General features: G+C 36.8%; 8 protein-coding genes across 8 annotated transcripts in view; 7 read left to right on the top strand and 1 right to left on the bottom strand.

The window, feature by feature from the left end:
- LOC114538132 overlaps window positions 1-4,129 on the top strand; it is a 5,986-nt gene extending 1,857 nt beyond the window's left edge. The window contains exons 2-4 of the mRNA XM_028559245.1: window positions 2,251-2,404; window positions 2,780-3,114; window positions 3,479-4,129. Of these exons, the coding sequence (XP_028415046.1) occupies window positions 2,251-2,404; window positions 2,780-3,114; window positions 3,479-3,793 (804 nt within the window). The 3' untranslated portion in view covers window positions 3,794-4,129. The remainder of the gene's footprint in view (window positions 1-2,250; window positions 2,405-2,779; window positions 3,115-3,478) is intronic.
- An 871-nt stretch (window positions 4,130-5,000) lies between these two features.
- Window positions 5,001-6,035, bottom strand: LOC114538113. Its single transcript, XM_028559230.1, has 2 exons — window positions 5,805-6,035; window positions 5,001-5,733 (listed from the first exon to the last, which is right to left on the bottom strand). Exons 1-2 carry the CDS (start codon window positions 6,022-6,024, stop codon window positions 5,291-5,293), a joined length of 663 nt encoding a protein of 220 aa, XP_028415031.1. The 5' UTR covers window positions 6,025-6,035; the 3' UTR covers window positions 5,001-5,290.
- Window positions 6,036-8,373: 2,338 nt separating this feature from the next.
- On the top strand, window positions 8,374-9,688 carry LOC114538131. Its single transcript, XM_028559244.1, has 2 exons — window positions 8,374-9,031; window positions 9,314-9,688. The coding sequence occupies exons 1-2, from the start codon at window positions 8,552-8,554 to the stop codon at window positions 9,686-9,688; spliced, it is 855 nt and encodes a 284-aa protein (XP_028415045.1). The 5' UTR covers window positions 8,374-8,551.
- A 1,161-nt stretch (window positions 9,689-10,849) lies between these two features.
- Window positions 10,850-14,774, top strand: LOC114538109. The gene is made up of 6 exons (XM_028559225.1): window positions 10,850-11,045; window positions 11,182-11,444; window positions 11,619-11,863; window positions 11,958-12,198; window positions 12,329-13,584; window positions 13,695-14,774. Exons 1-6 carry the CDS (start codon window positions 10,953-10,955, stop codon window positions 14,312-14,314), a joined length of 2,718 nt encoding a protein of 905 aa, XP_028415026.1. The 5' UTR covers window positions 10,850-10,952; the 3' UTR covers window positions 14,315-14,774.
- Window positions 14,775-38,812: 24,038 nt separating this feature from the next.
- Window positions 38,813-45,266, top strand: LOC114538112 (microfibril-associated glycoprotein 4-like). The gene is made up of 4 exons (XM_028559229.1): window positions 38,813-39,345; window positions 40,700-40,920; window positions 42,341-42,728; window positions 44,674-45,266. The coding sequence occupies exons 1-4, from the start codon at window positions 39,219-39,221 to the stop codon at window positions 44,934-44,936; spliced, it is 999 nt and encodes a 332-aa protein (XP_028415030.1). The 5' UTR covers window positions 38,813-39,218; the 3' UTR covers window positions 44,937-45,266.
- Window positions 45,267-51,441: 6,175 nt separating this feature from the next.
- LOC114538130 (microfibril-associated glycoprotein 4-like) lies at window positions 51,442-54,882 on the top strand. Its single transcript, XM_028559243.1, has 4 exons — window positions 51,442-51,463; window positions 51,973-52,193; window positions 52,398-52,785; window positions 54,617-54,882. Exons 1-4 carry the CDS (start codon window positions 51,442-51,444, stop codon window positions 54,880-54,882), a joined length of 897 nt encoding a protein of 298 aa, XP_028415044.1.
- A 7,805-nt stretch (window positions 54,883-62,687) lies between these two features.
- LOC114538128 lies at window positions 62,688-63,729 on the top strand. Its single transcript, XM_028559242.1, has 2 exons — window positions 62,688-63,348; window positions 63,631-63,729. The coding sequence occupies exons 1-2, from the start codon at window positions 62,869-62,871 to the stop codon at window positions 63,727-63,729; spliced, it is 579 nt and encodes a 192-aa protein (XP_028415043.1). The 5' UTR covers window positions 62,688-62,868.
- Window positions 63,730-64,113: 384 nt separating this feature from the next.
- On the top strand, window positions 64,114-69,090 carry LOC114538127. The gene is made up of 7 exons (XM_028559241.1): window positions 64,114-64,759; window positions 64,806-65,362; window positions 65,499-65,761; window positions 65,936-66,179; window positions 66,273-66,514; window positions 66,645-67,900; window positions 68,011-69,090. Exons 1-7 carry the CDS (start codon window positions 64,114-64,116, stop codon window positions 68,628-68,630), a joined length of 3,828 nt encoding a protein of 1,275 aa, XP_028415042.1. The 3' UTR covers window positions 68,631-69,090.
- Window positions 69,091-71,497: the final 2,407 nt, after the last annotated feature.

Below are 71,497 nucleotides of genomic sequence, written 5' to 3'. Positions count from 1 at the left end.
TAACTGAGGTAAGCCGTTTTTCAACTTTTTTACTATAAACAATTTCGTTTTTGGCCTTTCGAGTTGGACTATAGTATACACTGGTTACCAAAGCCTCTGAGACAATAAATCCATCAAAACGTTTGGTACAAACAGTCAATGCAATGTTATATACCCAAATTTTATCATTTTTTCTTAACTTGTGTGGGGAAAAAATTATATTCCTGGCAGTGTCAATCTTTTGAGTTTGGTCTATGTTGTTTTCATGATAGCAAACATCAATGCTAATAGGTAAACCATTCCCCCAGTGAGTCTACTATAGTCCCTCTTCTATTGATCCCACCCAGCATTAATTAACATGATCTGAGGGTGCTAATACAAAAAAAAGATGCTGTAAACAGTGTAAATTAATTCCAACCTCTGATAGTGAGCCCTGTTAAAGCCTAGTTAATATTATATTGTTTACTTTGTCAAATCCAAAGTGAAATGATCAATTATCATGGCTTTTAATTTATTTTTTAGCTTCTTGCACCTTGGGAATAAATCTTGATTATATCTCCATTTTTATTTTTCAGGATGAAGTTCATGCATTTTATGACTGTGCATTGTTATTCTTCATTTCCATGTTATCTGATTTTGTTGTTGGCTGGTGTTCTTATACCATTTGTCATATTTATTAATTAATGAAATAAATATAAACATGCATTGACTGAGCAGTGTGTCTTCAATCTGCAGCAACTTTTGTAATTTTCTGTGTATGGTATCAACCTCCAAGAGGGCTATATTCATTAGGCTAATCAGTGGAGCCTATGGAGGGATAAATGTTATTTTTCTATGACCAGGGGTCCAGGGATGCAATTAGAGAATGCTGAAAACAGGTTTATTAAGGTACAAGTTGATGACTTGTACGAAAAGTATATTATGCAAATATGATTCTTGGTTGAAACTATATTCCTGCACTTAGTATTCGTCAGCTGCCAGCATTTTGCCTGAGCTATGGCCTCTGTTTCTTTGGATTTTGGATTGTGCATAGATATAAAGTCTTGAAGACAGCATCACATACTGAATACTGATTACATACTTCCTGCGCAATTCATCAGTTCAGGGTTTAGAAAAGTCAAATTGTTGCCCATAAATTCCTAGTTGTCTTCAAAATATGCGAGGATAGTGCCAAAACATTCAAACATTTGTAAACTTTCATATTGGAATGTATAAATAACAAAAATATTATTAAGACTAATAAAATAATAAACCTGTCAGTTTGTGTCAGTATTAAAATCTTTAGTTTGTCCACATTTTTCGATATTTTAATATATATTCGTTCCCGCACTGGCAAAAACAGCGTGTATGACTTGTATTCATCTTAAAATAAAACTTTATTAGATGTCAGTGCGAAAAATATCAAAAAAACAACCAAAAAATATTTCAAAAACAAACAAGATTTCACGGCAAAAAAATATAAAAACCAGGGGGGAGAATTGTTATTTACAAAAACCAGGGGGGAGAATACTGCTGTAGCGGGCTCATTATTGAGCCTGGTCAGTGGTAAATACCATGGCCAAAAGGAACCAAGTGGCGTCAGCAGAGCTTCTGCGGTTGCGCAGAAGGGCGAAGTCCGCCATGTTTTTTGCTTCACTTTTTGAGAAAAAAACATTAGGAGCCGGTCCTCCAGGAATTATTATATAGCTCAGTGCTGTTCTCTCATGGAGCAATCTTCGGAAATTTTCCGACTTTTCAGCAGCCAATAGGATTGACTCGGGATTTCTCCGATTGACTTCGAAGGTGACGTAATGTAGAGTAAATTGGATCCCGCCTATCGACAAGAAAATTTCGACAATATATTTTCAAAAACTTTATTTTAAATGAACAAATTTCCGTATTTCCCAATACATTTTGAAGCTAAAAACTATGTCGGAATTTAGAAAATATATCCAAGTTCATTTATATTTATTAATTTTGCAGTATTTTGTGGTAGTTTTTCAGTTTTTATCGAAGTTTGACATGTATGTATGTGATATATTATTGATAATTGTTGATAAAGTTGCCAACCTTAATATATGCTAATCACTGAGTAGCGTGTACGCGCGCGGACCACGAGTGTTGGGCTACCTATGGTAATATAAAGGTTTTGCTTGGAAAGGTTAGTATTTTGAATTCTGTTTTTGTATTGTTTTTAAATGTTGTGTTACAACTCCATGTCTTTCAGTGCATGTCATGTATTGGCCAGTATTGCCTTTTTAGTTTTGTTTATGTTTTTTTTCTTAACCTAAGGTGAACCATTCTCAACGCTTGAATGAAACTCCATTAAAGACCTGGGTAGCTGCAGAAGATGATGGCAATATAATAACTGCCCATTGTAATTGTGTTGCTGGCTTTGGTGATACATGCTCACATGTTGGGGCTTTACTATTTGCTGTTGAAGCAGGTGCTCGCATTACTAAAGCAAAAACGTGTACCTCCCTTCCCTGCAAATGGCTTATGCCAACACCAGTAACAAGTGTACCCTATCAAGAACTTAGAAATATGGATTTTACATCATCAAAATCCAAGAAAAAGAAATTGGATGCAAAAATAAATGAAATCTCAGAGTTTGGACAGGATAAATTGACAGTAGACAAATCAACTGTAGTAAATTCTAGTACAAGTGACACAAGCTCTGCCAAATATGTTCCATCCCTTTGCCAGATCCAATCATTTTTTGACCAACTTTACAAATGTGAAAGCAATGCAGCAATCTTATCCCTTACATCTCCTTACAACAAGAATTTTCTACCAAAAAATGATGTGTCTTCACTTCCAGAGCCATTAACCCAACTGTATTCAGCAGAATTCAACTCCATGGGATACCAAGAATTGCTAGCCAAATCAATTGACATTTTTCAAAAGATGAACATTAGCTTTCAACAGGCAAAATTAATTGAAGAGGTTACAAAAAGCCAAAGCAAATCATCTTTATGGTTTCAAATGAGAGCTGGAAGAATAACTGCCAGCAAATTCCACCAGGCTTGTCATACTGACCCAGCATCACCATCTTTAAGTCTCGTTAAGGAAGTATGTTATGGCTTAAGTTTTACATCAAAGGCAACCACATGGGGATGCACACATGAAAATGAAGCAGTGGGCCAATACAAGCAGGTAATTGTTGTACATCCTTATACATAGTTGGTGATTGTTGTTGTGTTTGCCATTTTATGCACCTATTAATGTTTTCAGGCAACCACTGGAATTTGACATTTTTGGTTTTGTCTTCTGCCAATTTCCCCACCCTGGTATTTTGAATTTTCGCATTAAAATATTATTTTTTGTATTAAAATTTGTCTATTTTGTGCTGGGGGAGGGGAAATTTGGCAAAAATTCAAAACACCAGGGTAGGTTAATTATTAAATTGGCAAAAGACAATTCGAAAATGTCAAATTCCCTGGGGGTTGGCTGCCCCCTTGACCCTGGGGCTAAACATTGATAGGTGCATTAGAAACATTTGTTTTTTATTTATTTACAGATTATGGAACAGCAACATAAAGATTTCACCCTCAAGGAGTCTGGTTTTGTAATCAATATTGATTTTCCGCATCTTGGGGCAAGTCCAGATCGTATTTCCTGTTGCAGTTGCCATGGTGCAGGGTGTGTGGAAGTGAAATGCCCTTACTGCTTGAAAAAGTCATCCCTTACTACAGCAGTTGAAAATGGTGAGAAGTTTTGCCTTATAAAAAATGCTGCAAATGGACTTAAACTTGACAAGAAGCATCCATACTTTTACCAAGTTCAACTTCAGCTTGCTGCTACGAAGTTAAATTTTGCTGACTTTGTTGTTTGAAACCCCTCAGAAATTTACATTGAAAGGGTGCAATCGGATGTGTCATTTCTGACAGAAAATTTGGCTAAAGCCAAGGAATTATACATCACTGCCATTCTGCCAGAGCTTCTAGGAAAATGGTTCACTAGGCCAGATGTTATGTTATTCCTTCTGGACAAAACTTGTATTGTTACTGTAGGATTGAGCTCACTGAATCGCTTGACTTAGAATGTAAAAGTTCAACTTGTGTTTTTCGCAAGTTTCATATGAAATGCTGTGGGTTGTCTAGGAAACCTAGAAGTAAGATCTGGTTATGTCCTGATTGTAAACGAAAGAAGATGTCAGATTTAGCATCTCCTGAGGAGTAGATTTGTAAAACAAAATCTATAATTAAATGCTTGTTTAATGCTAATTCTTGTTTTCTGTTTGTTAACATACCCCAGAGTTTATTAGAAGTATTATGTAATGACCCATTTTATAAGTTATCTACATTCTTGAGAAAACCTTGTGGCAACATAGTAAAAACAACAACATAAAGTCATGCAAATAGTACACACAAATTTGACTTCCAAATATTTGATCTACTGTACATGAGCCTGAGAGGAAGCTAGTACATGTGAAAATTATTAAACTTTCCAGTGTGTACAACAGGTCTTACTTTCATAGGCATACAGGGGGGGAGCTGGGGGTTGGCAGACTGATGTCCACCCCCCAAAATTTATATACCTGTTCACCTATGTTTACTTTACTAGCTACTCAACTGAAACAACAGACTTGCAACAATTAACAAGAGCACATGATACTAGGGCTATCTTATCAAGCAAGCATGGTTCTCCATTGTCAGATTTCAGATAGTCAATTGGAATTATTCCATGCCCAAGGATGGTGTACTTTTGACGTACACAGCCTATCACCCGTTCCACGTGTATTCTGACATTTGCTATGGATCTTGTAACTTCAACCTCTACAGGTGACAACTGAGGTTTACCTTTAGTGAAACTGGGAATTCTCAATGTTGCACAGTAAAGACCACAACTGTCCTCAATATCAAAGCCTCGATCAGCGAGAACCATGTCACCAGGTAATAACTTTTGCAACAAACCACAATGTTCAGTAATAAATTTATCTGACACCCTACCACCCCATGCACTAGATATGAATGACACTGTACCCTGAGGTGTCACTCCAATTAAGAATTTAGCTGTATTATGACTTTTGTATGACGACCATGTTTGTGCTCGGACTAGTAAATCAGAAGGTCGATCAATAAATACTTCAAAACAGTCGAGTATCACGCAGCAAGATGAGAATTTTTCTCTAAAACACATAGGTAGTGTCAGATTTAGTTCCTGCCTTGTTGGCCAATAAATCAAAAAGTTCATACTAGAGTACATAACATTGATGCAACTGTGAAAAACTCTTGACACTGTTGAAGCATGTACTCCAAATCTATATGCAAGTTCTTGAACAGATAAATCCAAACGAAGTCGCATTAGAGTGAGCAAAAACTGTTGAAATTTAGTAAAGGAGTTTCGCAACTTGGAAAAAAGCTTCACTTGCAAAATTCTCTTGGCTTAAATTCTGGGTAGGTCTGTATGTAAGTAGATCAATGTCAACTATGGTCATATCAGTCTGTATTTCCCTTGCAACTGATTTGGAAGCAGGTATGCTCGCATCCTCTTGGTCTTCGTCGCTGTTCTTAGCTGGATCAATATGTCGTTCCAAGTTTTCAGATTGTTCTCCAGGTGGAATAATAGCCATTCCATCATTGCCTCGCTGTGTTATGTTATCTGTAGATGTTGTGTTATCCATGCATTTTCTCTTAGTTCTTTCGATACAGCGATTAAACCTTCCCAAGCAACAATCATTTATGCTGTGTGTTGTAGATGAATGTCCTTGACCCATCGCAACAGTAGGTGCCCAGTCAGGATGCATTTTATCGTATACACCGGCCGGTTGCCCTATTTAAAAACGAGGAAGCAATTATAATAGAGCTAATAACGTTGCTGAAAAAAGGAATTTGAATTCTTACCTTTGTGGAAATGAAGTGAGCAAACCATTGGATTTTTGACGTCCCCACTGGTAACCGAAGCACGATTAATATTTGACAACCATTTTTCCCGTCTACGTTTTGATAAATCCTTTGTTTGTTCACCCTGGTGGTGTATAACTTTCGGGACATTGAAAAATCTCGTGTTTTTATCCCTTTCAGAGCGTTGACTGCAACCAACAACACAACAAAACTTCCCCATAGTCTAAAATGTCCACCATGTTTGTTTACCTAACTAGTGCCTGCCTCCTGTCATGGCGGAAAAATCAAATTTGTTGCGATGTCACGTGAACGTAAAAGGGTTTTGCTTAATTGACCTTAGAGCTTACAGAATACATTGTAAATACCAATATGGTTCTATCGGTATTGTGTTTAACCAAGAATCATACCCAAGTGTTATGAATCAAAACTACAGGTATATGTTCCCGTTTGTCTCTGGTAATATTTCTGTATTAATCATTGCTAAAATATAGTGAAAAATGATGGGAAAAGTATTGCTTATTGATTATACTGTACCTGTCCTAAAACTAAAAGTATACTTATTTGGCCATAGCACATTTGATGACATGCATTGACCAAACTGTTTACAAAGCTGATTTTATATTGTTGTCTGAGTCCTTAACCTGCCATAATTTTTCTCCATTTTATGAGCCACACGAGAATTTTTCTAAGAGAGGGAAGGACTTCTCTTAAATTATGCTACATAAGTTTTTTTAACACTAACCATTGTAATTGTGAACAATTATTATGCTTATGATTAAGCATTGCATGGAGAGGGAGTTTGAAATTTGTGAAATACATTCCCATGGATTAAATATTGAAAGTCAGTTAGTTACTGTAGGCTTAGTTAATGTTCTGGCAAATATGTGTACCAGAAATTAAGCTTCACTGGATTAGTGCTAACAGCATTCTGTGAATAACTTTGAGTAAACATTGCTCTTGGCATTGGCAACAATTTCAATAAAAAAAGTATGTCATAACCACTAAAAAATTGGAATAATTGTACCATGCAACAATAAAGTTGTGGTCAATACAATTAATATTAGCATTCCATTGTCAATAGCATGCAGTATAATTTTGGGTATACAGTAGCTTTATTTTTGTAATAATTTTGGCTACTTTTTGAAGGATGTAGCTGAAGTAGCTGATTATTTGTGCAATGTAATTTGTCAAATCCTTTGTATCATCTAATACCAAATAGAAATTTCAATTGTAGCAAAATAGCACTGATATATTGTAAGTGTGGAAGACCATTCTATTTAAACAACTCTATAATGAAAACATTGCTGTTGAATCTTCTGCTTAAATACTTTTCAGCATCGGCCAACAATATGCAAAAAGAATCTCGACATAAACTTCTAGGCTGTTAGCCAGTTGTTGAAGCTCCCTTGAGCACTGCTTCCTGATTGTTGCTCTCTTGTACTCCATGAAAACTGTAGCAAACCATAGCATGTTTAAGTCACCTCAACCTTAAGATTACTTAGGTCTTCTTAGGTTTACTAAAAGCATATTATTTTTTCAGAGCTACAGAACCTATGAAGTATGCTGAACATGTGCTTCAATTGCACCCTGGTCCTTTCACTCTAATATATGATGTCGAGCATAAAAGGTCTTGAAACAGATATGGGTAGTGTAAAAGTGTTGTGGTTGCGGAAAAGTGCAAACTAAGATTGAACAAGAACGAGGTAACCGATTTTTGCTTCTCTACTGATAGTTCATTGGGCAATGTTACGATTGTGTCCGTCCTGTTCTGTAAAAGTAGAGCAACCTTCTTGCCGATCTTGTTTCATTCCCACTCTTTCAAAAGAGTAAACAAGTTGTTTATTCAAGATCCAAAATGACAATCACTTACTTTCAGTGATCAGTTTGGTCCTGGCTAAATTGTGGCTGATATGATTTTTCCCTTCCTGCCATTTTATATGTTTTGTGTAATAGTTTGTGTTGTGATGTCCTGTTGACATTTCAGATGTACATAGTTGTTGTTATTACTATATAGTAGCTCTAGTAGCTCAAAACACAGGCAGCACAATGTCAGTTGAAATGATATATTCTCTGTACCTTGCCTTGTGCAGGTACATACCTTTTTCTAAAAAATGCTGGATTTTTTGTAAAAATGCGTTAAAAAACAGCTTCTTGGCCAACACATTGCAAAAAATCAAATTAATGGTTATAAATTCTTTGACCAGGTAAAATATACTGGAACTCACCAAGTACATTTAAGCCTTTAAAATTTAATTTCATTCACACATGTTGAAAATCTTTAAACAAGTCAGATTTTCGCTGGTCCACGATCTCACACTCTTTGACTGTATATCATTTTACATTTATTCAGAATTGAACACTTTACGACATAATAACTCTATGGTACTGTCTAACCACGATATAGGCCGTCGTCTAATGGGCAAAAAGTGTCAGTTTCGTTGCACACCTCTTTAAACTAAAAAAAAACTACGTGTTTCTATAGAATAAAATACGCTGAATTCAAATCCGGAAAGTTCCCGTAGTTTACTGCTGCAGTTTCTTTGCAATTTATGATAAAAATCGTTGAATCTACAGGATTTCGCAATAAGATTCCCAAAAAATGCATCACCCACAAGTCGTAATCGGAGATAGGTTATCTCCGAACGCACTGCTTCATTAACAAAATTTCACTTCCAGCACATTTTGACATATGTGAATTGTCTTGGTTGTAAACAATGCATGAACCATTGCATGAGAAATAATCAAGTATGGAGGAAAATGCAGCCTCATGTATTATTCATTTTGGTGATATTTCAAATGAATTCTTGCGACAATTTACTGCTGTGTCGCTTTCGAAATTTATACATTGCCGGAAACAATGGTTGACGTTAACTGGCGCTCAAAATGAGGTAGCAGTAAACTCTCTAGAGTACTTTACAGACCTCGACGAAGAAAAATTCTCTAGCGATGAAACAATTCCCCAGCGTAGCTTGCAATATCACATCGACTGTTACCGAAGGTTTACAGACAAGACTAAAATTGAGAGAGCACAGCGTTCCGCCAAAGCTTTACCAGGCAAAAGCAAAATCAGCGAACCTGCGGCGAAAAAAACCAAGGTTGACTCAGAAGAATACACAACGACACGAGGTAGACTTTCACGAGCTGCTGCAGCTGGATCTAAATCCACCCATGTCTTACCAAGAGTGTGTTTAATATGCAAGAAAGAAGAACTGACGTACACTTGCCCGGTTAGTGAAACAAATGTTTATTAACATAGGAGTGCACTAAATGAACCATGGTAGATTGCACCCTGATGTGTCCTACTTTAGTATACTCCACCTAATTCCAGATTATTTTACTCATCAAGGGGTGAGCATTAGCACTTAATCAGTTAACTGCTATCTGCCTTTTTGTCTAGTTAACAAATTGATTGGCATTGCACCCTAATGCATCCTACTTTGGTCAATTAATTGTCAAAGAGAGAGCGCTAATACTTAATGGGTTAAAACATCATTCTGTAACTTTTCCAGGTAACCAAGAAAAGAACAATTCAAAAATTGACTCAAAGCCAGACATTTGATGCAGGTAAATTACGACTAGCAGCAGAGAAAAAAAAAGATGAGTCCATTTTAATCCACATTAGGGACCGAGACTGTGTGGCAATTGAGGCATGCTACCACAAGAAATGTTATGCTGGGTACACAAATTTTTTAAATTACAAGCAAACTGATGAAAAAGTAGGAAATGTTTATGAGAAATCATACGAGTATTTCTGTGAAGAGGTTGTCAAAAGACGGCTGATAATAAACAAAGAAATCCTTTTCATGCGCGACGCGAAAGCTTTGTCAAGGCTGTTAATACAAAAGAAGGATTGGATGCCTCAAACTATAGAGCACATCGGTTAAAGGCAAGACTAAAGAAAACATACCCTGAACTGACTTTTCATACACCTGGAAAAAAGAATATCAGTGAACTAGTTTTCAGTGAATGTCTGAACAAGGGTGATATTGCAGAAATGAACATAGATGACAGCCATGAGAGTGAAGATAGTCAAGACAGCCAGGAGGAAATTTCAACTGATATGCCAACCACATCCAAGAAGAATGAAGATGAAGAGCAACTCAGAACACTTTTTCATGCTGCGATGATACTTCAAGGCCAAATAAAAGATTGCACCAATTTCTATCAAAGCTGGCCACCAACACCATCTGAGCTCACCACAAAGAATGCTGCAACAATGGTTCCTCCTTCATTGGCACTTTTCCTTTCATGGTTGCTTGGATTTTCATCTGTACCAACTATGGATGAACATTTGAAACTCAAGGAGAAGGATTATTTGAAAATGCTTTCCATTGCACAAGACATTATATGTAAGCTCAAATGGTAGAAAGCACACACCTAAATCCCTTGCTCTTGGTATGGCAGTTAGACAGATTACAGGATCTTATCAACTCACAAAAATTCTCAATGGATTTGGAAATTCAGTTTCACATCCAACAATCCGGTCATTTGATACAGCTCTAGCTTTACAAGCTAAAAGAAACATAGTGGTCATACCAGAAGGAATTATTCCAAGCAAATTCACGATGATGGTTTGGGATAATATTGATTTCCTTGAGGAGACACCAACTGGTGCTGGAACTACACACATGGCTAATGGTATCATAATTCAGCAGACAAACGACAATGAAGAACCAAACATAAGGCCTAGACCTAAATCCATCAAAAAGTCTGTGCGATCTTTGAAGACTCCTGAGGAACCACTGCAAACTTTTGTTTTAGGCAAGAGAGAATCACCAAAGTTATTGCAATTTTTACAAGAAGATGAAATCAGCACAAGTTTGGTTGCTTATAAGCCCATACTAAACCAAAGTTTGATGTTGGACTTTATATATGTTATTTGCAAATTCTTTTGTGATGACCTATCTGTGCTACTTCCTGGTTGGACAGGATTTAATACACTGATGAATGAAAAGCCTGCAAGTGTATCAAAAATTGGTTATCTTCCTGTTATAGATGCACCAGTTACTGACTTTGCAACTATTTTTGGCATATTAAGAAAGAAGTTTAGACATTGCCAATCAGTTACAGCTTCAATATGCAGTGCTGATTTTTGACGAAGCAGTTTATGCTAAGGTACAACAGGTACGATGGAAATATGAGGAATTTATGTCAAAGTTCATTGTCCGTTTGGGAGAATTCCATTCATGCATGTCATATGCTACAGCAATAGCATGTCGCTTTCGTGATGCTGGCTTGCAGGTTAGTGTGTGATTATGATAATTTTATTACCTTTAAAAACAGGGTTGGGAATTTGGGTGGTGGTTAAGAAATTTGCTCCAGAGAATACAGTGTGTTTAAAAATAAAACTGAAATATACTTTTTCACTCCTTTAAAGGATATATTTATTGAATCTGAAATTGTTGCACAAGGATCTTTAAATGGTGTGTTTAGTGGCAAGCACTATAACCGATGCATTCGTGCCCACAAGTTGGTTTTTGAAGCGATGGAAAGACTTCGTTTTGAAGCTTTTTTAGACAGTCAAACAACTCTTCAAAAGTCTGAAATCATTGGCTTAGTGAAAGAAATAAGTGGCAACTTGAATAAAGAACATTTCGATGCTTATGTAGAAAATGTCACAATACAAGAGATTGGAGAAAGATAAGTTTAAAATCTTTTTTAAAAATATGTTCATGTATTTAGTCTGACTATGTAAAATTCTGAATTCAACATTTTCAAGTAGTGACATAACTTGTTTTGAAAATCAGATGAGCAACATGTGTACCCACCCTTACTGGAAAGCCAGTAACTCATTACAAGCAATTTAATTTATACATTTCAGCAGTTCATCGAAAATGAGAGTCAGAGGAGTGCTACTTTTCAGTTATGGTCATCCTATATCGACATGGTATACCTGCTGTTAACATTTATCAGAGCAACACGCACTTCAGACTGGATGCTCCACTTATCTACAATTAGAGCAATGCTGCCTTGGTATTTTGCATATGATCGCATAAATTATGCAAGATACATGTCTACATACTGGCTGGAGATGATCTGTTTGGATGACACTCATCCAGGTAAAGTGATGAAAATAAATATCTTCTGTTCACTTTATATAGGACAGAACACAATTGCACTTAGTAAACAAAATTGCTCCTGCTATTTTTTAAGGTGCATCTGCTGAATTAAGTTCAAAGTGGACTGTTCAACGCCAGCAAAATTATGGATTTTCCGCAATTGCCTGTGATCAAGCAATAGAGCAAACATGCAACAGAGATTCCAAAACTAAAGGTGGAATTGTGGGCTTAACACAAAATAGAGCAGCTATAAACAGGTGGATTCTTGCCCAAGCTGACAGGTCTGCAATAACAAGGAAGTGTGAATTAATGGCAGGAGTTGCAGAAGAACAAAGGTATACTCCTGATGTTATACTATAACAATTGAACAGAGGGTTCCTTACAATTGTACAGAGGGTTCCTTATAGCAAGTACACATACAAAGTTTGATTAAATAAACTTATTAATATGCGTAATTTCTTTAAGAATGCGTAAAGATCTTGATAACACCCATAGCAGTAATCATGAAGAATCTGTTAAGCAAGTTATATCAACAGTGTCATCCATGTCAAACCCATTCAGTCCTGACAGTCCCAAAGAACTGGTCAACATTTGCAGCGGAGTGGTAGCAGATGAAGTAACGACAGCTGATGTGAAAAATGCATACAATAAGGGAGACCAAAAGCTTGAGGATTTCTTACACAATAGATTATTATGTGAGGAACCAGATATCTTTTCAAATATAGGAACAATGAAACTGAAAACATTCAAATCCATGTCAAAATCCAAAAAAGTCAAAACGTCTTCTGGTTCCACGGTTACGGTGAAAAATGATGCACGTTTTTGGGCAAGGCTTTTGGTTATTGCAAAGAATCGAGACATTGATCTTGAAAATGTGTTTACATACTCACTGAGAGCATATCCGCGCGCCTTAGCAACTGATTACGGTGGTCTGGTTAAGACATCAAAGTCTAAACTGCTTCATACTCTGGAGAAAGAGGCTGGAGAGCCATTGATTGAGCAGATTCCACAAAACAGTGCCACAATTATCGATGGTATGGCCTTACTGCAAGCGTTGAAAACCAAAGACATCCCAGAAAATTTTGGGCAACTGGCTGAATTACTACTGAAGAAGATAATTGCTATTGCTGTTTTCAACAAATCTCAACGTGTGGACTTTGTTACAGACAGGTACCCTGAGATCAGTACAAAAAATGTTGAAAGAACAAGCAGAGCTGCGTCTGGTACAAATGTGTTCTCAATACTAAGTGAGCAACAGAGAATACCAAGACAGTGGAAAAAATTCATGAATGTGGGAAGCAATAAGGAGAGACTAATTGACTTTCTTGTAGAGGAGTGGAAAAAGGCTCCTCTTTCCAGGTTGGGATCAGTGGAATTTTTTGTCACCAAACAGGAGAAATGCATTAAAATTCATTCAGCTGGCGATGCTGGTGTTGTTGTTGCTGAAGAGATTTCAGAATTAGAATGCGATCATGAAGAAGCTGATACTAGAATGTTTGTTCATGCCCATCATGCAGCAGAGTCAGTTGACACTGTTGTTATTAAGAGTCCAGACACTGATGTGTTTGTGATTGCTATTGCCAGTCAACCAACCATTGATGCAAAGCTGATATTTGATACAGGAACTGGAAACAATCAAAGACGAATTGACATTAACGAAGTTGCTGCCTATTTTGGTACTCTGTGGTGTAAAGCAATCATTGGCTTTCATATATTTACAGGTAAACATACATTATAGCACTTTTGAAAAGGTTTCTTGAAAGGGTATCATCAGAGAGGTAACAGCTTAAATGTGATCATACTATCATTTTGTCCCTTTTTACTGTTCTAGGCTCTGACTCAACAAGTGCTTTCTTTGGAAAAGGTAAAGTACGAGCATTTAAAGTAGCAAGAAATAGTGTGGAATTTTCAGAGGCATTCGCTACTCTTGGTGAAGACGTGAACATCCCTGAAAATCTTGGTAAAATCTTAGAAAAATATGTTTGCTATCTTTATGGGCAAGATAAAGCCAAATCGATTAATGATGCACGCTATACAATGTTTAAATTTGGTAAATGCACAGAAGAGTCACTCCCACCAAATTCCGACAGCCTCCATCAACATATCCTCAGAGCAAACTTTGAGTCCTATGTCCGCAAGCATGCAACAATTCCAATTTTGGCATCACCCTCACCAGTGGGATATGGTTGGAAACTTGAAGAAGGTGAGTTGCAAATTGTATGGGGAACACAACCTCCTGCACCAGAGAGCATCCTTGAATATGTTGATTGCAAATGCAAGAAAGGGTGCACAACAAACAGATGCTCTTGCCACAAATCTGGTTTAAAATGCACTGAATTGTGCCAGTGTAATGGCTGTGAAAACTATGAATCAGCGGAGGAACTGAGTGAACTTGAAGCACAGTTTCTAGAATATGAGTATGGGGAAGAAGGCGATGATTATGATGATTAGATTCTGGTATAAATTGTATAAAATTAATAAAATAGGTATTACTAGCTGCAAATGTTACAGCAGTTTGAGAGTTTATTTGCCCTGTCTAATATAAATATTCTCTGTAAAACACATTTTACAAAATTTAACAAAACTGATCGTAAGCTGAGTATAGTCAGCGTACTAGTTCATGTGCACAAGTACTATTACATGCACTGTATATTGTTTAGTTTTTACAACAGCGTAGCAGATATATCACACATAAGTGCTGAAACATTTTAATACTGAGCAAAGATGTATTATCATACAACTGTTTGTTTACCTTAAATTTATGTTTTCATTTATACTGTTAGCTGAATCGAACTGAACCATGAACTTGTTTATTTGTCTATAATATCACATATCTCAAAATGTGCTGGAAGTGAAATTTTGTTAATGAAGCAGTGCGTTCGGAGATAACCCATCTCCGATTACGACTTGTGGGTGATGCATTTTTCAGAAATATTATTGCGAAATCCTGTAAATTTAACGATTTTTATCATAAATTGCAAAGAAACTGCAGCAGTAAACTACGGGAACTTTCCGGATTTGAATTCAGCGTATTTTATTCTATAGAAACACGTAGTTTTTTTTTAGTTTAAAGAGGTGTGCAACGAAACTCCATTTCTAGAGCCTTTTTCGGAAATAGACGACGGTCTAATACTGCAACTCACGATCTCATGCACACAACACTACAACAATGATTTTAACCTATATTTATAATAACAAAACAGAATGCTTTTATTGCTTTATTAATCAATTATGCATTTCACTATAGAATGTTTTTCTGTAGTTTCACGCTTCGCTATAGCTACAAACCACATTCGCGTCCGCTTAGGCCTTGGTCAAACGTCGCTCTTTTCATGCACCGAACCTAATGATAAATGTAAAATGTAAAATGATAGCAGCAGGAATATGCTAGCTACTTGCCTGTTGCCTGTGAAGTTTCGTTGGGTTGAGGTATTAACTGCCTACTCGGGCAGACATAGAAGTCTGGTTTTGGTATAGCCGTTGCAACATACCATTCCTATATATGCATGTTTTCTATGCTGTATACAGCTATGATACTATCCTATGCATGTTTCCTATGGCTATGCTATATAGCTATGATAATATCCCTATGCATGCAATTTCTACTACACTTTTATAATTACAACATAGATCCTTACAATACATAATTATACGAACTTTACAATATGGTTCCCTGTAGTAAAATGATAGCAGCAGTAATATGCTAGCTACTTGCCTGTTGTGAAGTTTCGTTGGGTTGAGGTCTTAACTGCCTATTCGGGCGGACATAAAAGGCTTGTTTTCGTATAGCCGTTGCAACATAGCACCATCACTGCCATATTGGCCAGGGGCCAAGGATGGTACAACCAATGATGTGTGCACTGACATTACCAATTCAATGTCAACACCATCAGGGATTTTTCCATCAAATGCTTCAATATTGGCAAGGTGGACTTGCACTGCATTCATTGCCTTGGTGAAATGGCATCCTGAAATCACATGGCTCTTCTCCATCAAGGTTAGGCGACTTCCCTTACGTGGCACTATAGTAATATCAGGATATGGTACTATCCCTATGCATGTTTCCCATGCTATGTACTGTAGCTACTACGATACTATCCCTATGCATGTTTTTTATGCTATATAGCTATGATACTATCCCTATGCATGTTTCCTATGCTATATAGCTATGATACTATCCCTATGCATGTTTCCCATGCTATATACTGTAGCTATATACGATACTATCCCTATGCATGTTTCTTATGCTATATAGCTAAGGTACTATCCCTATGCATGTTTCGTATGCTATATAGCTACGATACTATCCCTATGCATGTTTCTTACGCTATATAGCTATGACACTATCCCTATGCATGTTTCTTATGCTATATAGCTATGATACTATCCCTATGCATGTTTCTTATGCTATATAGCTATGATACTATCCCTATGCATGTTTCCTGTGCTATATATAGCTACGATGCTATCCCTATGCATGCAATTTGTACTACATTTTTATAATTACATAATCGATCCTTACAATACATAATTATACGAAATTATACGAACTTAACAATACGGTTCCCTGTAGTAAAATAATAGCAGCAGGAATATGCTAGCTACTTGCCTGTTGTGAAGTTTCGTTGGGTTGAGGTATTAACTGCCTACTAGGGCGGACATAGAAGTCTGGTTTTGGTATAGCCGTTGCAAAATAGCACCATCACTGCCATGTTGGCCAGGGGCCAAAGATGGTACAACCAAGGACGTGTGCACTGACATTACCAATTCATGTCAACACCATCAGGGATTTTTCCATCAAATGCTTCAATATTGGCAAGGTGGACTTGCACTGCATTCATTGCCTTGGGGAAATAACATCCTGAAATCACGTGGCTCTTCTCCATCAAGGTTAGGCGATTTCCCTGATGTTGCACGATAGTATCATCAGAACCTGACAACAACGCCAAGTCGCGCATGAACCGTCTTGTGCTTGTGAGCCTTGGCCTCGACGAAACACTTGCTGCTGAAACAACCGCTGGCGTTGCGTTCTAAAAGTTGATCGTTGTCCGCCAAACTGCCTTTTCGCCAAACAACTTTCATACCACTGATAGCAGGCGTTCGCGAGGTTGTAGCTGTAGTTGAACTTGAGCAATGTGTCCGTGTAGGTTCGGGCAGTGCATGTCTCGACCACAGCTTGTCGCCTATTCTCATTTTGCGCCATTTGCGGCACAACAAACGCCGACGTACTGCTAGTATTGCTTGCCATAGATGGCACGTTTTCATTTCGAAATATGCGTCTTGTTTCTGCCTCAACATGCGGCGAAATAACGTCTGCTAACTCACTTATGCGGTCGAGAAGACGATTAACAGTCTCACGTGGATCTGCCATTTATGGAATTGTGTGTTTTGCTTAGGTTATCTTAACACGAGTACACTATAGAAATATATCGTATCCGCTGACCGAAATCGTATATAAAAACTCGCCCGTCGAAGGAATTCTCCATTATAGTTAATATTTTCGAATATTATTCATAAAGCTCGATTATAGTTCATTTGTCTCGATCACTTCGTATGTGTATTCTCGACTATTGCATGTATGCGGTCTAAAGTCCTCAGCAGAAAGAATTTCCTCCTGGTCCTTTTGTCGCACCTCCATCCTCCGTTGAGCAGCTGCGACGTTGTAATTGGGGCCCCAGGCTTCTAGCCTCATCAATGCCGCTCTGATAAGCTCTAATTCACGGTTTTCCAACTGCATTTAAGCGCTTCACAGTTTCTACCCTCGCAAGCATAAACTGAAAAAACAATTTCATTGAGATAATGTATGCTTTCAATGTCTGAGGTTTTCTTGGCTTTTTAGCTTGTCATTGCCAAGGAAGAAATTCGTTTGGACGAGATCGATTGATTTGTCTTGCCACATTATCGATATGTCCTCCGCGTTTGGCTGGATTTCGTATATAATGCGGCACACACGACTCACATGATCTCGCGCATCTGAATTCTTCTTCCCCTTCCCCTCGAAGCTTTGCAGATGGTTTTCAAAAACTCTCAAGATCTTCATCTGGCTGATGACTTTTAGTGTGCCATGAGGTGGTTCAGGTCTTGGTCGGGGCTCCCTAAACATGCGGTACTCGCTTATCACAACTCGACCATCGAATACAATACTCGACCTACTTTTTTCCACTTTGGCTTGCCATATTCCGCAACACAATCTCCCAGCCTGACACTACGAGTCAAGCATTTCGATTGCATTGCGCATCTAGCGCTGCCTTTCTCCATTGCAACGTGTGAATGTCAATAAAATCTATCTCATGCATGATCAGTTCTAACACATAATACGCTACATGCAATATAATACATGGAATAACATATAGTCATCGATATCTCTTAGCGTTTCATCGTCCCCGAAAGGAATGGTGTCTAAAGTATCGTCGTCGCTGTGAACGTTTAACTTGATTTGGCTCTTCGGGCAATGTCTGACCCAGAAGTGAGGCAAAGTCACGAATGATAGGTATGATATTGTACATTCTGTTGGTTCTGTCGCGCAAGCTCGCCTCTGTGCAAGTTACGCTGCTGCTGGCACCAGATTCAACGAATACCACAACTTGGGGACTGTAGTTTTTTACGTTTATTAACACTCTAAGCACAGGTATATTCAGTACACACGTAGTGCACGTCGATAACACAATACTCTTAAGACAACACGCTTAAGGACACACTCGCTCTGAACACGACGATGCGGTTACAACACACCACACAATACAACTAATAACCAATCGCCAATCCAACTCAACTTCCCTAAAGTTTACAATTCTACTTATATTTATACTAAAGATAGGGGATATTATTCTTTTTTCGCCTCAACTTCCTTTGCGCAATTTATGCACGTCCCAGGATGTTTTATCCCCGCAACGCGGTTAACTCTCTAACCACACTGCCCCCATTCTTCCATCCGTTTGCGTTAGCGTGTGGGACAGCGGTTTCCTTCCTCGTGGTTGGACGTGCGTATGCATGTGTTTGTGCGCATTATTTCGCCTGTTTACAAATTTATTATATTTTAATATAAATGAATATAATTATATGAATATATATAATACACAACAACTCTACTGACAAACAAGACATTTGACACGTTTTCACAACAGGTTCTGAGTAGGGTACATTTGGTGTTGTTAGATGTCGTTACCTCGTACCACTGCTCCTCTACACATAGAATACAACGAACAACAGAAAAGCACGATGAGCAAGCAGCAGCCGGTAACATGGTCTTGTTAAGGCATAGCGTGCAATTAAAAATCTTGTTCAACATCTCTTTAGCCCGCTCTTCTACGGTCGAACTGGGGGTAGTAGGATGACGAATGGTACTGATTGACGCCAGAGGAACTGGTTCGTCAAAATCGTCATCAGGAAAGAGTCGGACACCAGACGCCTAAAATGCTCTAAGATATCGCCTGGTTTTCTTTTCTTGGTCGCATTAGATTTTCTTCGAATTCGAAATGTTTGCGACTTGGTTCTCTCTTATGGCTAATATTTTTCTATTGCTTCTCAAAAATTGGGAACCTTGCGGGAAAAACCGACATAAATGTAATATTATAATATGCTTCTATATCCGGCTTTAATCATGCTTCATGCTACTTCGTACGTTCATTAATATATTTAGGATATAATATCAGATCTTAGTGACTTAGTTGTCAATATTTTTGAACATGCAGCCTGACAGATTTCGCTATATGTCTATACTTGCTCTTATAAGTAAATCATATACTTCGATCCATGTGCGATTATATACAGCTAACTATATATATATTTAAAGAAGGTAAATTGTTTTACTGTAAATCGATATAGTTCCCATTTTCTGCTTTAAAATTAAAAAAGTCAACTCACTTATAGAGTATATACTTCAATGGATGGTAGCTAAGTAGTTTATAATTACACTATGCAGAAACATAGAATTTATAATCAGTTTCATGACAACACATGCACGGATAAATTAGGTATATAAAAGACTCGAAACGCTAGCTATTAATTACCCATGTTGTACTTTCGCATGGCATGACTGGCAAATACTTAACGTCCAACAATTTCACGTCCTAACCGAGCTGAGCTTTTCACAAATTTTCAATGCCAGCCACACTAGCATGATATGTCAGATGTATCTGGTATTTTTCCGTCACATCGCCACCGCGGCTGACTTCTTCCACCCAGCCAAGGTTCTACTTAAAGCGTGGTCGTTGTCAACTATATATACAGTATGTTGACTGTTTATTTGCAGGCCACAAGGTCGTGGGTTAAGGGAGGTTCTTGCTTTTGCCGGCTGGTAAGATAATTACAATCTTCTTGGCGAAAATTGATGCATTGGGTTGCGATAAATCATTGGGTTTGTGGCTGTTGTTCCGGGTGCACGCGTATCTGCAACATCCCCGTTGACCCCGTATGTTCTTTCCAGGTTTTCCTCCTCGAATACAGCGTTTCCCTCGCCTGAGGGAAGAATAATTTCGCTATCTTCTTCACATCTTTAGATAGATCCCTCGAGTCAGATCTAGCTTAAAAATCATAGTTAACTTGCTATAGTTGTCATGGAAGAAGGACGTAACTTTAATTGTCGAACTCCGAATTTCATCTTAACATTTGCCATCGTAGTTTTAGGGCAGAGCGTTGAAAATTAAATACGTTTAAGTACGGTTTGAAGCGTTGTCTATGTGGTCGTATAACTTGCAGCTTCTTTCTTTATATGCTTAGTGAACGCGATTTTAGTTCTAGTGCCGAAAAACCACTGTAGCAACGTAAAATTGTCTCATTTCTTTATGCCAATCTTCGAGCAGAACAAACGAATGTTTCTATTCTGGTTTTCTTTTCTCGGTCGCATTAGATTTTCTTCGAAATCGAAATGTTTGCGACTTGGTTCTCCCTTATGGCTACTATTTTTCTCCATAATTGGGAACCTTGCAGGAAAAACCGACATGAATGTAATATTATAATATGCTTCTATATATCCGGCTCTAATCATGTTTCACACTACTTCGTACGTTTATTAATATATTTAGGATATAATATGAGATCTTAGTGATTTAGTTGTTAATATTTTTGAACATGCAGCCTGACAGATTTCGCTATATCTCTCCTTGTTGTTATAAGTAAATCATACTTCGATGCATGTGCGATTATATATACAGCTAACTATATATATTTTTACGAAGATCAGTAAATTACTAGAAATACATGCATTCAGCAACCCCTCGCCATTTTAAACGAAGCAAAATATTTCGTGCGCTACCCAGACCAAACTTTCTACGCTAGTATTATGAAATAACTCGCGCAAATTTTTCGGAAACAAAGACAGTCGTAAAGGTGAACAGAAATCACCTGTTTGCCTGCCATTACGTCGCAGTTTAAGTGAGTTTTAAACTTTTCTATAGCTAAACCTTCAAAACATCAAAACTGCACAAATTATTATTATAACCATACAAGCACTAAACGTCGAATGTTTGTTTTTCGATTATTTATTTTATTCAATGATTTTAGCGACTATATAAGCTGCAAAGTGATATTTGTTTTATCAAAACTCTGAAGTACACTTTTCAGAACTCTTTTTAAAGTTTAAGCCATGATGTAAAGCCTTAAACGGTCGGTTAGCCAACCTCGCAAGCCAGGCTCTTTTACCTAAGCTCCACGGCCCACGCTGCGGCAAAGACCCTGGTCAAGGCTGGTCACGTGATTCTTTTGTTACGCTTCTCCCGTGTGGGGATGGGTGGGACACAAGTAGCGCATAGATCACATCAGTTAAAACAGCGTGTTTCTAAGGACTGAATAATGAATATTGAGCGCTGTTGTACCGCAAAGCGAAATAACCTGTGTCGTTATTGTTATTTGACCTCTAAATTCGCTCATCAACGCCCAAATTTAGAAGATAGGACAGGCCTTCGAGTGTCTGTATTGAATATCAACTGAACTTGTGACGATACTAAAACCGATTCTATCGACGATGATACAGTCTACACATAGCACTTGAATCTAAATTCGGTTTATTGCTCTTTTTAGTTTTTTGCTGCGCCACACTAGCTGTATATATTTCGTTTATTGCGTGAACCGCTATTTTTAGTTGCGTTAGTACAAAGTCATCTGGATTGTGACAAGTGCTAAAAATAGCAGAAATGGTATATCGACTTTGCCACTCCTCCCATGAATATGAACTAAGCGCTAATTAAAAACCTCCCATATTTTGGGAGGTCACATGACCAGCCTTGACCAGGATCTTTGCCGCAGCGTGGGCCGTGGAGCGTAGGTAAAAGAGCCTGGCTTGCGAGGTTGTCGGTTAGCTTCTTGTAAAATGACATACCAAGCTCGTACTTGTCAAAATAACAATGCATTCTTACAGCAAACACTGAATAAGTAAAATATAGACACCTACCACTTCAAAGATTATAAACTACGAGTCGTTCCTATTTCACCAACTGTTTCTGTGCTGTGATGATCTTTAAATCTTTTATTATTGTTTTAATATTTGACTCCATGATTTCATTTTATATTTTTAAAAAATAGTTTGCAAAATGACGGTTAAAATGCTGACGCTATCATGCATGCTCTCTTTTTGTCTTAGCCAATCAGCAGGTCGTAGACGACCGTTCTTTCTTCGTTCAAATTTCGCGCATGCGCACAACTACCATGACCATTGAACGTCCATGACATTTGGGCAACTTTGGATTCCGCTATGTTCTCCCGGGTCCCGGGTGTAATTCCTAATCTCCGGGCGGAATTAGTACCCTCGCACGGCGCTCCGCGCCGGCTCGGGGATTAATAATTGTTTTACTGTAAACATCATATCGATATAGTTCCCATTTTTCTGCTTTAAAATTAAAAAAGTCAACTCACCGATACATATAATACTTCACTAGATGGTAACTCAATAGTTTATAATTACACTATGCAGAAACATTGAATTTGTAATCAGTTTCATGACACCACATGCACAGATAAATTAGGTATATAAAAGACTCGAAACGCGACTAAACTAGCTATTTGTACTTTGGCATTGCATGGCTGGTAAATGCTTAGCGTCCAACAATTTCACGTCCTAACCGAGCTGAGCTCTTAACAAATTTTCAATGGCAGTCACACTAGCATGATATGTCAGATGTATCTGGAATTTTTCTGTCACATCGCCACGGCGGTTGACTTCTTCCACCCAGCCAAGGTTGTATACTTAAAGCGTGGTCGTTGTCAACTATATAACTTGGTCGTATTACTTGCAGCTTTTTCCTTTATATGCTTATTAAACGCGACTTTAGTTCTAATGTCGGTAAACCACTGTAGCAACGTAAAATTGTCTCATTTCTTTATGCCAATCTTCAAACAGAACAAACGAATGTTCCTATTCTGGTTTTCTTTTCTTGGTCGCATTAGATTTTCTTCGAAATCAAAATGCTTTTGACTTGGTTCTCCCTTATAGCTACTATTTTTCTATTGCTATTCCAATGACACCATCCCCTCTCAGATTGTCACTAAAATTACCCCAAGTGAAGATATAGTTAGATATGAGAGCACACCAAATTTCAGCTCAATAGCTCTATTCGTTCTTGAAATATTGGCTTTTCAATATTTCACCTAAAACGGGTGTCGGTTACAGTAAGTATTCACCTGGTAAAAAGCGAGGATCGTATCCAATGACGATCATTTGGCTTTCTTTAATACCAGGGGTATGAAAATTGGCTGTTTACCATTTTAAGACATGCTGTGCATGATTCAGAATACAAAGTCAAAATTATCATAATTGGATGAAAAAAGCACATTTTCGATGTTTGAAGACAGACAATGATTCCGCAGTAATTATAAAGGTGTCAAATTACACATCGGTAATTTTCAATGTTGACAATGTACCACCAAGATAATTTTTGGTATGTCAGATATATGTATAATAAGGATTACTTTCACCAAGTTTGGACTCGGTTTCGGCTCTACATGCTGAGAAACATTCATTTTTGGCCATGTGCTTTATAGTTTATAACATAAGTTATTTAGCTGCAAGTGCTTGTTGGATCGCTTCAATGTCTTTCCCATCAAGCTTGTATTGTCTTGCCTCATTGCAAGCCTGTTTCAGTTACATGTGCTCCAATAATACAGACAGTATTCACAATTGGCAAATAGCATGTTTCATCTCTTTTTTGCCAGAAGCTGGATCTTGCTGGGTAGCTTGGATGCGTAAATGCCACTTTGACATCATCATGTTCTTCATCAACTTCATTAACGAGTCCAACCCAATATTGCTCATCATATTCACTAACAATAAAGTCAGATACCTTTGGAATTGACATCTTCATTGTGTTTTTCTTACCCAATACAAGATTAAATTCTAAACCATACAACTGGTCTTCTAAAACTCAAAAAAAAATTTTTCTAAATATTCTATCACTTTAGAAATCATATTACTATTGTTCCTCTCTGCCGCAATTACATGCTCTGAGAGGGGGACAAACTGATGAAAGCTTCTTGTACCAGGCAGAGTATGTACATTGTTGAATCTTGCGTCCAACATATGTCTGACAGGAACCATATCTTCTCCAGCAATAAAAAAAATCAACCCCCTCTACTTCTGCTTTACAATATTCAAAGAACTGCTTTGCTTTCAAAATCTGGTTTGATAGTGTTCTTTGAAGACTGGCTCTTGCAGCCAAACGTGTGAGTAACCCCCCAAGACCATCACATGGAGATTTGCCATGACTCGTAGCAAAAAATGACTAGATACATTTAACGTTGAAGTCCTTCTCATGAAGGCAGAGGTTTAGAAAATTTTTGCAGTTTTTGTATGGCCAGCACACCCATCACTAAAATAATGTATTAATGTTGGTGTTGTGAAAATCTCCTCCTTAATGATATTGACAGTTTTCTTCATAATTTGATACACAAAACAAGTGTCATGATTCAAGTCATCTGAAATGAAGCACATGGATTTCTCTGTAATTTTATTGTCCTTTTTATAGTACAGAACAATTGGGTGCAAGGTGCATGATTGTTTGTTCCAGTGAAATCCCTGGATTTCATCTTGGATGACAAATTGATAATTCTCAGCAAAATTGCCCAAAACAATCACTTCATTTTCTTTCAGTTCTTCCTTACATTTCTTCAGATACTTTGCTTGAGCTGTAGCAATGTACGAGTGTGTTGTCAAGAAATTACGTTTTTCAACAAGGAGTGAAATAAAATCTCCAGTTGGCAGGATCTGTTGTACCAACTCAGAGCGGTCAACAGTGGTCCATTGTTGGAAATGTATGTTCAGTATTTCATCTTCATCGTCACCTTCTGGTTGGAGTTGATCATTTAAATACTTCTCCAATTCTTGTGTGTCAGCTGGCCATTTTGGGCAATGGTGGACCATACACTCTTTTCAGTCCCTACTACACACCAACATATCCATGAGCTCATGGCGATCTTTATCAAGGTTGATTGCACTAAGCATGAGTACAACATTCTAATGGATTGTGCGCACACAAACAGAATGCGTTCCAGAACATCCAACCAACACACACCATTTTGGTCGGAGACTGCAAAATTTTGAAAATTGGGGATATTTCTGTTTGAAAGCAGCGTAGAGTTCTTTAAGGTCACAGAGCAGAAGCCTCTTTTGCATGTGGGTATTTCTTGCTATGCTGACAAAATCTTTTTTTCCAGGCATTAGTCTAAGTGGGTAATTCCAAATGAAGTGATTTTTTTGCAGTTGACAAAGCAATGGGTAAATGTGGAAATGAGTTGAGGATTTTTGAATATTTTGAAAATTCTTCGAATAATGGACAAATAAAATAAGAGCGTAAAAAGTCCCACTGGCTTGATCTTGTTGCCATTTGCACCATGATGTTTCACCTGTTGGGTAAAATTTATGTTGCTTGGCCGAGTTATCTGATTGAACATTATGGTGAAGAGAGGCACTGATGTTTTTCTTCATCTGGTAAAGATTTACCGCCACCTCCCGTCGTTTTTGGGTATGACGCCAAAGCGACCAACTTGCAAGTTAGGAAGGGGGGGGGGGTGCAGGAGTAGGACCAATTACGCGACCTAGATAATTGTATAGAAAAATAGAATTGTCTACATTAATAGGAGTTACCGAGGACACACGAGGAAGAGTAAAAATGTTATTTAATGCACAACCGGACGAAGAACTATTGTTATTGATTACGCTGTCTCTAATCTCTTCTTGCCTGGCGCCGGCGAGTTGATTCTTCGCCAGGAGTACGCCCTCGTTTCCGAGGGAATTCTTGGCAATAGATCCTGCGATGCGCACCACCGCATCTCACTTGATCACATTTGTAATGAAATTGCGGGGGCTACTGCACGCCCCAGAGTTCCATGATTTGCAAGCGATAGGCGAGCTTTTGGTCCCCCCGCGGTTCCCAAAAACTAGAGACCGAATAAGGCGTGGATTGTGCAGAGACTGCGGTATGATAATGGTACAGATCCGAGTGAATCTCATTCCAATTCGTTGAATTTGATGCCGCAGCGTGTAGGCGAAACGCTCGATCATAATTCAGCCAGAACCGTCCTGGGAACTGTTTAGCCATGCGAATAATCAATGCCATATAGACGAGTAAATCACGTCCCCTGTCAGTTCTAGCAGATGTTATCGCGGTTATATAACTATTAAAGCACTCGACCCACGTCAAAATATCGCGAATTTCGTTTTTCTTGCTCTTTTCCTCTGTCGAAACACTGTTTTTCTATAAGAGTAGAAGGTCTAATGAGATGCAAGTCACGCAAAAATTAAACACAATGAGGACAATGTCTTACCTTGTTTCCTATATCATAGATTCATGTTCAGTTCAGTTGTTACGCAAATTATCCACAGTACAATACGAATGAATATGAATTGTTCGCGTACATTGCTAAGAGAACATCGATTAGCAGTTGTTCTCTTATTTCTACATTTTCTGCGTATATCTTTCTTCCACTAGTGTAATAGAGCTTATTATCTGAACTGAACTGAACTGAAACTTTTATTTAATCACGGTAGACTAATCAGGATTTACAACAATGAAGTAAAATACAAGAAAAACGAACACACATACATATACATATACAAGTTATGATATAAGTAAGATACCTCTTTTCCATTAGTGCCGTGAATTTATTTAAGATAAAAAGGAATTATCGAATAAAACTGTTGCATTCAGATCTGAATTTACGCAAAGAATTAACATGTCGTAGTTCATTAGGTAGAGAATTCCATAGTCTTTAATTTCCGGTGTGACGTAAGGACAGGGGCGATCTCGAGCTTTAATTGTCCTGTTTGGAGTATGTTTTCCAAGGTGTAGACATAAAAACGTCTTTAAACTTCCTTAGTTTAGAGTTCACGTCATTCTCTGAAAAAATCGATATATGTAATCTGACTTGGATGCAAGGTCAGCTGTAAACATCACGGGATTGTAGTTCTTATAAGATTTTACCGTGGTGTAACTAGGCTGAGGCTTGTGCGCCTTTAGTTTCAACAACGTGTAGACAAAAAGATGGTCACTAATAGTAGTGTTTATAACGCCGCTTTTGTATACAAGGTCAGGGGTTGAAACCATTATGACGTCTATCAGAGATCTGCAATTTTCGGTTATTCCAGTTGGTGAAGTGATCAATTGTTTGAGATTTAACTCGGATGCAAAATTAACCAGCGCCTTATTTTCGGGACATTTCTTTAGTAGGTCGCAATTTAAATGCATTTGCAGCCGAGTTTGGTAAAACTGTAGAGCGATTTCTTTCTTCACTTTTTACAAAGTCTTCTCGAAATTGTTTTATAGTGTCAGTAATGAGATTGATTGAGTTTGATAGTGGTAAGACAGCTTCGTTATTATACTTTGATTTTCTTTTAACTCTTCAGTTTCGGCATGAAAGTTAGTTGCTACATTTGCATAAAGACGATTGCGAAATGGCTTTGCTTGAGCGATTTGGATTTCTAATGTCAAAATCATCATTTGTAGACACAGAGTTTTTATAAATACTGACAAGTTGTTGGATAATTGTACCTGCTTCAGTCCCTTTGAAGTGCAGCAGATTTTTGGCCTTTCGCCATGAAATCGAGATGCTTTCCGTCTTTAAATTTTTTTTATCGCCACCGGATTGCTCCCAAGTCCGTCTAATTTTAAATCCTCGCTGATATACTTCTTCAATGAGTCAAGCAATACATAGGTTATCACGAATAGAAACCATTTTAGACAAAGAAAACTGTTTGATTTAACGTTGACGAGGGAAAATCACGGAGCTCTAAAGTCACGTCTACACTCTACGGTGATTGTTGGCGGTCCTTTGATTCCGATGATTCTACAAATGGTAACATATTGTGCAATGTGCAACAACATTGCATGACAATTAAGTCACACAGTGCATCTCCTGTCTCTTTACTGACCGGTTCGGGTTCTGGAAGTGTATTTCAGCACGGTTTGGTTCTTCCACATTCAGTATCTTGCACAGAACACCTATACATAAATTGGAACGTTTCCAGTTGATGAATAGATTACTAAAACTTACAGTGCGCAGGAAAAACCTATATATCCTTTATTTACATAGGGGAATTATTCCTTACTATAATAGTAGACTGGTCTATTTCGTTAAAATATTTTTTATTTAATATATAGTCATAAAATAATGAGTTTTATTAAGATTATTAACATTATGTCTAGACTTGATAGATGTCGCCGGTTGTAGTACGTTTGCATAATGGAAGCACAGCGCACAGTATGAAACATACGGGTTTTCCTTGCAGCACATATGTGTACAGTAGCAAAGTTAAAAACACGCTACCTTTGGAATGTTTAACTTTCACCTATTCATCGTATTTGCTTTTAAGCGCTATATGCTTGGTCTAAGTCTTCCGTTTTTCTTTTACTTAATAAGCGCAACCAACACAACCGTCTGTCTTAGTCGAAACGCTGTTTGTCTAAAGCAAGAAGCCAAGCACAAAAATGTAGACACAATTAATGCAGTCACTGTCAATGGGTGTTTGGTGCCCGCAAATGTTACACCGAAATATTTGTTTGTTAAAACTTTATACGTACTTTGTTCGGAGAAGCGTTTTCTGGTAGTTGTTCTCCAAAATTTTTCATTGCGTGTTCAAATGGGTCTAGTTCGTGCAAGGTTCATGCGGCTCTTCGCCTTGGGCGGTCACGCTTACAAACAACGCTTATTTACAACCTTTGCAATGTGATAAATATTTGCATATAAAGCGGCATGTAATCGTATGTATGTATCCAAATAGCCGACAAAAGAAAATTGCACTGTGTTTAAGAGACAGCAACTATAAAAATGAATATTTACAATTTACAATCGACACGGTTTCTTTGAGATTGGCTAAATCGGCAATCAGGCCTCAGCCTCGGCAAGACTTTGTGGCTGCCCTAAAATTACGTGGCTTTTCCAGTTTGGGTGGAGACCTTGAATAAAATAACGCATCGCTTAGATTTAGACGTTTACACAAACGCCTTATGTCGGACGCGTAGTCAGCTAGACGCTCTGTCTCGGATTGTTTTCGAGCCGCTAATTGCTGTCGCCAAAGCCAAACGGATGCTGGGTTGATAAATTGGTTCTTAAGCGCATTAACGAGATCTTCGTATGACTTATAAATTTTGGGAGAACTAGTTTACCACGAACTGGCATTACCTTGAAAATAAAGTGGCAGGGCTCGTAGTTTTTGCTTTTCGTCCCACCCGCAAAACGTGCAAGGTTTATGCGGCTCTTCGCCTTGGGCGGTCACACTTACAGACAACGCTTGTTTTACAACCTTTGCAATGCGATAAATATTTGCATATAAAGCTGCATGTAATCGTATATGTATGTATCCAAATAGCCGACAAAAGAAAATTGCACTGTATTTAAGAGACAGCAACCATAAAAATTATTATTTACAATTAACAATTAACGATACGTACGAACTTACCATTCTCCTAGCTCTCGCAAACGAAGGTTTGACCTCTGCTGTTACTGCGTGATACTTAGGGGCTGCCACAGTACTTCACCAGAGAAACCAGAAAACATTTGTGCGAAGTCTTTCTTGTCAAAATGCGCTGAAAAAATACTCGAATTGGGAGTCGCATCCCTTTTTCCCGCTTTAACCGCACGAAATCAACACACTGCTTTCGTCTCTTTTTTGCTTCTGGCCTTTCGTCGCCAGAAAACAATATAAAATGAAGTGAAATTCCTTTGTTCGCATTAGAGCAACCACCGACAATACATCTATTCGGCATATTTTTATTTGCGTGACTTTTTTGCGCCGTCACCTTTCTTATAAAAACATTTGAATTATACACGCTAATGATTTTTGTAATATGAATGAGTCAAACCAGTTCCTATTGTGACGTCACATCAATGATTTTGTACAAATCCCTTTTGGGCGTTTTTTTTCCAAATTCTATGTTTTTGAGTAGCAATAACTTATAAACTAAGGTCGCAATTGCAATTCGGTTTTCGAATGGCGTATACACTGCTAACAAAGATCCTAAAATGTAAAATTTATTTTTTTGCCAGGAACACCAATTAAATATATACTTGATTCCCACTGTTTCCATGGAAGCAGAAGAACCAGAATAATTGGCTTTACATTTACTTTTGTGCTCAGCTTCCCAAACTAAGTTTTCCTTTGGGTCATCACTGTCCTTGTGCCTTTGACACCCTCGGCACACTTTACTCAATACCGCAACATCAAGGCACTTGCCGGTATCAATCGAGAGTGTTGTCAAACAGCCATTCATTGACGAATGTCCTCTTCTCTGTCATGTTCCATCACATGAAACTCTGCATTGAGAAATCCCTTCATTTCTTCCTTTGAGTGCATGGAATTCATCACAAGCGTCATTCATGCACTTCTCAACAATAGTTTTAGCTGCTTCCAGGATGCCTTTGGTGTTCTTTGAATAAACATTTAGTTTAGGTGGAGGAGGCATATTCATTATTCCACAGAAACGTTGGGCAGAAGTTCTTCCCTGTCCTATTAATCTCATGCCATAAACAAGCCGTTTATTGACTTCAAAACCTTTTTTTGTTTTCTTTGACGTGTAGAAACAATTCTTCCAATCACAACTGGAGCACACGAGAGAAAGAAATGAACAACCTAGTCTTCTTTTGCAATCTTCTTCCAAATACAAACAGCTTTCGCCACAATTAAACTGTAAATTAACTTTTCAAAATACTCAGATAAAAACGTTCTGAAAACGTGAGCAAAACAGCAGTACCCTTCAGTAAGCGGCCTTATTACTCAACAAACAAAACAAAACAAAACTGTCGGGGGAGGGACAGGATAGAAATAAAATCAAAAACAAAACAGGTTTTTGCATATATTTTTGCGTTGCTAAGGGCGTTGCTAAAGCAAATAATCATGGTTAGGTTTCAAAAAGCTTATTTTTCTATATTTCCGAACCAGCTTTTGGTAGTAATGGAGTGAGAGCATCAATGGGGATTTTAGTTACGTAACGAAAGGAACAACTCAGTTCTAGCTACTAAAACCACCACTCCACCAATAATATACTAAAACCACCAGTATTATACTATTCTAGCGTACAACCTGTAAGCCAATATCCATCTATTTTCTTCAAATGGTCAGGAGAGCAACAGAGTTTGTATTGGCATATATTTCATTCAGCAGTGCATGTCTTGATATTGTGGTTGGGTTGTAAACAGTTATTACACTGTTGCTCAACAGCTTGTCGTCTTGAGCCTATGCATGTCCTCCAAATACTTCATCCGATTGCGTTTCTGGACCAACTGGAACAAAGCATCTATTCCCCTTTGATTTGTTGACCTAAAAAAGTCTTTAGTTGTTCTGTCATTCAATTTTTCCAAACCTTGTTGTGTGAAAGGGCATATTGTGCCCATACCAGGGCATGCATATAAGGTGTTACATGCTTTGTTTGGTAAATGGAGAGAAATAGGTCAATCCATTGTTTAGTTTTTCTTGAGAAGTCTTTTACATTAATTTCATTTTGGTTATAGAAGAGCTTAGTAAGAGCTATATCCAGAAAATCCTTCCACAATTTTTGAATTTCAGTTGATGCCTCTGAGTTAGGCAACAATTCACCAACATTTATGTTTCGAAAAAGTTTTAGTTTTTCGGGCCCTGTCAGATATCGCCACTTCAGCTTCTTACTCTCCTTACAAATAAACCAGTTGAAAGAACGTTGAAGCACTTCTTCTTGCAAGGAACAAGTGGAGTGTATCAATGATGACATGGTCAATGGGGATTGAATTGAAGGAAAAAGAGTGGCATGCTTCACATTAAATTGTGCTTTTCTCCTTTTTGCAAACTCTAGAATTTCTTTTATTGTTCTAGCGCAATTGGAAATGTCTCTCAGTGACCAGGTTTTTGTTCCATCATAGTGGTCATATAGGGGACACTTGCACCAGATGCATGGACGTGTGGCATGTGCTGCACCTAAACCACATACACATGCTAGAAATTTCCAGTCACCTCCTAGAAACCATTCAATTTCAACACATAGGTTACCTACAGAAATGTGGGTAAGTTCTTCAACCTTGTCAGGTTGAGATCATGTCAATATTTATAGACAATTTACAGATTTATCGGGAAACCTAAACTTCAATGATTTCCAATGTTTCATCAAGATATACCACACAAATATAAAAATAAACGAATCGAGAATTTGCTGCTAGTTAGCAAATATTCGGCTTATTTACAAACCAAATGAGGATGAATATTGAATAAATTAAATTTACAAACGTACTTGTTTATTGAGACCTCAAAGAAAGGATTCCAGATGACTGCTGATGGCTCTCTTCTTCATATCTTTTCTCGTTAGCAGCATCAGCAACAGAAAATACGTAAATAAGAATAAATACCACAAGCATGCAATGCCAAATGAATGGCAAGTCGCCATCATTGTAGAAATTCAACCTCGAAATAACACCGTCGGAATTTTCCCACCAACATGATCGCAAGGCCCCAGTCTTTTTAATCTACGCGTACATTTTAACATTGCGCACGACAAAACGCTGTTATTTTGTATACTATATAATGCAGGTCGCTCGTCTTTAAGGCTGAAATGACGCAACTTTTTTATCTCTTCCAAAACAAGTATCCACAACACGAGATAGCACAATATCTAAAGTGTGCCAAACTGTGCGTATATCTTAAGAATGTTATATACAGTGTGTATCCAAAAAAATTCGAATCCAAATTTGACAAGCTGCTGTGTATAATACTAAGTAAACGATATAATTTTTATATGGCAACAAAGATTAGCTTATTTAGTTTACGATTATACCGTTCTTATATCGACACGACCAAAACTGGCCGAGTTATCGTTTTTTAAAAATTGTTGCTCGAAATCAAATTTTTCCGCCGATGAGAATTCGAAATGAGACCTCCAGACAAAAGAAAATGCAAATTTAATTACTGAAGGCATTGTGTTTTTCAAACTTCTATGAAAAACTCACAAACCATCTTCACCTTCATCTTTCCTTCCAGGATCATCTTCATCTCCATCTCCATCATCTTCACCTTCATCCCTCTCACTACATTTTCCAGAGGTCACTTTCTGTAGATAGTGAGCAACTGCCAAATCGCTTTCGTTTTTGTCCTCGACATTGTAGTTGCGATCGGCAGTCTTCACAGAATGGGTCATTTGCCTCGCCACATCTTCCTTAGACACCGTATGTGTCTCTTCCCCCTGTGATGCGTTATAATCGATTTGCGAAACCTGGATTGAATAAGATTCCCTTTTAGACCGCCATGAAGCTTCTCCCCCTTACGTCGAACAACTTTTGATATCATGCTTTCGGACATTGCTGCCCCAGTTGATGTGATGAATATGTGATTTTTTGGATCATACAACTGTTTTCTTTTTATGTACTAGATTAAGTGGTGCATTAAATTTGACAATTTTATATTACATCACTTTATATTAATAACGAGAAAAATTCTTAAACTTGTAACTGGCACACTAGGAAGATATACTGTTGCATTATCTGAGCTAGCATATGCCTAAAATACTGGATGCATATCAAATTTGCCATGATTCTTTCGTCATTGAGGTTTTTTCTCGAGCTTTTTCTTTTGCGTTTCTGAACCAACATGGATGCTCGTCTCACCCCACTTTTCCTAGACATACATTCAACCTTTAACAAATTTCATTAAATTAATCTCTGAAAATGTGTTTGCATGTGTTGCTTGATATGTCTGGTTTCACTATATTGCTACTAACCGTTTGTATTCCGGGTCATCGTTACTTAGATTGTGCACATTTTTGAGGTGCTTGTCTACCCGGCACACCATGGCTGAACAGTCTTCAAAAGAACAATGCCCGTTTCTGGCGCACACCTACTTTCACTGACCTCGGCTGCCGTCTTGCAACTTGGCTAGTTTCAGCCTTGGACAGCTTGTGTCCATTAACGAGGTGGCTTGAGAGATACTTAATCTCCTTACCACACTCCGGTCACACTTTTTCTCGCCTAATTTGGACCTAAAGAAAATATATAAATTTGAATGAAAGTTTAATTCAAACCACATATTTGGAAGGAAAGAAGTGTTTTAGCATACCCTTTCTCCTTCGTCACTCTTTTTGTCTTTGGTGTTTTCGACTGTCAAGGGATCTTCTATATCGCTCTAAATGTCAAAAATGTTATTTTTTATTTTTTCTCTGCATTGCAAGCTATAAATGGGTTTCATTTTTTCTTACAACGTCGGAAAAGAGCTGCAATGACTCTTTGTCACTTGATGCCTCCTCCCTTTTCTCTTCATCATCCTTCTTGCTTTAAATGAAATGATTTCATTTTACTTGTTAATCAGGCACAAATATTTGACAATATCTTAGTTGAAATGATAATGAAAATGTGAAAATAATTTGGCAGCAACAAATATTTATGCACTCTTTTTTCCTCCTGCTGATCATCATTCGATTCGACCAAAGAAGGCTTTGATGAACGCTTGCGACTCTGTCAAAGGAAATTAATAAATAAGATTTTTTGTGCAAGCAAAGAGCGAGGCACAATTATCTTTAAATTGAACATATCTTAGCTGAAATCATAGTGATACTGAAAATGTGAAAATAATTTAACAGCAACAAATATTTATGCACCCTTTTTTCCTCCTCGTGATCATCATTCGATTCGACCAAAGAAGGCTTTGATGAACGCTTGCGACTCTGTCAAAGGAAATTAATAACTAAGAATTTTTTCAAGCAAAGAGCAAGGCACAATTATCTTTAAATTGAACATATCTTAGCTGAAATCATAGTGATACTGAAAATGTGAAAATAATTGAGCAGCAACAATTGTTTACGCACCGTTTTTTTTCTTGTGTTTGTCATAATTCACACTTTACCCAAAGTGCATTACATTATGCTAGCCACTGGAAATTATTGTCACTATCTATATATCATTTATCTATAAAAGCCTGCATGGCCAAGCACCAATTAAGATATATTGATAATTTACTTACAAATAACTACTCGATACATGGCAGAGAAACAAGACATGCAAAGCTGAACTTAGTCTGCCTTAAATTTAACCAGGTAACTGAAGGAGGTAGATAATTTACGGTGACAAGTATAAAATTTTGGAACAGTCTCCCAATGGAAATTAAAATGAAAACTAGTCTCTCCTCCTTCAAAACAAGTCTTAAAAACTATTTTATAGAAATATATAAGCTAGTTTTGGAAATTCTGTTGGATTCGATGCAATCGCAACGCTATTCACAATTCGCAATTTTGTAATTGGTTTTATATTTTTTTTCACTGACAATATAGACACAGTTCTTACATCTCTGTTATCTCTTCACAATTAATTTACTTCACGTTTCCTACCTGATTATATCTTCTCTGTCACCTACTCTGTCATTGGTTGCTATACTAATTAATTATTCATGCACCTTAAATATTTAACACGATCTTTCGTACTTTTCGGTCCAACTTCATCCGTCAAATCCGCCTCAACTACAGGTCCTTTTAATACCATTTTGAAGGCTTAGGCAACCTTTCACAAGAAATTTACTCAAGATTGCGCAATGATTTTGTGTGTTTGTGCAGTTGCGACAGTCAGCGATAGAAGGGGATAACTCAGACCACATGAAAATGTTGCTTTGCAAAACCGCTGACGCGTGCATTTAATTTCGCACGCATTAATTTCGTGTGCATTTAATGCGAATTTATTTTCGCAGCCAGGTTGAGAATGCTCATTTGGAGTGTAGGCACTTTTCAGTGCTGTGAAAAACCTTTTGGTTCAGCGATTGGATCATTTTGAAGTCCTAAGTTTTAAATAATGTTTTTATCTTTATCTGTATATATTATACACTTTGTTTTGTTTTCCCAAGAGTCTGAATGTTTCACGAGACGAAGTCGAGGGAAACATTGAGACTCGAGGCAAAACAAAACTCACTATTTCCCGAGGTGTAGCGAACATTAAATGTTTTGTTATATAGGAACCAAAACATACATGTTACACGACAATTTCATTTCAAAAAACTTTGTTATGACAATATGCAGGCAACAATTTTTCACTTGTTTCCCTGGCGGGAAACATTGCATTTATTTAAAGTCATGTGACTACGAATGAACCAATCATATTTAAAATACACAGCACCTATATAACAATGAGTGTGAGTTTTACGTATGTAGAGTTTTACGCCACCGTATATACGTATATAACATGAATTTTATATAGAGTTTTACGCCACCGAGAAAAACCGTATTTAAACACACGTAAACCCGTTTACACTACATTCGATTTATTGGCATGGCACGGCTAAAATTGGGTACCCATTTCATTTGTGGCCGGCCTTTGTTTTGGTAGCCTGAGCACTAATATTGGGCCGTGCCAATAAGCTGACTTGTAGTGTAAACGGGGCTCAAGAATCCACAGACTATAAATATCGCGGACACGCCTAAAATCTAGGTACGCAAGATTCCTATTAAATTTTTTTTTTCCATTCAATAAGTTTAAAAATTTTCAGCCAATTTTTTGATTTTTTGCTGTGTGTGGTTAAGATTTTACCTCATACCCGGAAATGCCCGAAAACATGTTTAATTGCCATAGAAATGTTTGAGTCCGGAATAATCTAAATTTAAAGAAATTTCTTTAAATTTTTTTAAATAATCATAAATTTAAATTCATAAAGAGATTTCTTTAGATTTCTTTTTAAGGAGATTGCTTTAAAGATTAGTTACTGCTATCAGTTTCCTTACAATTTCATGTTTTCAAACACGCTTTTGATTTCACAAAGAATTTCAAATAGCAACGCTATGTGGTAAATTCATTATTGCAAGGCGAAAAATACAATCGTGATGTCTGTACATGTGTTTTGCATGTTGTTTTTTTGTTTAATATTTATGCACATTTCTGTTTATTGTAATGTCAATTGCATATGTGTGGTTTGTGAAGGCATTCAAAAAAAATAAAATCACTATAAATGTCTTGACGATTCGTCGTGTCATAATTGTTCGTTTGGATGTCCGTTTCCATGTTTGTTTGGCTGTTTTTTTGACTGTTTGTTTGGCTGTTTGTTTGGCTGTTTGTTTCGCTGTTTGTTTGGCTGTTTGTTTCTCTGTTTGTTTCGCTGTTTGTTTCGCTGTTTGTTTCGCTGTTTGTTTGTCTCTCCCGGACGCAATCCTTTCACCAACACTTATTTCATAACATTGCCCATTATGTGAATATATTCAGTTGAGTTGTGATTATCTGTTCCAAAATACATTGCCAACCAAAGCAGGACATTGTAATCGAGAATCGGTATAACACGCGAGAAGCACATGACCAGTACAGATGAAGTGTGTGCATTGAACGATTGACCCAAGCTTGGTCGAATGGAAACGATAGATACGAAGAAAGTAAATTTGGAGACAAACACCAAGAACCCAAATCAGCCAAATTGCAGAAACTTGCATGTAAATTTTGTGATCAACTATTTAAACCTTACAAACGGCCGAATTATATGGACTAAGTGTCTGTTTCTGCATTAGTATTATTATTATTAAAATCAAACTTATGTAACTATAATAGGCATTGGAATTGACAGGCTCTTTCCCAGAACGCAAGTAATGTAAAATTTATATATATTTAAAACTCGAGAAGGCCAAAAATAAGTAAGGAATGTTCTCCCTCCGAACGCAAAATTTAATCTATATAGCTATAGTTATAATCTTCTATGTAGCGTGTAAGTGTAAAACCAGATTCCATATAGCTGGTTTTCGTGACTCATGTTGTATCGTTATTGTTGAATATAATTATTCAGAAAATTTGGTAGTCGTTGTGGCCGATTGAATACAGTCCCAACAGTTGATGAGGTTTTGGTCTTGATATGATTAATGTTATCTTAATGGAAAGATATTTTTGTTTTAACAATGCAGTAATTGGCTGTTTTATATATACTGCTGGATATACCGATATGCTCATCGTTTAGATGTAAATGAGGGGGCGGTTGTGTCAAACTCTTGACTACCTTTTAACTACATCAACTACCCAAGGTTAACTAGGTAAACGTAGTTAACGTTAACACACACTAAGGTTTTAACCGTTAGCCACTCCGAAAAGTTCCCCTTGAAGCTTGTAAGCTTTCAATATATTTTTGTCATGGGCAGCAAAGGAATATATATTTGCTTAGGATGAAGTGTCGATGCCGAATTACGCTCTTAATGAAGATCACTGCAGATTAGCCAACTCATTTTCATTAGCAACCTGTAATTTACTTAAAAGGGACGTCTCACATTTTCATGATAGCAACCTGTAGTTTGACTTAAAAGGGACGTTTCACATTAAGAGCGCCTTTTTCGTTGAATTATTTATTTTTATATTTAACTTTTTTTGTTCCTTTGCGTTTTTCAATATTTTCGTTCAAAATACTGTCAATTTTTTTAAGTGACTGTCCTCAGTCTTTGTTCAAAGTCTATAATTATAGCAAAAGTCAAAAATTTTGTGGTTACTTTATCTTGTGTAGTTACTGCGCAAAATACACGCGTTAAAAGTTAAAACTACCTTTTTATACAACCGGTCCAAGCTGAAAAAAATAAAATCACAGGTATACTACTATAAAATAACTTTTTATAGCCTTGGAGATTGATATTGGACACGGCAAGTTAAAGATTTCGTTTAAATGCTTTCCATCCTCAAATTTCAAACGGTACAAACAACATTCATTTACAAGAAAAAATTTAACCCACATGCATATACGGGATAGCGCTAAATCTATAGAATTTAGAGCATGCCTAGAACCTATCCATAAGGCTTAGGCTTAGCAGTCATTGCATTATATTCATTATAACCCCCTCAATTAACTGTGGTTCTTTACATTATAGGTAACGTCATGCAAAACAATATCCTAATTTTGCCACCTGCTAAAAAGTCTCTCTTAAATGAAATATTGAGTATTCTGCTGAGCCTATTCTCTGCATGTAGCTAAGAGGAGCTCTAGAAGATGATGGACGAGATCTTCTCAAACTTCCAAATTAAATTAATAATATTAATCTTATTGATTGGTATCATTTCAAGATTACATTCACAGCAATGCTCAAGAACTTGGGATTATGAAATAATCGAAAGCGGTTGGTATATCACATTTTTAGAACAAAGTCTGGAAGTTCGCATGTTTATATAAAGCATAAAATTGCACCTGCCGGCTCAGTACATATTGCTATATAATTTGTTATAAAACTACATCATAGATTGTTGAAAACTGACAAATGAATTATACGTAGATGGTTTGTTACGAGAACAAAGGTTATATTCTATAACAATATTAATGCAGTCACTCGTCACACTGTTTTTTTTTGCCGTTATGTTTATTTTTGGCCGTTCGACAGCCAACAGATGGGGTTAAACGCTGTTTGCCGGGAAACACTCTTAAACGCTATTATCAGTTTATTGTTGCTGGTTTTATATAATTGTGCTGTTGTTTTCAACTTTTTTGTCGCAAAATATTTTGGGATATTAGAATGATTTCGATTTAATTATATATATCACCAAAAATCCGTTCTCACTTTTTTACTAAGAATATTTCAATTTCTGTTAAAAGTATGGCAAATGATGCATTTTAACAGGCGTCCTAATGATGCATGATGTTATCCGTCGTCACGATTCTGTCTGAGGTGTAAAAAATTAATGATCTTTGGAAACGTAGCTTCCGAAATTTAACACAGTTCTGCTTTCAAAACAACCATTGTCTTTATTTTATAACTTCCTCTGCAATACACAGCCCGATAAATGGCTGGGGGCACATCTATATTTTTGTTTTCTACATTTTTATTTGTTTGAAATCGATTGTTTTTTACGGTGAAGTGAACATATAAATTATGAATAATTTATGAAAGTCTTCACACTTATAGCTGTTGGCTATGCCACGGTTTCACATAATTTTTTTGTCTAGTTTTGCTAACATTTTACATTTCTCTGAGGCCTTTGAGTCTCTGATTATCCCATGGACCATAGAGCACTTGTGATCACTTTTACAAAGCCTTTTAAAACGGAATGTGCGTCCGGAATGTGCATGTTCGCCTTAACGGCTGGTCTTTCCCGTAACAATCCATTTTTATGGATTTTTTAAAACGAATTTCGTACTAGTTTATGATTTGAACGCTTGTTTGGCGAAAAAAGTTGTTATATTTGAATAATTATATCTTTTGAGACTTTTATATCTTTTATTAAGATATATATAACTTTCAATGCAGGGTTCGCGCCCATGTTATAAACTGTAGTCCCAGTCTCAAAGATAATTTTAAGTGAAGAGAACATTGAATAAAATTGTAAGTAATCTTGAAAATCTAGGGGGCAGACAAGATTTACGGCCGTAGAGCCAAATGTATTATATATCATATAGCGACTTTCACATGTCACTATAAAGCGCCCTGTCCAAAATAAGGCTAACTCAGGTATAAAACCGTAATTGTTTAAATTCTTCAGGTGGCCCGCCGTTGCCTGATAAAGAAGTAATTTCAAGCCACAACGTCCAACCCGCTGTTCAACTGAACTGCAATTTTCTCTGTTATGAAGACCGAAGATGTGTTGGATTTAACTTCCAGACAAAAAACAAAGACGTCATAAACTGTCAACTGACCAACACCACTGTAAGAAGCAACAACGTAGGATCTGGTGATTGGACTTTGTTTCACAAAGTTCGTGTGGTAGGTTAATTGAGATCATTTAAAACTAGAATCGTTTCAGCCATATACGCGTTCATACAGCGGGTAGAGTTTCTGTAGATTTGTGGTATTAATTCTCTGTAATGGAAAAATTGGAGGAAAGATTACTCCAAACAGCGCTTAAACCCACTGAAAATGATATCATTCGATAAAATTCGGATTTTAAATTTTCTGGACGTTTAAGTGTGCTCCAAAGTCAAAATATGTGATACTTTATACTTATTACCGTATGTACATTACTGACTGATCAGTCTGATCTATCATTAAGCTCGGTCCACACCACAACGAGAAATTCTGTTCGTTGTAGAAAACTTGGAAAGTCATGGAATTTCAGGATTTGAAATTCCAAGCCTGGAAAATTTGAAAAATAAGTTTTGGTCATAACTCTTCCATAACACTTTCCCAATTATTCCCAATTTTTTCCCAATTATTGTGGGTGTGCATGCGCGGCTAACCAAACTGCGCATGCGCAGCTAACTATTATGTATAGTTGAAAAGTGACTGTGGGTTCGTGGATTTTTCGGTCCATCTTCGGCCAGACATCTTTCGGACGTACGAAAGATGACGACATTCTGACTCGCGCGTTTGTCGTCACTTTGCAAATAAGGTATTTGCAAATATTTCTTCGTTCGAAAGTTTTGGAGAATTTTTGAGGCCAAGGTAAGATATTTTTGCGATATTTGTTTATTTCAACGGTTCAATTGTCCATAGTCCATGGTCGAACGTTAACGAACGGATTTACACGAGCGAATAGATCTTTCTTACGAAACAAGGCTTTAAAGTCTGTTATTGAGTTTAGGCTTCTGAATTTTAGACAATTCTGAACAGTATACCAAATTTTAATGAGGGGAAACAGTTTGTATGGTATTATCAGGCAGTAAATAAAAGTTATTACAGCGGTTCTATGGTGCGATTTACCCCGGCTAGGCGAGATAAAACTGCATATAATGAAAGACTAATCAGGGTAATTCTCGTGGCTTAAAAAGGGTCTTAATTTCGAGTAGTATTATACACACTTCAAATTCAAGCCAGGAACAGTTGATGGAAAAATGAGTCAACTATAGGTCCTCCGGCAGGAATCGAACCTACGCTTTTGCGATGCCAGTGCACTGCTCTGAGCTACAGAGGTAGCTGACAAGAGCAAGCGTGGTTAATGTGTATAGATAAATGGTATTGCCGGGAATAGGTGAGGGTAAATCAATAATGATTTTTGGCAAGTCTTTGATGTGATGCGCTTCTTACCGCCTCGCCTGGCCCGGATAACTCGCGCCATGTAAACAGGTCCTTAGACTATACAATTAATTAATAGTATATACAAGCATTACAAGTTCATCTTCACAGAAACGAAGGCAAAAGGAGCCAATCAAAAGCCATTTTCTAATAATTATTCCTTTTCTTCAAGGGTTACGGACGCGACTGCAGTGAGCTTTACCGTATATATGGAGAAAGAACAGACGGTGTTTATGAAATAGATCCGGGCAAGACAGGAAGTTTCAAAGTTTTTTGTGATATGACAACGTCCGGTGGAGGATGGACAGTGATTCAACGTCGTCTCACTGGAAGCGTTGATTTTTATCGAGGATGGCAAGATTACAAAAACGGCTTCGGCGATGTCAACGGAGAATACTGGCTTGGTCTTGACAGAATACATCGGATGACAACTGCTTTACAAAATGAACTTCGTATCGACATGGAAGATACTTCTGGGAACACAAAGTACGCACAGTATAATACCTTTGCTGTCGGTAGCGAACAACAAAAGTATATTTTAAGCATTGGAGGATACGCCGGTAAGACTTAAGGCCCTGTTACACGGTGCAAGTTTTCTTGCAACTTGCAATGCAATTCTACTTTTGAGAGATGTAAATTTGGCAACTACGAAACTTTTATATTTATTACACTCCATGTACGTGTCTTACACTTACTTTTGAATACTCAAATCCTTATTTACATCTCTTAAAAGTAGGATTGCATTTCAAGTTGCAAGTAAAATTGCACCGTGTGATATGGCCAAGTAGACCCTCGCACAACAGCTGTCTTCTATACGACGACATGAAACGATTAGGAATACCCCTAAAAAATGTAACGATGTTACACTCCACGGAGATTTATCAACTTATTTTTCATAAGACTCTTTCCTAAATTACATCCCTTAAAAGTAGGATCGCATTGCAAGTTGCAAATAGGGGCGCAGCTATTTTAACTGGGGGGGGGGCGTGCAAGCCCAGGTTTCACTAGCAACTTGAGGAAAATACACGCGGATAAAGGAAACTTTCTGTCCGTTAGAAATTCTAATTCACAGTTGGGCAAAAACCAAAAATGTTTCCGCATAAAAATAATACAAGCGTGTGAAGTGATATGAAATGAAGATAATTATTATTCAGTTTTGCTGTTGATCTGGTTTCTGATTGTTTGATTTTTACTCTCAGACCAGCTGTCAATGGTAATCGTCCCCACTGAATACTGGAAATGTCAATAAAGTTTTATACTATTTAACACAAATTTCAGACACATTAGACAAAAATATTTATGAAACAACTACTACACCGCTGTTACTACACAGTCTGTCCTCATTCCACAGTTTATCCAAGCTCCATACATCCAAATATAAATCACGTGTTACTAGATACTCCTTCATTTGCCTTCTAGGGACTGTACAATGTTGTGGGTCTGGTAGCAAACATACATCTTTAACCACAATGTCGCGAGAGGGTTTGTCCTTTCCCTTTCCTTTCTTATTGTTTGTCGAATATGATACAAAAGGTCCACTTCAACTTCTCGGGGGTGGCCATCAGACACTCACTCCTGAACCTCGAGGAATTTGAAATCTCTGGTTAATCTCTAGTTCCGCTGAAATTGAATGCTCTTGATCTCCGGATATTGAATTTACAGCTGAATTGTTGACCCCATTCGTACTTGTCTGGCCAGGTCGGGTGATATTCGTTTGTTGTGTATTCGGCAGATTTTGCATAGATGAAATAACCCGCCTTACGATATCTGTGATCTGATTTTGAACCTCTTCCATCGAATATTTGCTTAAAGTTACTGTGAAGTTTTTTTGAAAAAGGACGAACGGCAACGTTTCCCCCGAGGCAACGTTTCTTTCTGCCAACATTCTGCTGCAAACCTTTTACTTCCGTTTCCTGACTTCCTGTGTTAAATTCCTCACTTCCGTTCCCTTTCGATCTATATTTTTGACATTTCGATTTATATTAATGTTTGATATTACTTTCTGACTTGATATAATTTTGACCGGAACGGAACGCCATACCGATCTATCTACTTAAACATGCAGTCGCTATTTTACTTAAACTGAACGGAGTCAAAACTTTTAGTTCAAAAGTTTTACTCCAATGGTTTTTATAGTCAACCATGAAAATTTTATCGAGTTAGCTTTATTATTTTTTTTAATTCAATATACAGAACAATACAATAGAACAATGAAACTATAGAATAAGCCAATCGACCCCGTTAGTTTGCTCGGGATAAAAGCCTAATTAATAAAACTTTTTGCTTAATTCTCGCGTTCTTTGTATTTTGTGGAGAAAAATATTCAGGGTCGCTTAGGCATACATTTAAGTTTATACAACAGAATAAATCATGATTTTTTTTAGTAGACCGCCTTAAAATTCTTAAATGTCATTAAAATTCTTACAAGTCATAGACCGTTTTGGAAAATTTATGCTGCATGGAAATAAGTGTTTTTTGTTACTAATTCGTCTTTATATGCTTTAGGTACAGCAGGAGATTCTTTGTCACCACATAAAGGAATGGCGTTCACGACCAAGAATCGCGACAATGATGCAGATGTGAACAACTGCGCTGTGGTATTCAAAGGTGCTTGGTGGTATAGCAGTTGTCACAGTTCCAACCTGAATGGCAAGTATCTTTATGGCAAACACAGTTCGTATGCTAATGGCATCAACTGGTTGGCATGGAAAGGGTATTATTATTCACTGAAATCAACATCAATGAAAATCAGACCACGTGCACCTTGACACTCATAACTCAAAAACGGAACTCCATGCAATGTATATGATAATAATTATTACAAAGTTTAGTTAATTTTCTTTCAGTGTCACGATAGTTAACTTCTGACTTATTATCAAACAGATATATTACTTTGTCTCACGCATGTCTCCCTTTGAAAATATCGAAAAATATCGAAAACAATTTTACTCAGTAATTGACGGTTTTATTTCGCATCATAAGAGGGACCTTGCGACCGGGGAATTCCTCAAGCAAATCCGATGTTATGTAACCAGCCTACTGCAAAGGGCCATTTGTAGAATATCGTGAAAACGAGGTGGATAAATAATTTATATATTCTAGATATTAATGACTATATGTGTCATTACATGTGTTAGCATAAATTGTATAACCTGAATACGAAAATTTTCCGTTTCTTAAGTTATCGTATTTATTGGTGCTATATTATAACAGTACTAGAAATACATGCATGCAGCAACCCCTCGCCTCGGTTAAACGAATTAAGCATAGGGATGGTAACATGATAGTTAGAAAATTTATGTGGGTTGGGGGTTTGGAGGGTACTTGGTAATGTAAGAAAAGAAGTATGGGAATATTTTGCGTCGAAACACTGTAGTCATAGCCACTCGCAACGACTGTATATTTTTAAAGAATCAAAGTCTACCCGCATATTTTTGTTAAAAAATGGCAAAAATACGACAAGATTCTTACTTTTTTCTAGAAGTTCATATTTAGTCCGTATTCATGAAAATATAGTCCCCGAGCCGGTGCGAAGCACCGGGCGAGGGTACTAATTCCGCCCGGAGATTTTAATTACGCCCGGGAATGCAAATGCGAAATGAAAGTTGTCCGCCATTATGTCATGGACGTTGGGCGTTTTTGTAAGTTATGCGCATGCGTGAGTATAAGACGAGTTAAAACTTGTAACTAGCAAACGTTTACAAACGTGCGATTGGCTAAATTAAAATTTGGGTCACGTCAGCATAACTGATATTTTGAATCATAAACCTTTTTTAAATAATATTTTTCATTTGGATGGTCTTAAAAATATACGAAAAATTGACTCGTAAAATTGATTAAAATATAATGTAAAAGATACCTTTGGATAGAAAAATTTTCATTCTAATGGATGGTGAAATATCTACGATTTTGAAGCATTTTTAAAGTGTTTTTGAACAGGTAAATGGGTAGATTTCGGTATTTTAAAGTATACTATTGTTTTGTAAGTTTAATATGTGGATTTATCAACAAATGTATGACCCCTCTTTGAATTTATTCGTCAATATATCGTTGAAATGATTTGGATTTGAAAAGTATTTATTTTTAAAGGTGAATTTGTTTAAAAAGTAATTGAAATTTCGCTAAGAATTGTAGTATTTAAAACTATTCGTAGCACAATTATGATTATAGTCGAATTTGATAGCTCGAGAGTCGACTTTATAATTCTACCAAGATATAGGATTTTACTTTACGACTTCGATCATTCAGCAGAAACGAGTATCATAGAATTTCAGTGATGGAAATATTGTTTATAGCTTTAAATATTGTTTATTGTTTAAAGTTTATTGCGTCAGGCGAGGGGACTTTGCATGCAATGTATTTCTAGTTTTATAAATTTCCATCAAAATTTTGCAATATATATATAACTTATATTCTCTGTAGTTGACGATACCGTTACTGTTGGAAGACTTTGGGCTAGGGTTTGCACAAGGAGAACTTTATTTATTGTTATGTTGTGGGGATTAAAAATAAAGCTTCTCTTTCGCATGCTGTTTTGCATTGCTCATGGTCTTTGCTTTAAAATCTCACGTGACTTCGTAGTGACGTAGACAAATGATGAAGTAGAATTAGAAAATTAAACGAGACATACCGTCTGATTGAAAGTTTGATTGAAATTCTACGAGCCTTTGGTCAGGAACGAAGAAGTCACAGCCCACCATATGTATATATTTATAAAATATACATATATTTTGGTATACCTTGGCCGCTATCTCATGTGACTTCTTCGTTTCTGACCAATGGCTCGTAGAATTTCACTCAAACTTCAACTTACGGTAAGTCTCGTTTAATTTTCTAACTAGAAATACATGCATGCAGCAACCCCTCGCCATTTCAAACGAAGCAAAATATTTCCTGAGCTTGCCAGACCTAACCTTCAATATTATGAAATGTCCTAAATGTAAAGCCGATAGCTGATGTTTTAAATATTTCGGAAACAAACACAGTCGTAAAGGTGAAGTGAAATCACCCGTTTTCCTGCTGCTTTCCGTTGCATTAAGTTATAGACTTTCACAGTTTAAGTGAGAGTTAATACTTCATTATAGCTAAACCTTCAAAACATCAAAACAGCCAAAATAATATAAATAACCAAGCAGTGAACGTCGAATGTTGTTTTTCGATTATTAAATTCATGCAGTGATTGCAGTCGACTATATATAAACCTTTAAAGTGATATTTGTTATATTAAAACTCCGAATTACACTTTTAAGGACTCTCTTGGAGGTTAAAACGATGATGTAAAGCCTTAAATAGTCGGTCACGTCTTCGCAAAACTGAGCAAAACGACATACTGTACAAGGTCATAAAATGTATTCGTACAGCAAACACGAAATAAACCTCGAAATAAACAAAATAGACTCCTACCATTTCAAGGATTATAATCGAGTTGTTCCTTTTCACCGCTAATTCCTCCAGTTCTGATAATATTTTAAACTCTTCCAGTGTTTTATCTGTTATTTGATTCCACATTTCATATTTTGTTTTCGAAACATTTTTTTTAAAAAATAGTTTGGCAGTTTGCAAAATGACAGTTAAATTGCTGACGTTTTTCACTGAAACACAAACGTTTCGTCTTAGCCAATCAGGAAGTTGCTGATTACCAGTCTACACTCGTTCGCATTTCGCGCATGCGCACAAGTACCATGACCATTGAACGTCCATGACATTTGGGCAACTTTGGATTCCGCTATGTTCTCCCGGGTCCCGGGTGTAATTCCTAATCTCCGGGCGGAATTAGTACCCTCGCACGGTGCTCCGCACCGGCTCGGGGATTAAATTTGGTAGCCCAATAATGCATTAATGATCCATATAAGTTGACCAGTAACGCTTCAAATCTGAGGAAACTGGATCCAGTGGGCATGGTCAGTTTAAAAAAAGGGTACAAGCCTGATTCTGCTCATACTATTCTCGCACTCCGGAACGAAGTCTGTGTTATTACCAACGTGTTGCTGATGTTTTCGGGAATATTATCTGATTCAATGGCTACATCATCACCAGGTAGTTCGATTCCATGATCATCTAGTGAAAGTTTTTGGATTGTTGGCTTACTTGGCTAAAGACCCTTGCAAGCAGCATCCTTGTCATTTATTAACTTTCTTGCGCCACCACTCAAAGACTGTCCGGGCGACGATTAAAGGTTAAAATTAAATGGGGTATGGGCACATATTTGCATGAAGGTTCATGACTTGATTCGATGACTTCATTAGCAACCTGTAGTTTCACTAGTTTGACTTAAAAGGGACGCTTCACATTCTCATTAGCAACTTGTAATTTACTTAAAAGGGACGTCTCATATTTTCATTAGCAACCTGTAGTTTGACTTAAAAGGGACGCTTCACATTTTCATTAGCAACCTGTAATTTACTTAAAAGGGACGTCTCACATTTTCATTGGTGACCTGTAGTTTGACTTAAAAGGGACGTTTCACATTAAGAGCGTTCGATTATTTACTTTGATATTTTTTGAACTTTTTTCTTGTTCCTTTGCATTTTTCAATATTTTCGTTCAAAATACTGCCAATTTTTTCAAGTTACTGTCCTCAGTCTTTGTTCACAGTCTATATTATAGCAGAAGTCAATAATTTTGTGGTTACTTTATCTTGTGTATAGATACTGCGCAAAATTCACGCGTTAAAACTACCTCTTTATACAACCGGTCCAAGCTGAAAGAAATAATATCACATGTATATTATTAGAAAATATATTTTTATTGATTTGGGGATTGATATTGGACAGACGAGAAATTAGAAGATTTCGTTTAAATCCTTTCCTTCCTCAAATTTCAAACGTTACAAACAACATTCATGCAGAAGAAAAGATTTAACCGACATAAATGCGGGCTGGCGCTAAATCTATAGAATTTAGAGCATGTCCAGAACCTTGCCCTTTATTGATAAGGCTTAGCAGTCATTGTATTATATTCGTCCTATGCATTATAGGTAACGTTATGCAAAACAATATCCAAATCTTACCACCTGCTATAAGTCTCTCTTAAATTATATTGATTGAGCATGTTCTCCGCATGAGCTTAGCTCTGCATGTATTCTCTTCAAGAGCTCTATTAGATGATGGACGAAATCTTCTCAAACTTCCACGTTAAATTAATCTTATTGATTAGTATTATTTCAAGATTACATTCACAGCAATGTTCAAGAACTTGGAATTATGAAATTATCGACAGCGGTTGGTATATCACATTTTAGAACAAAGACTTCAAGTTCGCATGTATAGATATCGGCTCAGTAGATATTGCTATATATAATCTATTTTGGACCCTAGACCTGAAATCTTCACAGCATTTAAATAGCTATATCAAATCCAGTGTAATTTTAACGATCAAGGCCTATATATTTGGTCTTTCATGCACGATTAACCGTGATGATATGCAGCCAGGGCTCGCGGCTGAAAGCTAGGTTAGGATGACAAAACAAATTATATGGTGAAGATCACAAGAATTTCTGCCTATTAGGCTATTTAACAACAGCATGCAAAACTGTAAACATATGATATAGCTATATATGATGCACCTTTTACTTGTCGTTTTCACATCCCATGCTGCAGAGTGAAACTCTATTTATGTATTGTGTGTATTATACTTTACATAGATCCCAAAATTTAAAAAAAGATTCGAAAATAAGACATTTCCACTAAATTGGAAGTGATAATTTAGGGGGAAAAATAAAATTTTACAGTGACAGTTTAACAGATATTTGAGCAATTTTATATCTTTTCTTTTTCGTGTATTATAAATTTGCTATTTTCGTATAATTATTAATATTATTGAAAATTCTCTGATGATGGAACAGGCTTAAGGCCCGAAAGTTTAGAATAATTAAAAAATTTACATAGTGAACATAAGAAATAATTCTGTCTATTAAATTTTGCAACACTGTTATCATGCAGTTTATTGTTGCTGTTGTTTTCAACTGTTTGTCGGAAAATACTGTATTGACATGTTACAATGATTTCGATTTAATTATATCCCTTTTTAAGGTAACTTTGTTTACTAAGAATATTTGTGTTAAAAGCATGACAAATAATTCATTTTAGCAGGTGTCCTAACAGTATTACTCGTCGTCACGATTCTTAAGTTGTAAAAAAATGATCCTTGGAAACGTAGTTCCCGAAATTTAACTTAATTCTGCTTTCTGAACAACATTGTCTTTATTTTGAAACTTCCTCTGCAATATAGACAACCTGATAGGTGGCAGGAGGCACCTATATGGCAAGAGGCATATTTTTTGTTTATTACATTTTTAATTTCTTTTGAAATCGATTTTTTTTACGGTTAGCGACATAAATTATGAATAATTCATGAAAGGCTTTTTGCCGACATTTCTCTGGGGCTTCTTAGTCTCTGATTATCGCATGCACCGTAAAGCACTTATGTGTGATCGTTTTTACAAAGCCTTTTAAATAATGAAGCCTTGCACTCCTGTGGTTGAATTGTTTTTTATCAATTAACACAGCGCTTTTAATTTTCGGAAAGAGCTGGTACGAATGTGCTTATCGGCAAAGTTTGGCAGAGTGTATTTTTTGTCTTTTGTATAAAACCCACACACACGGGACGCGATTCCGCAACTCGACAAAAATCTTTATTTTTTTAAAGCATTTTAACCTTCTGTCTGCATGACAGTAATTGTCAAGAGTATCATAACTCGAAAACTGTGTGCCGGACGGCACTGCTGGTTTTTTCTCAACAATCGATTTTTTCGACAATCTCAACAATCGATTAAATCGATTTTACATTTTATCATTTGAACGCTTGTTTGGCACAAAAACTTATATTCTAAAGAAATTATTTTTGAATAATTCTTTTTCTTTAGACTTTGCAGAATTTGCACATGTTATCAGCTAGTTCCAGGCTGCATGGAAATCAGCTAGATAAGTCAGATTGATTTATTTATAATTGAAATTGAACATTTGAAGATATAGGCTTATATAAGCGATGGAAAGTCGCACATTTTCACAGATTAAATCTTAATTGTCTCTTTAACGCTACGATTTCGCTGCTTAGGAGTAAACAAATGCTGCAGTTTCATTATCGCGTTTCTGAATCTTATCTTTGCCATTCAGTAAAAGTAAGTGCTCGGTTCTTAAGCATTGTTTTGAAGCAACTGTGAGATGTAAACTAATTATTTATACATTTGCTTTTTTAAACCTGTCAAAATACGCCTTTTTTAAACTTCGCCGAACGCAAGGGCAAGGGTTTGTAAAAATGTAGTCCTATTCTAAAATGGATCATTACGCCAAGATAGGTCCTGGTCCTAATTCGATGAGAAACAAATAAAATTTTTCTAAATTGTACACTTCTGCCAATACGAACTGTGTTTTATATATATATATTTTTTACTCTATATATGCGATAAGTACTTGCGATAACTAAAAAGCAGTTAAACGTACACCCTCTTGCATTATTTTCTTACTAAAATTTGTTAAAGTCGCGGTACAAAATGTTATATAAAATATGTGATACTTGTTTATAAAAGAAACGCGCAGTGTTGAAACAAATGGGAGCCAATTGGGGTTCAAAGAAATGTTTTAAAAGGGCCACCCCTTATTATAAGTGAAGCGAACGTCGAATAAATCTATACAAACTACTTACATAACATTGAAAATCTAGCGGCAAACAAGAAAATGTAGGAGCGAGAGGGGGAAGATAAAACACATATCGATCAGGGCTCATTAGGCGCGTGTTTATCATCTCAATATAAAGCGCCCTGTCCAAAATAAGGCTAACTCTGGTATAAAACCGTAATTGTTTAAGGTGGCCCGCCGTTACCTGATAAAGAAGTAATTTCAAGCCACAACGTCCAACCCGCTGTTCAACTGAACTGCAATTTTCTCTGTTATGAAGACCGAAGATGTGTTGGATTTAACTTCCAGACAAAAAAGAAAGACGTCATAAACTGTCAACTGACCAACACCACTGTAAGAAGCAGCAACGTAGGATCTGGTGATTGGACTTTGTTTCACAATGTTCGTGTGGTAGGTTAATTGACATCATTTGAAACTAGAATCGTTTCACATTAGTGGTTACTAGAAATTTGGAACATCATTTGTACAGTCATTTATGAAAACAGGCCATATACGTGTGCATACAGCGGTTCATCTTCAAAGAGGTGAAGGCGAAAGGAGCCAGTCAAAAGGCATTTTCTAATATGATACTAATAAATATTCCTTTTCTTCAAGGTTTATGGACGCGACTGCAGTGAACTTTACCGTATAAATGGAGAAAGAACAGACGGTGTTTATGAAATAGATCCGGACAGGACGGGAAGTTTCAAAGTTTTTTGTGATATGACAACGTCCGGTGGAGGATGGACAGTGATTCAACGTCGTCTCAATGGAAGCGTTGATTTTTATCGAGGATGGCAAGATTACAAAAACGGCTTTGGCGATGTCAACAGAGAATACTGGCTTGGTCTTGACAGAATACATCGGATGACAACTGCCTTACAAAATGAACTTCGTATCGACATGGAAGATACTTCTGGAAACACCAAGTACGCACAGTATGAAACCTTTGCTGTCGGTAGCGAACAACAAAAGTATATTTTAAGCATTGGAGGATACGCCGGTAAGACTTACACCCTCGAAGAACATCATGTGAAATCATGACGTCATGCTGCGCATCGATAAAAATAATTGGGTTATCGTGCGCCTGGAGTCGTTTGTCCCGTTCTACCAACTAAGGACTGGTTTCCAGTCAGAAAAATTAACCTTTGGACCAGATCAGTATGGAAGAGAGCAGTATGGTTTCTTTTGCCCTTAAGACTACTAGTTTTGGCTGCGAACATGCGGATAAAATAAATTTTTTCTCCGATATACGGTCGGAGAATAATTTTCCGGACTGGAAACCAGCCTTAAAAAGGAAAGGCAAAAATATTTACGCATGAAAATATAATACAATTTTCCGTTGCCGAAGTGATACGACATGAAAGAAGTTATAATTCAGTTTTGTCGATTGGTTGATTTTTATACTCAGATTAGCCGCCATGCAGAGGTAAATGAGGTTGACAAATGTTTCGTAGTTGCCAAATTTTTACGTCTCTCAAAACTAAATTTTTCTTTAAGTTGCATGGAAATTTGCAGTGTATAGCAAGGCTTTACTTCATATAATCGTTCCCACTGAGTTTTGAAGCGAATTTTTTAAATTCAAAAAGGATTTAGGCCCTGTCCACACGTAGCCGGGTTTTTTAAAAAACGGAGATTTTTTCCTCCGTTTTCAAAAAAATTCGCGTCCACACGTAGCGTATTCGAATCGTTTTTGCCCGTCCACACGTAAACGCGAAAACGAAGGAAATATGATAGCATAATGATAATGCCCAGCGTCGAGCATGCGCATTGCCTAGCAGAATTAATTCTTCCAAACAATCGCAGGCTCAAAATGCAATAACCTTGGTAGTAACAGCTATGTTAATTAGGGCATTTGGTAAAACTACTTCGTATTTACTTTGAATTCGCTTCGTACTCGCTCTTTCTCGAAATAAAATATCAATAAAATGGCTAAATCTACAAAAGGAGCAACGAAATCTAAGGGAAAATCCAAACCTGACTCATTCGTCCTGTGAAGCGATATGGGGAGGATCTCCTGCTACATCAACTATAGGTGCTGGAATTGAGTCGACTGACATAATGTCTGAACTCGAGACAATAAGCTCCAGTTCAACAATGTTCAAGGATCAAATTTACAATAATTATTTAAAAGTTCTAATGTAAAATGACCTGGGTTTTTAAACAGACTGCCTCAAGGGTCAAAGTATCTGGTGAGGATTCTCCTTATTTTCTTCCCTTCACTCTCATTACAATCAGTAGTGAAGTGGTCTAGATGGCTTCTTATTTAATCGTTTTAGAACGATTTTTTGTGAGGATGAGACGGAAAGCATCTTCATCAAATTCATACGCTTTCTCAAATATTCTCCGTGAACGTTTAACATTGTAACATGCAGCTGAATGCATGCAATTATACTTGAAATAAGCCCAAGTAAAACAGCAATAACATTTTGGTTCGCCATCTTGGATATATTCAAAACACGCGCCTTATCGAATATCGACTGGGCCCGACTAACAACGTCATCGTATTCGAAAACCTCCGTTTTCGCCCGTCCACACGTAAACATGAAAACGGCGTTTTCGAAAAACTCCACTCTGGAGAGCGTTTTTAAAAACCTCCGTTTTCGGTTACCGAAAACGTGGTTACGTGTGGACGCAAGGCCAAAACGGATAAAAAAACCTCCGTTTTTAAAAATATCCGGATACGTGTGGACGGGGCCTTAATACTATATATGCACATCGTGTTCAATGCTGCACAAGATGCAATCTTGTCAATTGAACATTCTAACAAGTCATAGACCGCTTGAGAAAATTTGTATTGGAAATAAGAATTCATAATTCATACTTTGCTTTAGGTACAGCAGGAGATTCTTTGTCACAACATAAAGGAATGGCGTTCACGACCAAGAATCGTGACAATGATGCATATGTGAACAACTGCGCTGTGATATACAAAGGTGCTTGGTGGTATAACCATTGTCACAGTTCCAACCTGAATGGCAGGTATCTTTTTGGCAAACACAGTTCGCATGCTGATGGCATCAACTGGTTCACATGGAAAGGGCATTATTTCTCACTGAAATCGACATCAATGAAAATCAGACCACTTTGGCACTCATAACGGAAAAACGGAACTCCATGCAATATATGATAATAATTATTACTAAGTTTAGTTAATCTTCTTTCAGTGTCACGATAGTTAACTCCTGACTTATTATCAAACAGATATATCATTTTGTCTAACCCATGTGACCCGTTGGAAATATCGATTAAAAATATATACTCATGTATCCTAAGTTAATTAGTATCAACAATTTTACTCAGTAATTCACGGTTTTATTTCGCCCCATAAGAGGGACCTTGGGACCGGGGGATTCCCGTAGCAAGTTCCGGTGTTATGTAACCACCAGCCTACCACTAAAGGGCCATTGCCGAATATATTCCAATATATCGGGGCTAATAAATGACTTGTATGTTCTGGATACTTATTGACTATAAACCTGCATGTGTTAGCATAATTAATTTCATAATCTAAATACGAAAATGTCTCGTTTTTTGAGTTATCATATGTATTGGTGCTATATTATAACAATATAATTATTAGGTATTAAACGCTACACATGCAGGAAATGTCGAAGCATTAAAAGCTAACTCACTAGGGATTTGTTTGATCGCGTTTTCACTATAACTATTACGTAGGACATGACAGGACGCATCTTATCGCTACCTCCAATTGTCGTATACTAATATTATTGGGTGCGTTTTTGATAGAAGGCTGTGAGAACAAGACCACGTATTGATTATTGATCATTAATCAATTAATTATTGATCATTATTCTGCAGCCCGTGTCACGATAACAAGTGACCAATGTAGCAACGTCACACCCAAAGCGATTTTGAAATAAATGGAAAGTCATCAGTTCGGGTTTGCATATATGCTATGGTACAAAATATATACCTTACGAATATACAAAATTTATAAATTCAATGGTTACATCATCTTCAAGTAGTTCGATTCCATGATCTCAAAAGCTCTTGCAAGCAGTTTTCTTGTCATTTACATTAACTTTCTTGCGGCACAACTCAAAGGCTGCCCGGACGACGATTAAAAGTTGAAAAAAAGGGGGGGGGAGACACATATATTTGCCTGACAATCGTCATGCAGGTTCAAACTAAATTGTAGAATGATCTAATTGCTCCATGAAACATATCAGGGACAATTGGATAATGCTTTTCTATGCTTTCTAAAGAACGAAGTTATGCTATTGGTTGAAAAAGAAATGTATTGTAAAGTTCAACCAATGAAAATCATTCTTGCGATGAGCTTCAACCCTACCCACAAATCAATGCGCATTGATAAAACGTCTTTTCGCGCACGGTAATCTTACGTGTATTCCCAAACGACTTGATTGGATGATTGTAAAATTGGATGATTGGAATGTTACAACGTTTTCTTTGAGGAATCCCAATGAATTTTTTTTAAAAATGAGGTGAAATGTATTTATTGAGGTGAAATCTATTTCGAGTAAAAGTGAAAGCTTTTCCTAGGTGATGTCGTATGCATGCAAATGACAACATGCTTTGTCGAAACTTTCTGTTTAAAGCATTTTGTCGTCCTGAATAAATTTTGTAAAACACAGCCGTTTCGTTGTGTCCATAAAATAATTTAAACATACGTTCATAGGTTTGTTAACGTTCACATAAATAAAACATATTTAAAATACACTATACAGCGTGTATAAAACGGAGAGGAGAAACATTTTTGTGGGTAGCCTGCGCATGCGCGGCTAACCACTATGTAGTCGAAAAAGTGTCCGGATGTTTGTGTGTGGGTGCCACATCTTCGGCAATCGTCGGATGTACGAAAGATGGCGATTGCCAATTGTTCTTCTACTTCCCTTGTTCTTCCCCGTTGTTTTCGAGGAACGGAAGCAACCGAAGTCACGTTAATACGTTTGTCAAAACTTAAAGCGAAGGTGATTAGGTCTAGGTAAGTACTTTAAAGGCGAAAAAGCAGTGATCGGTGAGCGTTGAATCTACAACTACAAAGTTACACTGATAGAAAATAAATAAAACATTACTTTATTCGGCAAATTGCAGTAACAAGTTGCCCTGTTTTATAAATTATAATGCAATATTTCACCTGTCAATTTCTTGCTTGTGGACTATTAAACCAAATACATGACCTTATTGCAATGGTAGTAACAAGTTGCCCTGTTTTATGAATTATAATGCAATATTTCCTTTCAATTTCTTGCTTGTGGACATGCACTGAGCTATTAAAGCAAATACATGACCTTATTGCAAATGGTAGTAACAAGTTGCCCTGTCTTATAAATTATAATTCGGCAAATGGTAGCAACAAGTTGCCCTGTTTTATTAATTACAATGCAATATTTCAACTGTCAATTTCTTGCTTGTGGACATGCAGCTATTAAACCAAATACATTACCTTATTGCAAATGGTATTAACAAGTTGCCCTGTCTTATAAATTATAATGCAATATTTCACTTGTCAATTTCTTGCTTGTGGACATGCATGCAGCTATCAAACCAAATGCTTTGGAGTTTAAAACGAAGCTTTTATTTGAACATAACTAACAAAAACATATTTTTTAAAAAAACAAAACTTTTAACACAAGTGCATTTCAACTGAACAAAAATCTTTAAAATATTTTCAGATACATAGATGAATCCTTTAAAATTGTTATGCTGAAATGTTTGAAACAATTTTGGACTCTTTAAGTTAATAATGTTTTAAAAGGCTACCCACATGTACGCATTGCGTACTTATTTTTTATGTTGTGTAGGTCAATTTAGGTAAAATGGTTTTATCGTATTAAATAGCAAAAGCGGAAAGCGATTGTTCAAATTCGGATATTATACACAAAGCATTCCAAAGTTTGCATCTGCCATAAAAAGAAATTCGAACCTAAAATTGCAGCGAAACTCGCCCGTGTGAACTGTGTATCAATTCAAACTAAAATCACGATGAACATCACAAAATATATTCTCCTGGGGCCGGTTGTATCAAGCCCGTTTAGCTTAAACGGTGGATAAGTCAAAATTAAATAACACTCTTACATCTCTCTTGAGTGAGTCAACTTGAATATTATGCACTGAATATGTAGTTGTAAACAGTATCTTTGTATTAAGGTTAAAAACATTTAGTTTGCTTCTTGAATAAAACGATAGACTTGCTTTCTATTTTGAACTTAACCACCGTTTAGGCTAAACGGGCTTGATACAACCGGCCACAGGGCGCTTCGCTAAACAATACCATATTAATGCAATAAAACTTAACGCAAATACAAAGCTGCATCAGAGTAATCGCATGAATAAACACGATTGGTATAAAACACCGGGAAAACAGCAAATTTTCACATTTTGCCACGAAGACGACCTGGCTGCATATACAGGAAGGAATTTTCGTCCCGTCCACCTCCCCTCGGCTGCGACACCGTCTCCTCGCCGCCCTTTACTCTTAGCTGAAAATCATTTTGTTCCCATTATTAGTTTATTTTCAGCCATGGTATTGTGCAGTGGGGCGAACGGCGAGAATATATTCAAAATAAAACCATTGGTAATAAACAACCAATGTAGAATTCATACGGGACGCTCGTTGCAAATTAACATGTTCTACATGGCAGAATTTTAAATTATTGAAATAATTAAACCACAGGTAAGCGCTGGTACTCAAGAAAATACAAGAAACGCATCCCTGTGAACAATACTCAGTTGAATATGAATATAACACGATCTGTAATCAGAGAGAAATATTCCTTCGTTTGCAAACAGTTTGCATGTGCCGCTATATTGTGGACATTGCCAGTTATTGCACGGCAATCTACATTTCAACAAAAACCATCCGCGTAGAGATTGAGGTCAATAGGTTAGTATATTATTTTACCGAGTACAAGGAAAGTTATTTAAATTTAACTGCAGTTCGGGTTCAGTGAGTTTTCCGTAAATAGAGTCACTTTGTACTTGCGGCTAAAGAAATGAATCCAGTCCGGGCTGTGATTGGCTGGCTTATCAATAGTCTGAATTTGAAAGGACAAGTATTTAGTAATCTGTAAAAAGTAGTAATTTGTAATCAGCGATAAAATAAATTCAACCTTTGTCGGTAGTCCGTTCACAACATCTTAAACTCCCTATTGTTGGGATGGCTACACACTAAGGAAATTATGCACAAAGCATTCACAACTGGTTTGTCATAAGACGAAATTCAGAACCAAAATTACAATAAAAATAGCCAGTGCATGCGAAATGTTTTTAAAGCCCCATTCACATTGAGCACAATTTAGGTTTGGTACCGATGAAATTGGTTCCGATAAAAATTGAACCATCTACTTTAGGTAGTTTAAATATCATTAATGTCAATTTTATCTGTACCAAAATTGAAAATTTACATATAAAATTAGTACGAGTGAAATTTTATGCTGTAACTGTAACTATATATTTAGCATTCACAATGGTAATTGCACTGAGTGGAGTGCAATTATTTTGGTGTTCAATCAAACACGTGATTACAAGATCGCACGACCGCGAAGCGGAGTGCGATTTGTTATCACAAGTTCGATCTCACACCAAAATTGCACTCCACTCAGTGCAATTTCCACTTTATTATAATTTTTCATTTTGAAAGGAACAAAAAATTAAACAAGTTCAAAACGATTTATTTGCTGAAAGAAACGCAAACGGTGTAAAATGTAAGTAATTTTTATTTATTTTTGTCAAGAAATTTTGCGAGGCATTTGAAAATTTAGAATAATAAAATTTTGTGCCATTTTCCCCTGTAATTTGATTAGATAGTTGACTCACTCAAATAGTAAATCTGATTGGCTATTGTGGTTCAGAGCTTCAATCTTATTGGCTTATAATTAAATGACGTGAATAATCAGCTATTTATAGTAATAATATTTACTCTATTAATAATTACACTAGTTTTAACCAGTCAGGTTGCGAGAAACACCATTAATTTCAAAATGAATATAATAAAAAAGAGGAATGGAGTAAATTAACTCATCAGAGTGTCAACATAATGGTAGCATCATCATTCATAAGCACATCATTGGCTAGTGCAATATTACTCCCGATTTCAAGGGGGGAGGTATTTTTTTAGAACTCGTGTGAGTAGGGAGAGAGTAAATATGTATATTGTTTTAGTTTTTAATAAAATTTGCTATCCCAATAAAACATTAATGATCTATATAAGTTGACTAGTAACGCTACTGGATCCAGAGGGCATAGTCAGTTGGAAAGGATAAAAGTCTGATTCTAAGATATTCATACTATTTTCGTACTCGGGCACTGAAGCCCGTTTTCCACTAAGCGAATTTATTCGCACAACACGAAGGGATATCTAAAATCCGGTGATGTGATTGGTTTGCGAAAAAATTCGCCGCGAAAAAGTAGAATCGCTTCCTACTTTTTATCTCTTTGCGCAAATAGATTCGCCATGGCCGTAGCTAGACCGCTTCATTGGGGGGGGGGGGGGTGTATATTCATATATTCATGTTTAGATACCGTCAAAACAATAGCGTACCAAAGAAATCAGTCGGGCATAAGACGAAGTGACTATACACCTTCCCAATTACGCTTCTAGCTACGGCCCTGAAATTCGCCAAGTAGAAAACGGGCTTAAGGTGGCTCCCTACAGTTCTATGGTTGTATCGCGGTAATTTTGTCGCGCGCGAAATAGTACACGCAACACGCGTGGCTGATGTTGCATGCAGGGCGGGCTTTTTAAAACTTGTCATTGTGAACTTTTGATAAACACGCGCGGGCCTTCGCGGGATGTCGACTGGTCGCGCGAGGAAATTGAAATCCTGATTTTTGTGACGTCATAAACATAAAAATAAATGTATTTTTTTCGTTTTTCCTTCGGTAAATTCTTTTCAAACTTTACACAGTTTTCTGTAATCTTGAAATGCGTAAAATGTGCAAGTTTTAAGAAAATCGTACGAGCCGAATTTTTTTTAATTAAAAAACAGGATTTTTTGAGGATTTAAAAAAAAGTGCTCGTACGATTTTTTTTAAATGCTAACATTAGAAAGAATTATGGATAAGATTACTGTGTGGAAAAAATTAGAAAGTTTTACCGAAGAAAATTTGAAAAAATTATCTCAGAGTCTGTAAATTGGCCCTTTTTAAAATCGTTATGTTACCATGGCAACGAGGAAATTTTATGAAATTTTATATATTTCGTAATTTGCGATATCATAGCAGTTATGTGGCCAAGTTTCGTGATCATACTTTGTAAGATGATAAAATAAAGGTCTTTCCAACACAATTGCGCATTACACAATCAAAACTGTAGGGAGCCACCTTAAGTCTGTGTTATTACAATTTGTTTCCGCGTGGATCTCGACCACGGTGGTTCCTACCTTCAATAAAGTCAATTTTTTAGCAAACGTGTTGTTTTCGTCATCTCCAAGTAGTTCGATTCCATGATCATCTAGTGAAAGTTTTGGGATTGTTGGCGAAAAACCCTTGCAAGCAGCTTCCTTGTAATTTTTTAACTTTCTTGTGGCACAACTCAAAGACTGTCCGGGTAACGATTAAAGGTTAAAAATAAACGGGGGATGGGGAAACAAATATAATTGCATGACAATCGTCATGCAGGTTCAAACTAAATTGTAGAATGATCTAATTGCTCGATGGAACATATCATTACCCATTTCCTGAAACGTGTTTTCCCGCAGGATACATAATCTTATTCCTAAACGACTTGATTGAATGATGCATGATTGGCCTTGTTACAAAGTTTTCTTTGAGTTTTCTTTTACAAAGATTTCTTTAAGTTTTTTTTTCTCCAATGAATTTTTTAAAAAGATACTTTCAAAAAAGTATAATTATTGCCGTTAATTCTATTGTGCAGATAACAACATGGCTTCTCCTGTGCGGATAACAACATGCTTTCTCGAAACTTTCTGTTTACTTCGTCGTCCTGTCGGTCTAAATAAATTTTGTAAAACTACAGCCGGTTACTGTGTCCATTAAAATAATTAAATCCATGCGTTCATCGTTTGTTAACGTTCACATAAATAATATAAATTTGAAATACACTTCAGCGTGTATAAAACGGAGAGGAGAGACTCTTTAAACCTAAGTTGTATACGAAATGAGTTTACTTGCAAATTGTCATTCATGCATGTTTGCATGTTGCGTAGGTCAATTTAGGGAGAACGTTTTTATCGTATTAAATAGCTAAAACGGAAAACAGATGTTAAAATTAGGATATTATACACAGAGAATTCAAAAGTGTATGAGTTACTAAAATTACGATAAACATGACAAAATAAAACCATTGTTAGTAAACAACCAATATAGAAGTCATACGGGAAGCTTTTGCAAATTAACATGTTCTACATGGCAGGTTTTTAAATTATTGACGGAAATAGCAGCAATAATTAAAACCACAGGTATAAGCGCTGGTGCTCGAGAAAATACAAAAGCAACGCATTCCTGTAAACAATACTCTCTTGGATATGAATATAACACAGTCTGTAATCAGAGAGAAATATTCCTTCGTTGGCAAACAGTTTGCATGTGCCGCTGTATTGCCAGTTATTGCATGGCAATCTACGTTTCAATAAAAACCATCCGCGTAGAGATTGAGGTCAATAGGTTAGCGTATTGTTTTGCCGAGTACAAGGAAAGTTATTTAAATGTAACTACAGTTCGGGTTCAGCGCGTTTTGCGTGGCTGCATGGCGGTATATTATTGATTCAAAACAAGAATTTAATTAAGTCATCATAGGCCGTCGTCTAATGGGCAAAAAGTGTCAGTTTCGTTGCACACCTCTTTAAACTAAAAAAAAACTACGTGTTTCTATAGAATAAAATACGCTGAATTCAAATCCGGAAAGTTCCCGTAGTTTACTGCTGCAGTTTCTTTGCAATTTATGATAAAAATCGTTGAATCTACAGGATTTCGCAATAAGATTCCCAAAAAATGCATCACCCACAAGTCGTAATCGGAGATAGGTTATCTCCGAACGCACTGCTTCATTAACAAAATTTCACTTCCAGCACATTTTGACATATGTGAATTGTCTTGGTTGTAAACAATGCATGAACCATTGCATGAGAAATAATCAAGTATGGAGGAAAATGCAGCCTCATGTATTATTCATTTTGGTGATATTTCAAATGAATTCTTGCGACAATTTACTGCTGTGTCGCTTTCGAAATTTATACATTGCCGGAAACAATGGTTGACGTTAACTGGCGCTCAAAATGAGGTAGCAGTAAACTCTCTAGAGTACTTTACAGACCTCGACGAAGAAAAATTCTCTAGCGATGAAACAATTCCCCAGCGTAGCTTGCAATATCACATCGACTGTTACCGAAGGTTTACAGACAAGACTAAAATTGAGAGAGCACAGCGTTCCGCCAAAGCTTTACCAGGCAAAAGCAAAATCAGCGAACCTGCGGCGAAAAAAACCAAGGTTGACTCAGAAGAATACACAACGACACGAGGTAGACTTTCACGAGCTGCTGCAGCTGGATCTAAATCCACCCATGTCTTACCAAGAGTGTGTTTAATATGCAAGAAAGAAGAACTGACGTACACTTGCCCGGTTAGTGAAACAAATGTTTATTAACATAGGAGTGCACTAAATGAACCATGGTAGATTGCACCCTGATGTGTCCTACTTTAGTATACTCCACCTAATTCCAGATTATTTTACTCATCAAGGGGTGAGCATTAGCACTTAATCAGTTAACTGCTATCTGCCTTTTTGTCTAGTTAACAAATTGATTGGCATTGCACCCTAATGCATCCTACTTTGGTCAATTAATTGTCAAAGAGAGAGCGCTAATACTTAATGGGTTAAAACATCATTCTGTAACTTTTCCAGGTAACCAAGAAAAGAACAATTCAAAAATTGACTCAAAGCCAGACATTTGATGCAGGTAAATTACGACTAGCAGCAAAAAAAAAGATGAGTCCATTTTAATCCACATTAGGGACCGAGACTGTGTGGCAATTGAGGCATGCTACCACAAGAAATGTTATGCTGGGTACACAAATTTTTTAAATTACAAGCAAACTGATGAAAAAGTAGGAAATGTTTATGAGAAATCATACGAGTATTTCTGTGAAGAGGTTGTCAAAAGACGGCTGATAATAAACAAAGAAATCCTTTTCATGCGCGACCTGTTGAAAGCTTTTGTCAAGGCTGTTAATACAAAAGAAGGATTGGATGCCTCAAACTATAGAGCACATCGGTTAAAGGCAAGACTAAAGAAAACATACCCTGAACTGACTTTTCATACACCTGGAAAAAAGAATTCAGTGACTAGTTTTCAGTGAATGTCTGAACAAGGGTGATATTGCAGAAATGAACATAGATGACAGCCATGAGAGTGAAGATAGTCAAGACAGCCAGGAGGAAATTTCAACTGATATGCCAACCACATCCAAGAAGAATGAAGATGAAGAGCAACTCAGAACACTTTTTCATGCTGCGATGATACTTCAAGGCCAAATAAAAGATTGCACCAATTTCTATCAAAGCTGGCCACCAACACCATCTGAGCTCACCACAAAGAATGCTGCAACAATGGTTCCTCCTTCATTGGCACTTTTCCTTTCATGGTTGCTTGGATTTTCATCTGTACCAACTATGGATGAACATTTGAAACTCAAGGAGAAGGATTATTTGAAAATGCTTTCCATTGCACAAGACATTATATATGTAAGCTCAAATGGTAGAAAGCACACACCTAAATCCCTTGCTCTTGGTATGGCAGTTAGACAGATTACAGGATCTTATCAACTCACAAAAATTCTCAATGGATTTGGAAATTCAGTTTCACATCCAACAATCCGGTCATTTGATACAGCTCTAGCTTTACAAGCTAAAAGAAACATAGTGGTCATACCAGAAGGAATTATTCCAAGCAAATTCACGATGATGGTTTGGGATAATATTGATTTCCTTGAGGAGACACCAACTGGTGCTGGAACTACACACATGGCTAATGGTATCATAATTCAGCAGACAAACGACAATGAAGAACCAAACATAAGGCCTAGACCTTAAATCCATCAAAAAGTCTGTGCGATCTTTGAAGACTCCTGAGGAACCACTGCAAACTTTTGTTTTAGGCAAGAGAGAATCACCAAAGTTATTGCAATTTTTACAAGAAGATGAAATCAGCACAAGTTTGGTTGCTTATAAGCCCATACTAAACCAAAGTTTGATGTTGGACTTTATATATGTTATTTGCAAATTCTTTTGTGATGACCTATCTGTGCTACTTCCTGGTTGGACAGGATTTAATACACTGATGAATGAAAAGCCTGCAAGTGTATCAAAAATTGGTTATCTTCCTGTTATAGATGCACCAGTTACTGACTTTGCAACTATTTTTGGCATATTAAGAAGAAGTTTAGACATTGCCAATCAGTTACAGCTTCAATATGCAGTGCTGATTTTTGACGAAGCAGTTTATGCTAAGGTACAACAGGTACGATGGAAATATGAGGAATTTATGTCAAAGTTCATTGTCCGTTTGGGAGAATTCCATTCATGCATGTCATATGCTACAGCAATAGCATGTCGCTTTCGTGATGCTGGCTTGCAGGTTAGTGTGTGATTATGATAATTTTATTACCTTTAAAAACAGGGTTGGGAATTTGGGTGGTGGTTAAGAAATTTGCTCCAGAGAATACAGTGTGTTTAAAAATAAAACTGAAATATACTTTTTCACTCCTTTAAAGGATATATTTATTGAATCTGAAATTGTTGCACAAGGATCTTTAAATGGTGTGTTTAGTGGCAAGCACTATAACCGATGCATTCGTGCCCACAAGTTGGTTTTTGAAGCGATGGAAAGACTTCGTTTTGAAGCTTTTTTAGACAGTCAAACAACTCTTCAAAAGTCTGAAATCATTGGCTTAGTGAAAGAAATAAGTGGCAACTTGAATAAAGAACATTTCGATGCTTATGTAGAAAATGTCACAATACAAGAGATTGGAGAAAGATAAGTTTAAAATCTTTTTTAAAAATATGTTCATGTATTTAGTCTGACTATGTAAAATTCTGAATTCAACATTTTCAAGTAGTGACATAACTTGTTTTGAAAATCAGATGAGCAACATGTGTACCCACCCTTACTGGAAAGCCAGTAACTCATTACAAGCAATTTAATTTATACATTTCAGCAGTTCATCGAAAATGAGAGTCAGAGGAGTGCTACTTTTCAGTTATGGTCATCCTATATCGACATGGTATACCTGCTGTTAACATTTATCAGAGCAACACGCACTTCAGACTGGATGCTCCACTTATCTACAATTAGAGCAATGCTGCCTTGGTATTTTGCATATGATCGCATAAATTATGCAAGATACATGTCTACATACTGGCTGGAGATGATCTGTTTGGATGACACTCATCCAGTAAAGTGATGAAAATAAATATCTTCTGTTCACTTTATATAGGACAGAACACAATTGCACTTAGTAAACAAAATTGCTCCTGCTATTTTTTAAGGTGCATCTGCTGAATTAAGTTCAAAGTGGACTGTTCAACGCCAGCAAAATTATGGATTTTCCGCAATTGCCTGTGATCAAGCAATAGAGCAAACATGCAACAGAGATTCCAAAACTAAAGGTGGAATTGTGGGCTTAACACAAAATAGAGCAGCTATAAACAGGTGGATTCTTGCCCAAGCTGACAGGTCTGCAATAACAAGGAAGTGTGAATTAATGGCAGGAGTTGCAGAAGAACAAAGGTATACTCCTGATGTTATACTATAACAATTGAACAGAGGGTTCCTTACAATTGTACAGAGGGTTCCTTATAGCAAGTACACATACAAAGTTTGATTAAATAAACTTATTAATATGCGTAATTTCTTTAAGAATGCGTAAAGATCTTGATAACACCCATAGCAGTAATCATGAAGAATCTGTTAAGCAAGTTATATCAACAGTGTCATCCATGTCAAACCCATTCAGTCCTGACAGTCCCAAAGAACTGGTCAACATTTGCAGCGGAGTGGTAGCAGATGAAGTAACGACAGCTGATGTGAAAAATGCATACAATAAGGGAGACCAAAAGCTTGAGGATTTCTTACACAATAGATTATTATGTGAGGAACCAGATATCTTTTCAAATATAGGAACAATGAAACTGAAAACATTCAAATCCATGTCAAAATCCAAAAAAGTCAAAACGTCTTCTGGTTCCACGGTTACGGTGAAAAATGATGCACGTTTTTGGGCAAGGCTTTTGGTTATTGCAAAGAATCGAGACATTGATCTTGAAAATGTGTTTACATACTCACTGAGAGCATATCCGCGCGCCTTAGCAACTGATTACGGTGGTCTGGTTAAGACATCAAAGTCTAAACTGCTTCATACTCTGGAGAAAGAGGCTGGAGAGCCATTGATTGAGCAGATTCCACAAAACAGTGCCACAATTATCGATGGTATGGCCTTACTGCAAGCGTTGAAAACCAAAGACATCCCAGAAAATTTTGGGCAACTGGCTGAATTACTACTGAAGAAGATAATTGCTATTGCTGTTTTCAACAAATCTCAACGTGTGGACTTTGTTACAGACAGGTACCCTGAGATCAGTACAAAAAATGTTGAAAGAACAAGCAGAGCTGCGTCTGGTACAAATGTGTTCTCAATACTAAGTGAGCAACAGAGAATACCAAGACAGTGGAAAAAATTCATGAATGTGGGAAGCAATAAGGAGAGACTAATTGACTTTCTTGTAGAGGAGTGGAAAAAGGCTCCTCTTTCCAGGTTGGGATCAGTGGAATTTTTTGTCACCAAACAGGAGAAATGCATTAAAATTCATTCAGCTGGCGATGCTGGTGTTGTTGTTGCTGAAGAGATTTCAGAATTAGAATGCGATCATGAAGAAGCTGATACTAGAATGTTTGTTCATGCCCATCATGCAGCAGAGTCAGTTGACACTGTTGTTATTAAGAGTCCAGACACTGATGTGTTTGTGATTGCTATTGCCAGTCAACCAACCATTGATGCAAAGCTGATATTTGATACAGGAACTGGAAACAATCAAAGACGAATTGACATTAACGAAGTTGCTGCCTATTTTGGTACTCTGTGGTGTAAAGCAATCATTGGCTTTCATATATTTACAGGTAAACATACATTATAGCACTTTTGAAAAGGTTTCTTGAAAGGGTATCATCAGAGAGGTAACAGCTTAAATGTGATCATACTATCATTTTGTCCCTTTTTACTGTTCTAGGCTCTGACTCAACAAGTGCTTTCTTTGGAAAAGGTAAAGTACGAGCATTTAAAGTAGCAAGAAATAGTGTGGAATTTTCAGAGGCATTCGCTACTCTTGGTGAAGACGTGAACATCCCTGAAAATCTTGGTAAAATCTTAGAAAAATATGTTTGCTATCTTTATGGGCAAGATAAAGCCAAATCGATTAATGATGCACGCTATACAATGTTTAAATTTGGTAAATGCACAGAAGAGTCACTCCCACCAAATTCCGACAGCCTCCATCAACATATCCTCAGAGCAAACTTTGAGTCCTATGTCCGCAAGCATGCAACAATTCCAATTTTGGCATCACCCTCACCAGTGGGATATGGTTGGAAACTTGAAGAAGGTGAGTTGCAAATTGTATGGGGAACACAACCTCCTGCACCAGAGAGCATCCTTGAATATGTTGATTGCAAATGCAAGAAAGGGTGCACAACAAACAGATGCTCTTGCCACAAATCTGGTTTAAAATGCACTGAATTGTGCCAGTGTAATGGCTGTGAAAACTATGAATCAGCGGAGGAACTGAGTGAACTTGAAGCACAGTTTCTAGAATATGAGTATGGGGAAGAAGGCGATGATTATGATGATTAGATTCTGGTATAAATTGTATAAAATTAATAAAATAGGTATTACTAGCTGCAAATGTTACAGCAGTTTGAGAGTTTATTTGCCCTGTCTAATATAAATATTCTCTGTAAAACACATTTTACAAAATTTAACAAAACTGATCGTAAGCTGAGTATAGTCAGCGTACTAGTTCATGTGCACAAGTACTATTACATGCACTGTATATTGTTTAGTTTTTACAACAGCGTAGCAGATATATCACACATAAGTGCTGAAACATTTTAATACTGAGCAAAGATGTATTATCATACAACTGTTTGTTTACCTTAAATTTATGTTTTCATTTATACTGTTAGCTGAATCGAACTGAACCATGAACTTGTTTATTTGTCTATAATATCACATATCTCAAAATGTGCTGGAAGTGAAATTTTGTTAATGAAGCAGTGCGTTCGGAGATAACCCATCTCCGATTACGACTTGTGGGTGATGCATTTTTCAGAAATATTATTGCGAAATCCTGTAAATTTAACGATTTTTATCATAAATTGCAAAGAAACTGCAGCAGTAAACTACGGGAACTTTCCGGATTTGAATTCAGCGTATTTTATTCTATAGAAACACGTAGTTTTTTTTTAGTTTAAAGAGGTGTGCAACGAAACTCCATTTCTAGAGCCTTTTTCGGAAATAGACGACGGTCTATCAGATTGTCAGCATAGAGATAGCATCATACGTTATATCCACAGCATAACAAGTACGAAAGAAAATTTAAAGAAGGTAACTTTTACTTGTGTATGGTACAAAGTACAAAGAACTATTACTTTGCAAAAAACTTATACAACAGTGCTCATTCATAGAAATGCGAATAATTTGGACCAAAACAGTCAAATTTGCATCGTGTAACGATAAACACAGGTTGAGCATTCCGATCTTAAGTTTTGAATGCAATTCTACTAAATAGTTTTCCAACTAACCCTGCATGGCGTTATATGTCACATATATATTTGACGGTGTTATATTCAGATATAGCAACCGCTGATTAATGAAATTGCCGATGGAGAAGCTAAGCGATGTTATGCTTGACATAATATTGAAGGGACCCTCAAGCTATATATATGTATTAGTTTTTCAGTTAATCGAGGCTGACATTAATTATAATATAATGATATATATTATCCGGTCTATCAATCGTTTTTCCTTTTTAGTAAAAGCGTTCTTCTCACAGTGGGGCGAAAGTCCAAACGAGACGGTTAGTAATTATCTTCTAGAAAGGAGTTATAGTCAGTTTATGAAATCACTTTGTTAGTCGAGTAAATGGCACTCCCGTGAGTGCTTTGAAATGCATGTATTCTACCAATTGCAAATTTGCATGAGTACTTTATTTATCGATAAGCAATTTGTAGTGGTGACGACTCTACAGGTTTAAAACCGTAATCATTACGTAACTTTTTTTGTAATCACTACGTAATTTTCAAAAAGTATAAAATCCAATTCATATAGCGCGATAAACATTTACATCACGAGACCAAAAGTGCCCTTTTTGTCTTCTACGTACTTACACATGCCCAAAGCTTGTAGAGCATAAATATACTCCTTGCAACTGGGTATCAAACCGTCCCAATACATATTTTCATCAACCTAAAGTGGTGCTCCCCATTCTCTGGGTGCTTCCTACGCCCCTGTATACTCTGTTACGTTATGTTGTAAACTCCCAATTGCTGGGATGACTACAGGACTAAGGACATTATGCGCAAAGCATTAACAACTAGTTTGTCATAAGACGAAAGTCAAACCCAAAATCACAATTAAAATCACCCGTGAGTGTTTTCAAAGCCCATTCACACTGCGCACAATTTAAGTTTTGGTACTGATTAAATTAGTTCCGATAAAAATTGAACCATCAATTTTAAGTACTTCAAATGTCATCAATGTCAATTTTATCTGTAGCAAAACTAAAAATTAACATATAAAATTTGTATGAGTGAAACTTTATGCTGTAATTGTAACTACTTTTAGAATTTTAAAATTTTATCGGTACAATTTTTTTATCCCTACCATTAGATATATGTTAATTCAAACTTTAAATAATAATTGTCAGTAAGCTAAATTATCAATATGAAATTCATACGAAAATGAATTCTAATAAAAGAAGAACGTATTCTAGATGCCAAAATTCTTAAAACCGCAGGTGGCTAGTTTGTGTTCGAGAAGATACCGCTACCGATCTACAAAAGATTCTTGAGACTGATTGGTGCTTTGATAAGAGATTCCTAAATTCAGTGCATTCCGTTTGCATGTCTATGTTGATGTTACTTTGTCATGCAGATAATATTGTGATATATTGTGTTTCTAAAAAATCGTGTAGCGATGGAAATACAGATTCGCAGATTTGATCGAAGACAAGTGAAATTGCTTTAACTAAGCTGCAGTTCAGGTTCACAGAGTTTACCATATTTGGCAGTATATTTTGATTCAAAAAAAAATGGAGTAAATTAACTCATCAGGGTGTCAACTAAATTATTACTCCATGCAGCGTCAGCGACGGAGTTGAAAAATTTGCCTCGGTTTTTTTTATTATTTTTTTGCGTCGTTGGAAGTGTGTTTTGGCGAGTAATATATACCAGTATTTCAAATGTGTATTTGACCGTACTTATCTACGTCACAGTTTTGTCTCCCAAGTTTGTGGTTCACAGCTTTGGCTAATTTTCCAATGCGCGATTTGATTTCGCTCGCATGATGTTTACTTTCATACTGTTCGATTAAGTTTAGAATTAATTGGGGTCAGAATATATTTAATACATGTAAGTACTGGTCCCATTTTAATAATATCGCTGCTATTTCGCTGTTTAACAAGATGTGGTCGTGTATGGGTGCGTTGACACGTCGTAGTT

This window comes from Dendronephthya gigantea, unplaced genomic scaffold (genome assembly GCF_004324835.1).
Source record: "Dendronephthya gigantea isolate DGI-Jeju-01 unplaced genomic scaffold, DenGig_1.0 000175F, whole genome shotgun sequence".
NCBI classification, from domain to species: Eukaryota; Metazoa; Cnidaria; class Anthozoa; order Malacalcyonacea; family Nephtheidae; genus Dendronephthya; species Dendronephthya gigantea.
Note: the sequence above shows the minus strand (reverse complement) of the source record. Positions and strands in the feature narration are given on the sequence as shown.

Coding starts and splice junctions, on each gene's coding strand:
- LOC114538109 (XM_028559225.1), top strand. CDS start 10,953: ATGTCAAAGTTCATTGTCCGTTTGGGAGAATTCCATTCATGCATGTCA. Junction 11,046..11,181: donor TTCGTGATGCTGGCTTGCAG/GTTAGTGTGTGA, acceptor ACTCCTTTAAAG/GATATATTTATTGAATCTGA. Junction 11,864..11,957: donor TTTGGATGACACTCATCCAG/GTAAAGTGATGA, acceptor CTATTTTTTAAG/GTGCATCTGCTGAATTAAGT.
- LOC114538112 (XM_028559229.1), top strand. CDS start 39,219: ATGATGGACGAGATCTTCTCAAACTTCCAAATTAAATTAATAATATTA. Junction 39,346..40,699: donor TTATGAAATAATCGAAAGCG/GTTGGTATATCA, acceptor TAAATTCTTCAG/GTGGCCCGCCGTTGCCTGAT. Junction 42,729..44,673: donor AAGCATTGGAGGATACGCCG/GTAAGACTTAAG, acceptor TATATGCTTTAG/GTACAGCAGGAGATTCTTTG.
- LOC114538131 (XM_028559244.1), top strand. CDS start 8,552: ATGGAGGAAAATGCAGCCTCATGTATTATTCATTTTGGTGATATTTCA. Junction 9,032..9,313: donor AACTGACGTACACTTGCCCG/GTTAGTGAAACA, acceptor TAACTTTTCCAG/GTAACCAAGAAAAGAACAAT.
- LOC114538130 (XM_028559243.1), top strand. CDS start 51,442: ATGGATCATTACGCCAAGATAG. Junction 52,194..52,397: donor TGTTTCACAATGTTCGTGTG/GTAGGTTAATTG, acceptor CTTTTCTTCAAG/GTTTATGGACGCGACTGCAG. Junction 52,786..54,616: donor AAGCATTGGAGGATACGCCG/GTAAGACTTACA, acceptor ACTTTGCTTTAG/GTACAGCAGGAGATTCTTTG.
- LOC114538128 (XM_028559242.1), top strand. CDS start 62,869: ATGGAGGAAAATGCAGCCTCATGTATTATTCATTTTGGTGATATTTCA. Junction 63,349..63,630: donor AACTGACGTACACTTGCCCG/GTTAGTGAAACA, acceptor TAACTTTTCCAG/GTAACCAAGAAAAGAACAAT.
- LOC114538113 (XM_028559230.1), bottom strand. CDS start 6,024: ATGGGGAAGTTTTGTTGTGTTGTTGGTTGCAGTCAACGCTCTGAAAGG. Junction 5,734..5,804: donor CTCACTTCATTTCCACAAAG/GTAAGAATTCAA, acceptor GTTTTTAAATAG/GGCAACCGGCCGGTGTATAC.
- LOC114538127 (XM_028559241.1), top strand. CDS start 64,114: ATGAACATAGATGACAGCCATGAGAGTGAAGATAGTCAAGACAGCCAG. Junction 65,363..65,498: donor TTCGTGATGCTGGCTTGCAG/GTTAGTGTGTGA, acceptor ACTCCTTTAAAG/GATATATTTATTGAATCTGA. Junction 66,180..66,272: donor GTTTGGATGACACTCATCCA/GTAAAGTGATGA, acceptor GCTATTTTTTAA/GGTGCATCTGCTGAATTAAG.